We start from the raw sequence: 71125 nt of genomic DNA, 5'->3' as shown, positions 1-71125 counted from the left end.
CGAAAAGCGTGAGTCTGTTCTCTTTTGTCATTCGGGTCGTGGGTAGCGATTTGTACATTCCCTCTCTAAGTGATATCCCAAGTTTCTTTTTCTGTGGGACAGATTTCACTTAGCATCATCGTACCTCAATCCACTCATTATGCTGGAACCAGCCTTATGACATGGATTCCATGGCTGAGGGATATTCCCTCGTACCTAAGTAGCACAAATTCTTGGTCCATTTCTCTCTTCTCCGGCATATGAAGGGTGTCCCGAAGTCGAGGTTGTTGTAAAGAGAGAAGCCCTAAACTTTGGGGTGCCTGCGTCTGGTTGATTTTTAGTTTTCCCAAGATATAGGCCCACGTGTGGAGGTGCCCTTTGCTCTGTGGTTCTGTTCTGTACGTGTTTTAGGAACGAGCATTCGCTTCTCCAGAGTGGCTGTTGGCATTTTGCGTCCCTCCCGGCAACTGAACAAGGCTCCCTTATCTCCTTGGGCTGTCCTGCCTTTCTGGTTTTTAGACATTTTCCGGATGGCTCTTTTGCCCGGGGGGGGAGTGAGATTTCTTTGTAGTGCCGATTTGCTCTCCCCGGGTGCTTGGTTGGCCAAAAAGGGCGTATGCGTTTTTTCCTGAATATATTCAGGAAAAAACGCATACGCCCTTTTTGGCCAACTGCATCATTGTCCACGTTCTGCCGCTTTTCCTGTGCTGGGAAGGCCATTCCCATCTACCTCCTGAACTCCGTTCCGTGCAATTCTGCCTTGCGTTCAAATCCCCTTCGTGGCCTTACCTCAGTATGTTTTTGGACGAGTGTTATCATTTAGAGCTCGGCAGGTTTGTGAAGTGCAGTGCCCCACAGCTCCGTTTGGCAGCTCGCTTTGGTGTGAGCTGGCCGCAATAGCGCCAGATTGCTTCAGGCCCTGTTGTGCTTGCGGCGAGGCAGGCCGAGCCTTTGGTGAATTCCTCTTCGTAATGGGAAATTAGAGTGACGTGGGCCTGTCCGAACACCGCCAGCTGGTCTCTCATTGGTTCCCCGTCTTCCAGGTCATCGTTCGGACCACTTGCAGCGACTACGAAAGAGGAGTGTCAAGACGCTGATCCTGCAAGTGGGGGAATTGTTAGTCAAGCGGCTGGAATGGCGGACGCTAGCACCCGGAGGTGAAAAATGAGGTGCGCTTTCGAAAGCTTTCCCGATCACACGGTATACCATCCCGTGGGATTCCCATGAGTGCTTTGGCTGTAGGAAAGTTGCCTTGAACCTGGAGAGGTGGGACCCATGGAATGGGTAGCACGCAGGATAACTCTAGAGGCTCTGCCTTTGCTCCTCCAACCTCAGCAATCCTCTCAGCCTGAGGAGTATCCAGCCTTATGTCTTCTGCCGCTGTGGGTGTAGATGTGGTCAATCCTGGTTGCATCACAGCCCCTGAACGCATTTTGGCAGAATTTCCCTCCCTCTCGCCGTGCTTCTTTCTTCTGTGTTTTGGAAATGTATTTTTAGAATGGGCTTTAGCTGATTTTCAGTGCTGTGTTGATGCCGCTTGACACACACTTGATTCACTTACAGAGAGATATCAATACTTAGGTTTTCAGATGCTTACGAGTCTGATATATTCTTCTGTGATGAATAGGGGCTGTTGAGTCCTGTTCACTGAGCAAGGAGTAGGTGGTGTCTATTATATATTTGCTTTTCCGACCGGTATCTGTGCTCATTTCCAAGTCGTGTTTTATGCATCACGCCACCTCACCTTTCCGCTTAAGCAGGCCTAAGTGTGTTTTCGAAAAGCGTGAGTCTGTTCTCTTTTGTCATTCGGGTCGTGGGTAGCGATTTGTACATTCCCTCTCTAAGTGATATCCCAAGTTTCTTTTTCTGTGGGACAGATTTCACTTAGCATCATCGTACCTCAATCCACTCATTATGCTGGAACCAGCCTTATGACATGGATTCCATGGCTGAGGGATATTCCATCGTACCTAAGTAGCACAAATTCTTGGTCCATTTCTCTCTTCTCCGGCATATGAAGGGTGTCCCGAAGTCGAGGTTGTTGTAAAGAGAGAAGCCCTAACCTTTGGGGTGCCTGCGTCTGGTTGATTTTTAGTTTTCCCAAGATATAGGCCCACGTGTGGAGGTGCCCTTTGCTCTGTGGTTCTGTTCTGTACGTGTTTTAGGAACGAGCATTCGCTTCTCCAGAGTGGCTGTTGGCATTTTGCGTCCCTCCCGGCAACTGAACAAGGCTCCCTTATCTCCTTGGCCTGTCCTGCCTTTCTGGTTTTTAGACATTTTCCGGATGGCTCTTTTGCCCGGGGGGGGGGAGTGAGATTTCTTTGAAGTGCCGATTTGCTCTCCCCGGGTGCTTGGTTGGCCAAAAAGGGCGTATGCGTTTTTTCCTGAATATATTCAGGAAAAAACGCATACGCCCTTTTTGGCCAACTGCATCATTGTCCACGTTCTGCCGCTTTTCCTGTGCTGGGAAGGCCATTCCCATCTACCTCCTGAACTCCGTTTCGTGCAATTCTGCCTTGCGTTCAAATCCCCTTCGTGGCCTTACCTCAGTATGTTTTTGGACGAGTGTTATCATTTAGAGCTCGGCAGGTTTGTGAAGTGCAGTGCCCCAGAGCTCCGTTTGGCAGCTCGCTTTGGTGTGAGCTGGCCGCAATAGCGCCAGATTGCTTCAGGCCCTGTTGTGCTTGCGGCGAGGCAGGCCGAGCCTTTGGTGAATTCCTCTTCGTGATGGGAAATTAGAGTGACGTGGGCCTGTCCGAACACCGCCAGCTGGTCTCTCATTGGTTCCCCGTCTTCCAGGTCATCCTTCGGACCACTTGCAGAGCCTACGAAAGAGGAGTGTCAAGACGCTGATCCTGCAAGTGGGGGAATTGTTAGTCAAGCGGCTGGAATGGCGGACGCTAGCACCCGGAGGTGAAAAATGAGGTGCGCTTTCGAAAGCTTTCCCGATCACACGGTGTACCATCCCCTGGGATTCCCATGAGTGGTTTGGCTGTAGGAAAGTTGCCTTGAACCTGGAGAGGTGGGACCCATGGAATGGGTAGCACGCAGGATAACTCTAGAGGCTCTGCCTTTGCTCCTCCAACCTCAGCAATCCTCTCAGCCTGAGGAGTATCCAGCCTTATGTCTTCTGCCGCTGTGGGTGTAGATGTGGTCAATCCTGGTTGCATCACAGCCCCTGCACGCTTTTTGGCAGAATTTCCCTCCCTCTCGCCGTGCTTCTTTCTTCTGTGTTTTGGAAATGTATTTTTAGAATGGGCTTTAGCTGATTTTCAGTGCTGTGTTGATGCCGCTTGACACACACTTGATTCACTTACAGAGAGATATCAATACTTAGGTTTTCAGATGCTGACGAGTCTGATATATTCTTCTGTGATGAATAGGAGCTGTTGAGTCCTGTTCACTGAGCAAGGAGTAGGTGGTGTCTATTATATATTTGCTTTTCCGACCGGTATCTGTGCTCATTTCCAAGTCGTGTTTTATGCATCACGCCACCTCACCTTTCCGCTTAAGCAGGCCTAAGTGTGTTTTCGAAAAGCGTGAGTCTGTTCTCTTTTGTCATTCGGGTCGTGGGTAGCGATTTGTACATTCCCTCTCTAAGTGATATCCCAAGTTTCTTTTTCTGTGGGACAGATTTCACTTAGCATCATCGTACCTCAATCCACTCATTATGCTGGAACCAGCCTTATGACATGGATTCCATGGCTGAGGGATATTCCCTCGTACCTAAGTAGCACAAATTCTTGGTCCATTTCTCTCTTCCCCGGCAGATGAAGGGTGTCCCGAAGTCGAGGTTGTTGTAAAGAGAGAAGCCCTAAACTTTGGGGTGCCTGCGTCTGGTTGATTTTTAGTTTTCCCAAGATATAGGCCCACGTGTGGAGGTGCCCTATGCTCTGTGGTTCTGTTCTGTACGTGTTTTAGGAAGGAGCATACGCTTCTCCAGAGTGGCTGTTGGCATTTTGCGTCCCTCCCGGCAACTGAACAAGGCTCCCTTATCTCCTTGGCCTGTCCTGCCTTTCTGGTTTTTAGACATTTTCCGGATGGCTCTTTTGCCCGGGGGGGGAGTGAGATTTCTTTGTAGTGCCGATTTGCTCTCCCCGGGTGCTTGGTTGGCCAAAAAGGGCGTATGCGTTTTTTCCTGAATATATTCAGGAAAAAACGCATACGCCCTTTTTGGCCAACTGCATCATTGTCCACGTTCTGCCGCTTTTCCTGTGCTGGGAAGGCCATTCCCATCTACCTCCTGAACTCCGTTTCGTGCAATTCTGCCTTGCGTTCAAATCCCCTTCGTGGCCTTACCTCAGTATGTTTTTGGACGAGTGTTATCATTTAGAGCGCGGCAGGTTTGTGAAGTGCAGTGCCCCACAGCTCCGTTTGGCAGCTCGCTTTGGTGTGAGCTGGCCGCAATAGCGCCAGATTGCTTCAGGCCCTGTTGTGCTTGCGGCGAGGCAGGCCGAGCCTTTGGTGAATTCCTCTTCGTGATGGGAAATTAGAGTGACGTGGGCCTGTCCGAACACCGCCAGCTGGTCTCTCATTGGTTCCCCGTATTCCAGGTCATCCTTCGGACCACTTGCAGAGCCTACGAAAGAGGAGTGTCAAGACGCTGATCCTGCAAGTGGGGGAATTGTTAGTCAAGCGGCTGGAATGGCGGACGCTAGCACCCGGAGGTGAAAAATGAGGTGCGCTTTCGAAAGCTTTCCCGATCACACGGTGTACCATCCCCTGGGATTCCCATGAGTGGTTTGGCTGTAGGAAAGTTGCCTTGAACCTGGAGAGGTGGGACCCATGGAATGGGTAGCACGCAGGATAACTCTAGAGGCTCTGCCTTTGCTCCTCCAACCTCAGCAATCCTCTCAGCCTGAGGAGTATCCAGCCTTATGTCTTCTGCCGCTGTGGGTGTAGATGTGGTCAATCCTGGTTGCATCACAGCCCCTGCACGCTTTTTGGCAGAATTTCCCTCCCTCTCGCCGTGCTTCTTTCTTCTGTGTTTTGGAAATGTATTTTTAGAATGGGCTTTAGCTGATTTTCAGTGCTGTGTTGATGCCGCTTGACACACACTTGATTCACTTACAGAGAGATATCAATACTTAGGTTTTCAGATGCTGACGAGTCTGATATATTCTTCTGTGATGAATAGGAGCTGTTGAGTCCTGTTCACTGAGCAAGGAGTAGGTGGTGTCTATTATATATTTGCTTTTCCGACCGGTATCTGTGCTCATTTCCAAGTCGTGTTGTATGCATCACGCCACCTCACCTTTCCGCTTAAGCAGGCCTAAGTGTGTTTTCGAAAAGCGTGAGTCTGTTCTCTTTTGTCATTCGGGTCGTGGGTAGCGATTTGTACATTCCCTCTCTAAGTGATATCCCAAGTTTCTTTTTCTGTGGGACAGATTTCACTTAGCATCATCGTACCTCAATCCAGTCATTATGCTGGAACCAGCCTTATGACATGGATTCCATGGCTGAGGGATATTCCCTCGTACCTAAGTAGCACAAATTCTTGGTCCAATTCTCTCTTCCCCGGCAGATGAAGGGTGTCCCGAAGTCGAGGTTGTTGTAAAGAGAGAAGCCCTAAACTTTGGGGTGCCTGCGTCTGGTTGATTTTTAGTTTTCCCAAGATATAGGCCCACGTGTGGAGGTGCCCTATGCTCTGTGGTTCTGTTCTGTACGTGTTTTAGGAAGGAGCATACGCTTCTCCAGAGTGGCTGTTGGCATTTTGCGTCCCTCCCGGCAACTGAACAAGGCTCCCTTATCTCCTTGGCCTGTCCTGCCTTTCTGGTTTTTAGACATTTTCCGGATGGCTCTTTTGCCCGGGGGGGGAGTGAGATTTCTTTGTAGTGCCGATTTGCTCTCCCCGGGTGCTTGGTTGGCCAAAAAGGGCGTATGCGTTTTTTCCTGAATATATTCAGGAAAAAACGCATACGCCCTTTTTGGCCAACTGCATCATTGTCCACGTTCTGCCGCTTTTCCTGTGCTGGGAAGGCCATTCCCATCTACCTCCTGAACTCCGTTTCGTGCCATTCTGCCTTGCGTTCAAATCCCCTTCGTGGCCTTACCTCAGTATGTTTTTGGACGAGTGTTATCATTTAGAGCTCGGCAGGTTTGTGAAGTGCAGTGCCCCAGAGCTCCGTTTGGCAGCTCGCTTTGGTGTGAGCTGGCCGCAATAGCGCCAGATTGCTTCAGGCCCTGTTGTGCTTGCGGCGAGGCAGGCCGAGCCTTTGGTGAATTCCTCTTCGTGATGGGAAATTAGAGTGACGTGGGCCTGTCCGAACACCGCCAGCTGGTCTCTCATTGGTTCCCCGTCTTCCAGGTCATCCTTCGGACCACTTGCAGAGCCTACGAAAGAGGAGTGTCAAGACGCTGATCCTGCAAGTGGGGGAATTGTTAGTCAAGCGGCTGGAATGGCGGACGCTAGCACCCGGAGGTGAAAAATGAGGTGCGCTTTCGAAAGCTTTCCCGATCACACGGTGTACCATCCCCTGGGATTCCCATGAGTGGTTTGGCTGTAGGAAAGTTGCCTTGAACCTGGAGAGGTGGGACCCATGGAATGGGTAGCACGCAGGATAACTCTAGAGGCTCTGCCTTTGCTCCTCCAACCTCAGCAATCCTCTCAGCCTGAGGAGTATCCAGCCTTATGTCTTCTGCCGCTGTGGGTGTAGATGTGGTCAATCCTGGTTGCATCACAGCCCCTGCACGCTTTTTGGCAGAATTTCCCTCCCTCTCGCCGTGCTTCTTTCTTCTGTGTTTTGGAAATGTATTTTTAGAATGGGCTTTAGCTGATTTTCAGTGCTGTGTTGATGCCGCTTGACACACACTTGATTCACTTACAGAGAGATATCAATACTTAGGTTTTCAGATGCTGACGAGTCTGATATATTCTTCTGTGATGAATAGGAGCTGTTGAGTCCTGTTCACTGAGCAAGGAGTAGGTGGTGTCTATTATATATTTGCTTTTCCGACCGGTATCTGTGCTCATTTCCAAGTCGTGTTGTATGCATCACGCCACCTCACCTTTCCGCTTAAGCAGGCCTAAGTGTGTTTTCGAAAAGCGTGAGTCTGTTCTCTTTTGTCATTCGGGTCGTGGGTAGCGATTTGTACATTCCCTCTCTAAGTGATATCCCAAGTTTCTTTTTCTGTGGGACAGATTTCACTTAGCATCATCGTACCTCAATCCAGTCATTATGCTGGAACCAGCCTTATGACATGGATTCCATGGCTGAGGGATATTCCCTCGTACCTAAGTAGCACAAATTCTTGGTCCAATTCTCTCTTCCCCGGCAGATGAAGGGTGTCCCGAAGTCGAGGTTGTTGTAAAGAGAGAAGCCCTAAACTTTGGGGTGCCTGCGTCTGGTTGATTTTTAGTTTTGCCAAGATATAGGCCCACGTGTGGAGGTGCCCTATGCTCTGTGGTTCTGTTCTGTACGTGTTTTAGGAAGGAGCATACGCTTCTCCAGAGTGGCTGTTGGCATTTTGCGTCCCTCCCGGCAACTGAACAAGGCTCCCTTATCTCCTTGGCCTGTCCTGCCTTTCTGGTTTTTAGACATTTTCCGGATGGCTCTTTTGCCCGGGGGGGGAGTGAGATTTCTTTGTAGTGCCGATTTGCTCTCCCCGGGTGCTTGGTTGGCCAAAAAGGGCGTATGCGTTTTTTCCTGAATATATTCAGGAAAAAACGCATACGCCCTTTTTGGCCAACTGCATCATTGTCCACGTTCTGCCGCTTTTCCTGTGCTGGGAAGGCCATTCCCATCTACCTCCTGAACTCCGTTTCGTGCAATTCTGCCTTGCGTTCAAATCCCCTTCGTGGCCTTACCTCAGTATGTTTTTGGACGAGTGTTATCATTTAGAGCTCGGCAGGTTTGTGAAGTGCAGTGCCCCAGAGCTCCGTTTGGCAGCTCGCTTTGGTGTGAGCTGGCCGCAATAGCGCCAGATTGCTTCAGGCCCTGTTGTGCTTGCGGCGAGGCAGGCCGAGCCTTTGGTGAATTCCTCTTCGTGATGGGAAATTAGAGTGACGTGGGCCTGTCCGAACACCGCCAGCTGGTCTCTCATTGGTTCCCCGTCTTCCAGGTCATCCTTCGGACCACTTGCAGAGCCTACGAAAGAGGAGTGTCAAGACGCTGATCCTGCAAGTGGGGGAATTGTTAGTCAAGCGGCTGGAATGGCGGACGCTAGCACCCGGAGGTGAAAAATGAGGTGCGCTTTCGAAAGCTTTCCCGATCACACGGTGTACCATCCCCTGGGATTCCCATGAGTGGTTTGGCTGTAGGAAAGTTGCCTTGAACCTGGAGAGGTGGGACCCATGGAATGGGTAGCACGCAGGATAACTCTAGAGGCTCTGCCTTTGCTCCTCCAACCTCAGCAATCCTCTCAGCCTGAGGAGTATCCAGCCTTATGTCTTCTGCCGCTGTGGGTGTAGATGTGGTCAATCCTGGTTGCATCACAGCCCCTGCACGCTTTTTGGCAGAATTTCCCTCCCTCTCGCCGTGCTTCTTTCTTCTGTGTTTTGGAAATGTATTTTTAGAATGGGCTTTAGCTGATTTTCAGTGCTGTGTTGATGCCGCTTGACACACACTTGATTCACTTACAGAGAGATATCAATACTTAGGTTTTCAGATGCTGACGAGTCTGATATATTCTTCTGTGATGAATAGGAGCTGTTGAGTCCTGTTCACTGAGCAAGGAGTAGGTGGTGTCTATTATATATTTGCTTTTCCGACCGGTATCTGTGCTCATTTCCAAGTCGTGTTGTATGCATCACGCCACCTCACCTTTCCGCTTAAGCAGGCCTAAGTGTGTTTTCGAAAAGCGTGAGTCTGTTCTCTTTTGTCATTCGGGTCGTGGGTAGCGATTTGTACATTCCCTCTCTAAGTGATATCCCAAGTTTCTTTTTCTGTGGGACAGATTTCACTTAGCATCATCGTACCTCAATCCAGTCATTATGCTGGAACCAGCCTTATGACATGGATTCCATGGCTGAGGGATATTCCCTCGTACCTAAGTAGCACAAATTCTTGGTCCATTTCTCTCTTCCCCGGCAGATGAAGGGTGTCCCGAAGTCGAGGTTGTTGTAAAGAGAGAAGCCCTAAACTTTGGGGTGCCTGCGTCTGGTTGATTTTTAGTTTTCCCAAGATATAGGCCCACGTGTGGAGGTGCCCTATGCTCTGTGGTTCTGTTCTGTACGTGTTTTAGGAAGGAGCATACGCTTCTCCAGAGTGGCTGTTGGCATTTTGCGTCCCTCCCGGCAACTGAACAAGGCTCCCTTATCTCCTTGGCCTGTCCTGCCTTTCTGGTTTTTAGACATTTTCCGGATGGCTCTTTTGCCCGGGGGGGGGAGTGAGATTTCTTTGTAGTGCCGATTTGCTCTCCCCGGGTGCTTGGTTGGCCAAAAAGGGCGTATGCGTTTTTTCCTGAATATATTCAGGAAAAAACGCATACGCCCTTTTTGGCCAACTGCATCATTGTCCACGTTCTGCCGCTTTTCCTGTGCTGGGAAGGCCATTCCCATCTACCTCCTGAACTCCGTTTCGTGCAATTCTGCCTTGCGTTCAAATCCCCTTCGTGGCCTTACCTCAGTATGTTTTTGGACGAGTGTTATCATTTAGAGCTCGGCAGGTTTGTGAAGTGCAGTGCCCCAGAGCTCCGTTTGGCAGCTCGCTTTGGTGTGAGCTGGCCGCAATAGCGCCAGATTGCTTCAGGCCCTGTTGTGCTTGCGGCGAGGCAGGCCGAGCCTTTGGTGAATTCCTCTTCGTGATGGGAAATTAGAGTGACGTGGGCCTGTCCGAACACCGCCAGCTGGTCTCTCATTGGTTCCCCGTCTTCCAGGTCATCCTTCGGACCACTTGCAGAGCCTACGAAAGAGGAGTGTCAAGACGCTGATCCTGCAAGTGGGGGAATTGTTAGTCAAGCGGCTGGAATGGCGGACGCTAGCACCCGGAGGTGAAAAATGAGGTGCGCTTTCGAAAGCTTTCCCGATCACACGGTGTACCATCCCCTGGGATTCCCATGAGTGGTTTGGCTGTAGGAAAGTTGCCTTGAACCTGGAGAGGTGGGACCCATGGAATGGGTAGCACGCAGGATAACTCTAGAGGCTCTGCCTTTGCTCCTCCAACCTCAGCAATCCTCTCAGCCTGAGGAGTATCCAGCCTTATGTCTTCTGCCGCTGTGGGTGTAGATGTGGTCAATCCTGGTTGCATCACAGCCCCTGCACGCTTTTTGGCAGAATTTCCCTCCCTCTCGCCGTGCTTCTTTCTTCTGTGTTTTGGAAATGTATTTTTAGAATGGGCTTTAGCTGATTTTCAGTGCTGTGTTGATGCCGCTTGACACACACTTGATTCACTTACAGAGAGATATCAATACTTAGGTTTTCAGATGCTGACGAGTCTGATATATTCTTCTGTGATGAATAGGAGCTGTTGAGTCCTGTTCACTGAGCAAGGAGTAGGTGGTGTCTATTATATATTTGCTTTTCCGACCGGTATCTGTGCTCATTTCCAAGTCGTGTTTTATGCATCACGCCACCTCACCTTTCCGCTTAAGCAGGCCTAAGTGTGTTTTCGAAAAGCGTGAGTCTGTTCTCTTTTGTCATTCGGGTCGTGGGTAGCGATTTGTACATTCCCTCTCTAAGTGATATCCCAAGTTTCTTTTTCTGTGGGACAGATTTCACTTAGCATCATCGTACCTCAATCCACTCATTATGCTGGAACCAGCCTTATGACATGGATTCCATGGCTGAGGGATATTCCCTCGTACCTAAGTAGCACAAATTCTTGGTCCATTTCTCTCTTCCCCGGCAGATGAAGGGTGTCCCGAAGTCGAGGTTGTTGTAAAGAGAGAAGCCCTAAACTTTGGGGTGCCTGCGTCTGGTTGATTTTTAGTTTTCCCAAGATATAGGCCCACGTGTGGAGGTGCCCTATGCTCTGTGGTTCTGTTCTGTACGTGTTTTAGGAAGGAGCATACGCTTCTCCAGAGTGGCTGTTGGCATTTTGCGTCCCTCCCGGCAACTGAACAAGGCTCCCTTATCTCCTTGGCCTGTCCTGCCTTTCTGGTTTTTAGACATTTTCCGGATGGCTCTTTTGCCCGGGGGGGGAGTGAGATTTCTTTGTAGTGCCGATTTGCTCTCCCCGGGTGCTTGGTTGGCCAAAAAGGGCGTATGCGTTTTTTCCTGAATATATTCAGGAAAAAACGCATACGCCCTTTTTGGCCAACTGCATCATTGTCCACGTTCTGCCGCTTTTCCTGTGCTGGGAAGGCCATTCCCATCTACCTCCTGAACTCCGTTTCGTGCAATTCTGCCTTGCGTTCAAATCCCCTTCGTGGCCTTACCTCAGTATGTTTTTGGACGAGTGTTATCATTTAGAGCTCGGCAGGTTTGTGAAGTGCAGTGCCCCAGAGCTCCGTTTGGCAGCTCGCTTTGGTGTGAGCTGGCCGCAATAGCGCCAGATTGCTTCAGGCCCTGTTGTGCTTGCGGCGAGGCAGGCCGAGCCTTTGGTGAATTCCTCTTCGTGATGGGAAATTAGAGTGACGTGGGCCTGTCCGAACACCGCCAGCTGGTCTCTCATTGGTTCCCCGTCTTCCAGGTCATCCTTCGGACCACTTGCAGAGCCTACGAAAGAGGAGTGTCAAGACGCTGATCCTGCAAGTGGGGGAATTGTTAGTCAAGCGGCTGGAATGGCGGACGCTAGCACCCGGAGGTGAAAAATGAGGTGCGCTTTCGAAAGCTTTCCCGATCACACGGTGTACCATCCCCTGGGATTCCCATGAGTGGTTTGGCTGTAGGAAAGTTGCCTTGAACCTGGAGAGGTGGGACCCATGGAATGGGTAGCACGCAGGATAACTCTAGAGGCTCTGCCTTTGCTCCTCCAACCTCAGCAATCCTCTCAGCCTGAGGAGTATCCAGCCTTATGTCTTCTGCCGCTGTGGGTGTAGATGTGGTCAATCCTGGTTGCATCACAGCCCCTGCACGCTTTTTGGCAGAATTTCCCTCCCTCTCGCCGTGCTTCTTTCTTCTGTGTTTTGGAAATGTATTTTTAGAATGGGCTTTAGCTGATTTTCAGTGCTGTGTTGATGCCGCTTGACACACACTTGATTCACTTACAGAGAGATATCAATACTTAGGTTTTCAGATGCTTACGAGTCTGATATATTCTTCTGTGATGAATAGGAGCTGTTGAGTCCTGTTCACTGAGCAAGGAGTAGGTGGTGTCTATTATATATTTGCTTTTCCGACCGGTATCTGTGCTCATTTCCAAGTCGTGTTGTATGCATCACGCCACCTCACCTTTCCGCTTAAGCAGGCCTAAGTGTGTTTTCGAAAAGCGTGAGTCTGTTCTCTTTTGTCATTCGGGTCGTGGGTAGCGATTTGTACATTCCCTCTCTAAGTGATATCCCAAGTTTCTTTTTCTGTGGGACAGATTTCACTTAGCATCATCGTACCTCAATCCACTCATTATGCTGGAACCAGCCTTATGACATGGATTCCATGGCTGAGGGATATTCCCTCGTACCTAAGTAGCACAAATTCTTGGTCCATTTCTCTCTTCCCCGGCAGATGAAGGGTGTCCCGAAGTCGAGGTTGTTGTAAAGAGAGAAGCCCTAAACTTTGGGGTGCCTGCGTCTGGTTGATTTTTAGTTTTCCCAAGATATAGGCCCACGTGTGGAGGTGCCCTATGCTCTGTGGTTCTGTTCTGTACGTGTTTTAGGAAGGAGCATACGCTTCTCCAGAGTGGCTGTTGGCATTTTGCGTCCCTCCCGGCAACTGAACAAGGCTCCCTTATCTCCTTGGCCTGTCCTGCCTTTCTGGTTTTTAGACATTTTCCGGATGGCTCTTTTGCCCGGGGGGGGGAGTGAGATTTCTTTGTAGTGCCGATTTGCTCTCCCCGGGTGCTTGGTTGGCCAAAAAGGGCGTATGCGTTTTTTCCTGAATATATTCAGGAAAAAACGCATACGCCCTTTTTGGCCAACTGCATCATTGTCCACGTTCTGCCGCTTTTCCTGTGCTGGGAAGGCCATTCCCATCTACCTCCTGAACTCCGTTTCGTGCAATTCTGCCTTGCGTTCAAATCCCCTTCGTGGCCTTACCTCAGTATGTTTTTGGACGAGTGTTATCATTTAGAGCTCGGCAGGTTTGTGAAGTGCAGTGCCCCAGAGCTCCGTTTGGCAGCTCGCTTTGGTGTGAGCTGGCCGCAATAGCGCCAGATTGCTTCAGGCCCTGTTGTGCTTGCGGCGAGGCAGGCCGAGCCTTTGGTGAATTCCTCTTCGTGATGGGAAATTAGAGTGACGTGGGCCTGTCCGAACACCGCCAGCTGGTCTCTCATTGGTTCCCCGTCTTCCAGGTCATCCTTCGGACCACTTGCAGAGCCTACGAAAGAGGAGTGTCAAGACGCTGATCCTGCAAGTGGGGGAATTGTTAGTCAAGCGGCTGGAATGGCGGACACTAGCACCCGGAGGTGAAAAATGAGGTGCGCTTTCGAAAGCTTTCCCGATCACACGGTGTACCATCCCCTGGGATTCCCATGAGTGGTTTGGCTGTAGGAAAGTTGCCTTGAACCTGGAGAGGTGGGACCCATGGAATGGGTAGCACGCAGGATAACTCTAGAGGCTCTGCCTTTGCTCCTCCAACCTCAGCAATCCTCTCAGCCTGAGGAGTATCCAGCCTTATGTCTTCTGCCGCTGTGGGTGTCGATGTGGTCAATCCTGGTTGCATCACAGCCCCTGCACGCTTTTTGGCAGAATTTCCCTCCCTCTCGCCGTGCTTCTTTCTTCTGTGTTTTGGAAATGTATTTTTAGAATGGGCTTTAGCTGATTTTCAGTGCTGTGTTGATGCCGCTTGACACACACTTGATTCACTTACAGAGAGATATCAATACTTAGGTTTTCAGATGCTTACGAGTCTGATATATTCTTCTGTGATGAATAGGAGCTGTTGAGTCCTGTTCACTGAGCAAGGAGTAGGTGGTGTCTATTATATATTTGCTTTTCCGACCGGTATCTGTGCACATTTCCAAGTCGTGTTTTATGCATCACGCCACCTCACCTTTCCGCTTAAGCAGGCCTAAGTGTGTTTTCGAAAAGCGTGAGTCTGTTCTCTTTTGTCATTCGGGTCGTGGGTAGCGATTTGTACATTCCCTCTCTAAGTGATATCCCAAGTTTCTTTTTCTGTGGGACAGATTTCACTTAGCATCATCGTACCTCAATCCACTCATTATGCTGGAACCAGCCTTATGACATGGATTCCATGGCTGAGGGATATTCCCTCGTACCTAAGTAGCACAAATTCTTGGTCCATTTCTCTCTTCCCCGGCAGATGAAGGGTGTCCCGAAGTCGAGGTTGTTGTAAAGAGAGAAGCCCTAAACTTTGGGGTGCCTGCGTCTGGTTGATTTTTAGTTTTCCCAAGATATAGGCCCACGTGTGGAGGTGCCCTATGCTCTGTGGTTCTGTTCTGTACGTGTTTTAGGAACGAGCATACGCTTCTCCAGAGTGGCTGTTGGCATTTTGCGTCCCTCCCGGCAACTGAACAAGGCTCCCTTATCTCCTTGGCCTGTCCTGCCTTTCTGGTTTTTAGACATTTTCCGGATGGCTCTTTTGCCCGGGCGGAGAGTGAGATTTCTTTGTAGTGCCGATTTGCTCTCCCCGGGTGCTTGGTTGGCCAAAAAGGGCGTATGCGTTTTTTCCTGAATATATTCAGGAAAAAACGCATACGCCCTTTTTGGCCAACTGCATCATTGTCCACGTTCTGCCGCTTTTCCTGTGCTGGGAAGGCCATTCCCATCTACCTCCTGAACTCCGTTTCGTGCAATTCTGCCTTGCGTTCAAATCCCCTTCGTGGCCTTACCTCAGTATGTTTTTGGACGAGTGTTATCATTTAGAGCTCGGCAGGTTTGTGAAGTGCAGTGCCCCAGAGCTCCGTTTGGCAGCTCGCTTTGGTGTGAGCTGGCCGCAATAGCGCAAGATTGCTTCAGGCCCTGTTGTGCTTGCGGCGAGGCAGGCCGAGCCTTTGGTGAATTCCTCTTCGTGATGGGAAATTAGAGTGACGTGGGCCTGTCCGAACACCGCCAGCTGGTCTCTCATTGGTTCCCCGTCTTCCAGGTCATCCTTCGGACCACTTGCAGAGCCTACGAAAGAGGAGTGTCAAGACGCTGATCCTGCAAGTGGGGGAATTGTTAGTCAAGCGGCTGGAATGGCGGACGCTAGCACCCGGAGGTGAAAAATGAGGTGCGCTTTCGAAAGCTTTCCCGATCACACGGTGTACCATCCCCTGGGATTCCCATGAGTGGTTTGGCTGTAGGAAAGTTGCCTTGAACCTGGAGAGGTGGGACCCATGGAATGGGTAGCACGCAGGATAACTCTAGAGGCTCTGCCTTTGCTCCTCCAACCTCAGCAATCCTCTCAGCCTGAGGAGTATCCAGCCTTATGTCTTCTGCCGCTGTGGGTGTAGATGTGGTCAATCCTGGTTGCATCACAGCCCCTGCACGCTTTTTGGCAGAATTTCCCTCCCTCTCGCCGTGCTTCTTTCTTCTGTGTTTTGGAAATGTATTTTTAGAATGGGCTTTAGCTGATTTTCAGTGCTGTGTTGATGCCGCTTGACACACACTTGATTCACTTACAGAGAGATATCAATACTTAGGTTTTCAGATGCTGACGAGTCTGATATATTCTTCTGTGATGAATAGGAGCTGTTGAGTCCTGTTCACTGAGCAAGGAGTAGGTGGTGTCTATTATATATTTGCTTTTCCGACCGGTATCTGTGCTCATTTCCAAGTCGTGTTTTATGCATCACGCCACCTCACCTTTCCGCTTAAGCAGGCCTAAGTGTGTTTTCGAAAAGCGTGAGTCTGTTCTCTTTTGTCATTCGGGTCGTGGGTAGCGATTTGTACATTCCCTCTCTAAGTGATATCCCAAGTTTCTTTTTCTGTGGGACAGATTTCACTTAGCATCATCGTACCTCAATCCACTCATTATGCTGGAACCAGCCTTATGACATGGATTCCATGGCTGAGGGATATTCCCTCGTACCTAAGTAGCACAAATTCTTGGTCCATTTCTCTCTTCCCCGGCATATGAAGGGTGTCCCGAAGTCGAGGTTGTTGTAAAGAGAGAAGCCCTAAACTTTGGGGTGCCTGCGTCTGGTTGATTTTTAGTTTTCCCAAGATATAGGCCCACGTGTGGAGGTGCCCTATGCTCTGTGGTTCTGTTCTGTACGTGTTTTAGGAACGAGCATACGCTTATCCAGAGTGGCTGTTGGCATTTTGCGTCCCTGCCGGCAACTGAACAAGGCTCCCTTATCTCCTTGGCCTGTCCTGCCTTTCTGGTTTTTCGACATTTTCCGGATGGCTCTCTTGCCCGGGGGGGGAGTGAGATTTCTTTGTAGTGCCGATTTGCTCTCCCCGGGTGCTTGGTTGGCCAAAAAGGGCGTATGCGTTTTTTCCTTTATATATTCAGGAAAAAATGCATACGCCCTTTTTGGCCAACTGCATCATTGTCCACGTTCTGCCGCTTTTCCTGTGCTGGGAAGGCCATTCCCATCTACCTCCTGAACTCCGTTTCGTGCAATTCTGCCTTGCGTTCAAATCCTCTTCGTGGCCTTACCTCAGTATGTTTTTGGACGAGTGTTATCATTTAGAGCTCGGCAGGTTTGTGAAGTGCAGTGCCCCAGAGCTCCGTTTGGCAGCTCGCTTTGGCGTGAGCTGGCCGCAATAGCGCCAGATTGCTTCAGGCCCTGTTGTGCTTGCGGCGAGGCAGGCCGAGCCTTTGGTGAATTCCTCTTCGTGATGGGAAATTAGAGTGACGTGGGCCTGTCCGAACACCGCCAGCTGGTCTCTCATTGGTTGACCCTCTTCCAGGTCATCCTTCGGACCACTTGCAGAGCCTACGAAAGAGGAGTGTCAAGACGCTGATCCTGCAAGTGGGGGAATTGTTAGTCAAGCGGCTGGAATGGCGGACGCTAGCACCCGGAGGTGAAAAATGAGGTGCGCTTTCGAAAGCTTTCCCGATCACACGGTGTACCATCCCCTGGGATTCCCATGAGTGGTTTGGCTGTAGGAAAGTTGCCTTGAACCTGGAGAGGTGGGACCCATGGAATGGGTAGCACGCAGGATAACTCTAGAGGCTCTGCCTTTGCTCCTCCAACCTCAGCAATCCTCTCAGCCTGAGGAGTATCCAGCCTTATGTCTTCTGCCGCTGTGGGTGTAGATGTGGTCAATCCTGGTTGCATCACAGCCCCTGCACGCTTTTTGGCAGAATTTCCCTCCCTCTCGCCGTGCTTCTTTCTTCTGTGTTTTGGAAATGTATTTTTAGAATGGGCTTTAGCTGATTTTCAGTGCTGTGTTGATGCCGCTTGACACACACTTGATTCACTTACAGAGAGATATCAATACTTAGGTTTTCAGATGCTGACGAGTCTGATATATTCTTCTGTGATGAATAGGAGCTGTTGAGTCCTGTTCACTGAGCAAGGAGTAGGTGGTGTCTATTATATATTTGCTTTTCCGACCGGTATCTGTGCTCATTTCCAAGTCGTGTTTTATGCATCACGCCACCTCACCTTTCCGCTTAAGCAGGCCTAAGTGTGTTTTCGAAAAGCGTGAGTCTGTTCTCTTTTGTCATTCGGGTCGTGGGTAGCGATTTGTACATTCCCTCTCTAAGTGATATCCCAAGTTTCTTTTTCTGTGGGACAGATTTCACTTAGCATCATCGTACCTCAATCCACTCATTATGCTGGAACCAGCCTTATGACATGGATTCCATGGCTGAGGGATATTCCCTCGTACCTAAGTAGCACAAATTCTTGGTCCATTTCTCTCTTCCCCGGCATATGAAGGGTGTCCCGAAGTCGAGGTTGTTGTAAAGAGAGAAGCCCTAAACTTTGGGGTGCCTGCGTCTGGTTGATTTTTAGTTTTCCCAAGATATAGGCCCACGTGTGGAGGTGCCCTATGCTCTGTGGTTCTGTTCTGTACGTGTTTTAGGAACGAGCATACGCTTATCCAGAGTGGCTGTTGGCATTTTGCGTCCCTGCCGGCAACTGAACAAGGCTCCCTTATCTCCTTGGCCTGTCCTGCCTTTCTGGTTTTTCGACATTTTCCGGATGGCTCTCTTGCCCGGGGGGGGAGTGAGATTTCTTTGTAGTGCCGATTTGCTCTCCCCGGGTGCTTGGTTGGCCAAAAAGGGCGTATGCGTTTTTTCCTTTATATATTCAGGAAAAAATGCATACGCCCTTTTTGGCCAACTGCATCATTGTCCACGTTCTGCCGCTTTTCCTGTGCTGGGAAGGCCATTCCCATCTACCTCCTGAACTCCGTTTCGTGCAATTCTGCCTTGCGTTCAAATCCTCTTCGTGGCCTTACCTCAGTATGTTTTTGGACGAGTGTTATCATTTAGAGCTCGGCAGGTTTGTGAAGTGCAGTGCCCCAGAGCTCCGTTTGGCAGCTCGCTTTGGCGTGAGCTGGCCGCAATAGCGCCAGATTGCTTCAGGCCCTGTTGTGCTTGCGGCGAGGCAGGCCGAGCCTTTGGTGAATTCCTCTTCGTGATGGGAAATTAGAGTGACGTGGGCCTGTCCGAACACCGCCAGCTGGTCTCTCATTGGTTGACCCTCTTCCAGGTCATCCTTCGGACCACTTGCAGAGACTACGAAAGAGGAGTGTCAAGACGCTGATCCTGCAAGTGGGGGAATTGTTAGTCAAGCGGCTGGAATGGCGGACGCTAGCACCCGGAGGTGAAAAATGAGGTGCGCTTTCGAAAGCTTTCCCGATCACACGGTGTACCATCCCCTGGGATTCCCATGAGTGGTTTGGCTGTAGGAAAGTTGCCTTGAACCTGGAGAGGTGGGACCCATGCAATGGGTAGCATGCAGTATAACTCTAGAGGCTCTGCCTTTGCTCCTCCAACCTCAGCAATCCTCTCAGCCTGAGGAGTATCCAGACTTATGTCTTCTGCCGCTGTGGGTGTAGATGTGGTCAATCCTGGTTGCATCACAGCCCCTGCACGCTTTTTGGCAGAATTTCCCTCCCTCTCGCCGTGCTTCTTTCTTCTGTGTTTTGGAAATGTATTTTTAGAATGGGCTTTAGCTGATTTTCAGTGCTGTGTTGATGCCGCTTGACACACACTTGATTCACTTACAGAGAGATATCAATACTTAGGTTTTCAGATGCTTACGAGTCTGATATATTCTTCTGTGATGAATAGGAGCTGTTGAGTCCTGTTCACTGAGCAAGGAGTAGGTGGTGTCTATTATATATTTGCTTTTCCGACCGGTATCTGTGCTCATTTCCAAGTCGTGTTTTATGCATCACGCCACCTCACCTTTCCGCTTAAGCAGGCCTAAGTGTGTTTTCGAAAAGCGTGAGTCTGTTCTCTTTTGTCATTCGGGTCGTGGGTAGCGATTTGTACATTCCCTCTCTAAGTGATATCCCAAGTTTCTTTTTCTGTGGGACAGATTTCACTTAGCATCATCGTACCTCAATCCAGTCATTATGCTGGAACCAGCCTTATGACATGGATTCCATGGCTGAGGGATATTCCCTCGTACCTAAGTAGCACAAATTCTTGGTCCATTTCTCTCTTCCCCGGCATATGAAGGGTGTCCCGACGTCGAGGTTGTTGTAAAGAGAGAAGCCCTAAACTTTGGGGTGCCTGCGTCTGGTTGATTTTTAGTTTTCCCAAGATATAGGCCCACGTGTGGAGGTGCCCTATGCTCTGTGTTTCTGTTCTGTATGTGTTTTAGGAACGAGCATACGCTTCTCCAGAGTGGCTGTTGGCATTTTGCGTCCCTCCCGGCAACTGAACAAGGCTCCCTTATCTCCTTGGCCTGTCCTGCCTTTCTGGTTTTTAGACATTTTCCGGATGGCTCTTTTGCCCGGGGGGGGAGTGAGATTTCTTTGTAGTGCCGATTTGCTCTCCCCGGGTGCTTGGTTGGCCAAAAAGGGCGTATGCGTTTTTTCCTGAATATATTCAGGAAAAAACGCATTCGCCCTTTTTGGCCAACTGCATCATTGTCCACGTTCTGCCGCTTTTCCTGTGCTGGGAAGGCCATTCCCATCTACCTCCTGAACTCCGTTTCGTGCAATTCTGCCTTGCGTTCAAATCCCCTTCGTGGCCTTACCTCAGTATGTTTTTGGACGAGTGTTATCATTTAGAGCCAGGCAGGTTTGTGAAGTGCAGTGCCCCAGAGCTCCGTTTGGCAGCTCGCTTTGGTGTGAGCTGGCCGCAATAGCGCCAGATTGCTTCAGGCCCTGTTGTGCTTGCGGCGAGGCAGGCCGAGCCTTTGGTGAATTCCTCTTCGTGATGGGAAATTAGAGTGACGTGGGCCTGTCCGAACACCGCCAGCTGGTCTCTCATTGGTTCCCCGTCTTCCAGGTCATCCTTCGGACCACTTGCAGAGCCTACGAAAGAGGAGTGTCAAGACGCTGATCCTGCAAGTGGGGGAATTGTTAGTCAAGCGGCTGGAATGGCGGACGCTAGCACCCGGAGGTGAAAAATGAGGTGCGCTTTCGAAAGCTTTCCCGATCACACGGTGTACCATCCCCTGGGATTCCCATGAGTGGTTTGGCTGTAGGAAAGTTGCCTTGAACCTGGAGAGGTGGGACCCATGGAATGGGTAGCACGCAGTATAACTCTAGAGGCTCTGCCTTTGCTCCTCCAACCTCAGCAATCCTCTCAGCCTGAGGGGTATCCAGCCTTATGTCTTATGCCGCTGTGGGTGTTGATGTGGTCAATCCTGGTTGCATCACAGCCCCTGAACGCTTTTTGGCAGAATTTCCCTCCCTCTCGCCGTGCTTCTTTCTTCTGTGTTTTGGAAATGTATTTTTAGAATGGGCTTTAGCTGATTTTCAGTGCTGTGTTGATGCCGCTTGACACACACTTGATTCACTTACAGAGAGATATCAATACTTAGGTTTTCAGATGCTTACGAGTCTGATATATTCTTCTGTGATGAATAGGAGCTGTTGAGTCCTGTTCACTGAGCAAGGAGTAGGTGGTGTCTATTATATATTTGCTTTTCCGACCGGTATCTGTGCTCATTTCCAAGTCGTGTTTTATGCATCACGCCACCTCACCTTTCCGCTTAAGCAGGCCTAAGTGTGTTTTCGAAAAGCGTGAGTCTGTTCTCTTTTGTCATTCGGGTCGTGGGTAGCGATTTGTACATTCCCTCTCTAAGTGATATCCCAAGTTTCTTTTTCTGTGGGACAGATTTCACTTAGCATCATCGTACCTCAATCCACTCATTATGCTGGAACCAGCCTTATGACATGGATTCCATGGCTGAGGGATATTCCCTCGTACCTAAGTAGCACAAATTCTTGGTCCATTTCTCTCTTCCCCGGCATATGAAGGGTGTCCCGACGTCGAGGTTGTTGTAAAGAGAGAAGCCCTAAACTTTGGGGTGCCTGCGTCTGGTTGATTTTTAGTTTTCCCAAGATATAGGCCCACGTGTGGAGGTGCCCTATGCTCTGTGTTTCTGTTCTGTATGTGTTTTAGGAACGAGCATACGCTTCTCCAGAGTGGCTGTTGGCATTTTGCGTCCCTCCCGGCAACTGAACAAGGCTCCCTTATCTCCTTGGCCTGTCCTGCCTTTCTGGTTTTTAGACATTTTCCGGTTGGCTCTTTTTCCCGGGGGGGGAGTGAGATTTCTTTGTAGTGCCGATTTGCTCTCCCCGGGTGCTTGGTTGGCCAAAAAGGGCGTATGCGTTTTTTCCTGAATATATTCAGGAAAAAACGCATACGCCCTTTTTGGCCAACTGCATCATTGTCCACGTTCTGCCGCTTTTCCTGTGCTGGGAAGGCCATTCCCATCTACCTCCTGAACTCCGTTTCGTGCAATTCTGCCTTGCGTTCAAATCCCCTTCGTGGCCTTACCTCAGTATGTTTTTGGACGAGTGTTATCATTTAGAGCCAGGCAGGTTTGTGAAGTGCAGTGCCCCAGAGCTCCGTTTGGCAGCTCGCTTTGGTGTGAGCTGGCCGCAATAGCGCCAGATTGCTTCAGGCCCTGTTGTGCTTGCGGCGAGGCAGGCCGAGCCTTTGGTGAATTCCTCTTCGTGATGGGAAATTAGAGTGACGTGGGCCTGTCCGAACACCGCCAGCTGGTCTCTCATTGGTTCCCCGTCTTCCAGGTCATCCTTCGGACCACTTGCAGAGCCTACGAAAGAGGAGTGTCAAGACGCTGATCCTGCAAGTGGGGGAATTGTTAGTCAAGCGGCTGGAATGGCGGACGCTAGCACCCGGAGGTGAAAAATGAGGTGCGCTTTCGAAAGCTTTCCCGATCACACGGTGTACCATCCCCTGGGATTCCCATGAGTGGTTTGGCTGTAGGAAAGTTGCCTTGAACCTGGAGAGGTGGGACCCATGGAATGGGTAGCACGCAGGATAACTCTAGAGGCTCTGCCTTTGCTCCTCCAACCTCAGCAATCCTCTCAGCCTGAGGGGTATCCAGCCTTATGTCTTATGCCGCTGTGGGTGTTGATGTGGTCATTCCTGGTTGCATCACAGCCCCTGAACGCTTTTTGGCAGAATTTCCCTCCCTCTCGCCGTGCTTCTTTCTTCTGTGTTTTGGAAATGTATTTTTAGAATGGGCTTTAGCTGATTTTCAGTGCTGTGTTGATGCCGCTTGACACACACTTGATTCACTTACAGAGAGATATCAATACTTAGGTTTTCAGATGCTTACGAGTCTGATATATTCTTCTGTGATGAATAGGAGCTGTTGAGTCCTGTTCACTGAGCAAGGAGTAGGTGGTGTCTATTATATATTTGCTTTTCCGACCGGTATCTGTGCTCATTTCCAAGTCGTGTTTTATGCATCACGCCACCTCACCTTTCCTCTTAAGCAGGCCTAAGTGTGTTTTCGAAAAGCGTGAGTCTGTTCTCTTTTGTCATTCGGGTCGTGGGTAGCGATTTGTACATTCCCTCTCTAAGTGATATCCCAAGTTTCTTTTTCTGTGGGACAGATTTCACTTAGCATCATCGTACCTCAATCCAGTCATTATGCTGGAACCAGCCTTATGACATGGATTCCATGGCTGAGGGATATTCCCTCGTACCTAAGTAGCACAAATTCTTGGTCCATTTCTCTCTTCCCCGGCAGATGAAGGGTGTCCCGAAGTCGAGGTTGTTGTAAAGAGAGAAGCCCTAAACTTTGGGGTGCCTGCGTCTGATTGATTTTTAGTTTTGCCAAGATATAGGCCCTCGTGTGGAGGTGCCATATGCTCTGTGGTTCTGTTCTGTACGTGTTTTAGGAACGAGCATACGCTTCTCCAGAGTGGCTGTTGGCATTTTGCGTCCCTCCCGGCAACTGAACAAGGCTCCCTTATCTCCTTGGCCTGTCCTGCCTTTCTGGTTTTTAGACATTTTCCGGATAGCTCTTTTGCCCGGCGGGGGAGTGAGATTTCTTTGTAGTGCCGATTTGCTCTCCCCGGGTGCTTGGTTGGCCAAAAAGGGCGTATGCGTTTTTTCCTGAATATATTCAGGAAAAAACGCATACGCCCTTTTTGGCCAACTGCATCATTGTCCACGTTCTGCCGCTTTTCCTGTGCTGGGAAGGCCATTCCCATCTACCTCCTGAACTCCGTTTCGTGCAATTCTGCCTTGCGTTCAAATCCCCTTCGTGGCCTTAGCTCAGTATGTTTTTGGACGAGTGTTATCATTTAGAGCTCGGCAGGTTTGTGAAGTGCAGTGCCCCAGAGCTCCGTTTGGCAGCTCGCTTTGGCGTGAGCTGGCCGCAATAGTGCAAGATTGCTTCAGGCCCTGTTGTGCTTGCGGCGAGGCAGGCCGAGCCTTTGGTGAATTCCTCTTCGTGATGGGAAATTAGAGTGACGTGGGCCTGTCCGAACACCGCCAGCTGGTCTCTGATTGGTTGCCCCTCTTCCAGGTCATCCTTCGGACCACTTGCAGAGACTACGAAAGAGGAGTGTCAAGACGCTGATCCTGCAAGTGGGGGAATTGTTAGTCAAGCGGCTGGAATGGCGGACGCTAGCACCCGGAGGTGAAAAATGAGGTGCGCTTTCGAAAGCTTTCCCGATCACTCGGTGTACCATCCCCTGGGATTCCCATGAGTGGTTTGGCTGTAGGAAAGTTGCCTTGAACCTGGAGAGGTGGGACCCATGGAATGGGTAGCACGCAGTATAACTCTAGAGGCTCTGCCTTTGCTCCTCCAACCTCAGCAATCCTCTCAGCCTGAGGAGTATCCAGCCTTATGTCTTCTGCCGCTGTGGGTGTAGATGTGGTCAATCCTGGTTGCATCACAGCCCCTGAACGCTTTTTGGCAGAATTTCCCTCCCTCTCGCCGTGCTTCTTTCTTCTGTGTTTTGGAAATGTATTTTTAGAATGGGCTTTAGCTGATTTTCAGTGCTGTGTTGATGCCGCTTGACACACACTTGATTCACTTACAGAGAGATATCAATACTTAGGTTTTCAGATGCTTACGAGTCTGATATATTCTTCTGTGATGAATAGGAGCTGTTGAGTCCTGTTCACTGAGCAAGGAGTAGGTGGTGTCTATTATATATTTGCTTTTCCGACGGGTATCTGTGCTCATTTCCAAGTCGTGTTTTATGCATCACGCCACCTCACCTTTCCGCTTAAGCAGGCCTAAGTGTGTTTTCGAAAAGCGTGAGTCTGTTCTCTTTTGTCATTCGGGTCGTGGGTAGCGATTTGTACATTCCCTGTCTAAGTGATATCCCAAGTTTCTTTTTCTGTGGGACAGATTTCACTTAGCATCATCGTACCTCAATCCACTCATTATGCTGGAACCAGCCTTATGACATGGATTCCATGGCTGAGGGATATTCCCTCGTACCTAAGTAGCACAAATTCTTGGTCCATTTCTCTCTTCCCCGGCAGATGAAGGGTGTCCCGAAGTCGAGGTTGTTGTAAAGAGAGAATCCCTAAACTTTGGGGTGCCTGCGTCTGGTTGATTTTTAGTTTTGCCAAGATATAGGCCCACGTGTGGAGGTGCCCTATGCTCTGTGGTTCTGTTCTGTACGTGTTTTAGGAACGAGCATACGCTTATCCAGAGTGGCTGTTGGCATTTTGCGTCCCTGCCGGCAACTGAACAAGGCTCCCTTATCTCCTTGGCCTGTCCTGCCTTTCTGGTTTTTCGACATTTTCCGGATGGCTCTCTTGCCCGGGGGGGGAGTGAGATTTCTTTGTAGTGCCGATTTGCTCTCCCCGGGTGCTTGGTTGGCCAAAAAGGGCGTATGCGTTTTTTCCTGAATATATTCAGGAAAAAACGCATTCGCCCTTTTTGGCCAACTGCATCATTGTCCACGTTCTGCCGCTTTTCCTGTGCTGGGAAGGCCATTCCCATCTACCTCCTGAACTCCGTTTCGTGCAATTCTGCCTTGCGTTCAAATCCCCTTCGTGGCCTTACCTCAGTATGTTTTTGGACGAGTGTTATCATTTAGAGCTCGGCAGGTTTGTGAAGTGCAGTGCCCCAGAGCTCCGTTTGGCAGCTCGCTTTGGTGTGAGCTGGCCGCAATAGCGCCAGATTGCTTCAGGCCCTGTTGTGCTTGCGGCGAGGCAGGCCGAGCCTTTGGTGAATTCCTCTTCGTGATGGGAAATTAGAGTGACGTGGGCCTGTCCGAACACCGCCAGCTGGTCTCTCATTGGTTGCCCGTCTTCCAGGTCATCCTTCGGACCACTTGCAGAGACTACGAAAGAGGAGTGTCAAGACGCTGATCGTGCAAGTGGGGGAATTGTTAGTCAAGCGGCTGCAATGGCGGACGCTAGCACCCGGAGGTGAAAAATGAGGTGCGCTTTCGAAAGCTTTCCCGATCACACGGTGTACCATCCCCTGGGATTCCCGTGAGTGGTTTGGCTGTAGGAAAGTTGCCTTGAACCTGGAGAGGTGGGACCCATGGAATGGGTAGCACGCAGTATAACTCTAGAGGCTCTGCCTTTGCTCCTCCAACCTCAGCAATCCTCTCAGCCTGAGGAGTATCCAGCCTTATGTGTTATGCCGCTGTGGGTGTAGATGTGGTCAATCCTGGTTGCATCACAGCCCCTGAACGCATTTTGGCAGAATTTCCCTCCCTCTCGCCGTGCTTCTTTCTTCTGTGTTTTGGAAATGTATTTTTAGAATGGGCTTTAGCTGATTTTCAGTGCTGTGTTGATGCCGCTTGACACACACTTGATTCACTTACAGAGAGATATCAATACTTAGGTTTTCAGATGCTTACGAGTCTGATATATTCTTCTGTGATGAATAGGAGCTGTTGAGTCCTGTTCACTGAGCAAGGAGTAGGTGGTGTCTATTATATATTTGCTTTTCCGACCGGTATCTGTGCTCATTTCCAAGTCGTGTTTTATGCATCACGCCACCTCACCTTTCCGCTTAAGCAGGCCTAAGTGTGTTTTCGAAAAGCGTGAGTCTGTTCTCTTTTGTCATTCGGGTCGTGGGTAGCGATTTGTACATTCCCTCTCTAAGTGATATCCCAAGTTTCTTTTTCTGTGGGACAGATTTCACTTAGCATCATCGTACCTCAATCCACTCATTATGCTGGAACCAGCCTTATGACATGGATTCCATGGCTGAGGGATATTCCCTCGTACCTAAGTAGCACAAATTCTTGGTCCATTTCTCTCTTCCCGGCATATGAAGGGTGTCCCGAAGTCAAGGTTGTTGTAAAGAGAGAAGCCCTAAACTTTGGGGTGCCTGCGTCTGGTTGATTTTTAGTTTTCCCAAGATATAGGCCCACGTGTGGAGGTGCCCTATGCTCTGTGGTTCTGTTCTGTACGTGTTTTAGGAACGAGCATACGCTTCTCCAGAGTGGCTGTTGGCATTTTGCGTCCCTGCCGGCAACTGAACAAGGCTCCCTTATCTCCTTGGCCTGTCCTGCCTTTCTGGTTTTTCGACATTTTCCGGATGGCTCTCTTGCCCGGGGGGGGAGTGAGATTTCTTTGTAGTGCCGATTTGCTCTCCCCGGGTGCTTGGTTGGCCAAAAAGGGCGTATGCGTTTTTTCCTGAATATATTCAGGAAAAAACGCATTCGCCCTTTTTGGCCAACTGCATCATTGTCCACGTTCTGCCGCTTTTCCTGTGCTGGGAAGGCCATTCCCATCTACCTCCTGAACTCCGTTTCGTGCAATTCTGCCTTGCGTTCAAATCCCTTCGTGGCCTTACCTCAGTATGTTTTTGGACGAGTGTTATCATTTAGAGCCAGGCAGGTTTGTGAAGTGCAGTGCCCCAGAGCTCCGTTTGGCAGCTCGCTTTGGTGTGAGCTGGCCGCAATAGCGCAAGATTGCTTCAGGCCCTGTTGTGCTTGCGGCGAGGCAGGCCGAGCCTTTGGTGAATTCCTCTTCGTGATGGGAAATTAGAGTGACGTGGGCCTGTCCGAACACCGCCAGCTGGTCTCTCATTGGTTCCCCGTCTTCCAGGTCATCCTTCGGACCACTTGCAGAGACTACGAAAGAGGAGTGTCAAGACGCTGATCCTGCAAGTGGGGGAATTGTTAGGCAAGCGGCTGGAATGGCGGACGCTAGCACCCGGAGGTGAAAAATGAGCTGCGCTTTCGAAAGCTTTCCCGATCACACGGTGTACCATCCCCTGGGATTCCCATGAGTGGTTTGGCTGTAGGAAAGTTGCCTTGAACCTGGAGAGGTGGGACCCATGGAATGGGTAGCACGCAGTATAACTCTAGAGGCTCTGCCTTTGCTCCTCCAACCTCAGCAATCCTCTCAGCCTGAGGAGTATCCAGCCTTATGTCTTCTGCCGCTGTGGGTGTAGATGTGGTCAATCCTGGTTGCATCACAGCCCCTGAACGCATTTTGGCAGAATTTCCCTCCCTCTCGCCGTGCTTCTTTCTTCTGTGTTTTGGAAATGTATTTTTAGAATGGGCTTTAGCTGATTTTCAGTGCTGTGTTGATGCCGCTTGACACACACTTGATTCACTTACAGAGAGATATCAATACTTAGGTTTTCAGATGCTTACGAGTCTGATATATTCTTCTGTGATGAATAGGAGCTGTTGAGTCCTGTTCACTGAGCAAGGAGTAGGTGGTGTCCATTATATATTTGCTTTTCCGACCGGTATCTGTGCTCATTTCCAAGTCGTGTTTTATGCATCACGCCACCTCACCTTTCCGCTTAAGCAGGCCTAAGTGTGTTTTCGAAAAGCGTGAGTCTGTTCTCTTTTGTCATTCGGGTCGTGGGTAGCGATTTGTACATTCCCTCTCTAAGTGATATCCCAAGTTTCTTTTTCTGTGGGACAGATTTCACTTAGCATCATCGTACCTCAATCTAGTCATTATGCTGGAACCAGCCTTATGACATGGATTCCATGGCTGAGGGATATTCCCTCGTACCTAAGTAGCACAAATTCTTGGTCCATTTCTCTCTTCCCCGGCAGATGAAGGGTGTCCCGAAGTCGAGGTTGTTGTAAAGAGAGAAGCCCTAAACTTTGGGGTGCCTGCGTCTGGTTGATTTTTAGTTTTCCCAAGATATAAGCCCACGTGTGGAGGTGCCCTACGCTCTGTGGTTCTGTTCTGTACGTGTTTTAGGAACGAGCATACGCTTCTCCAGAGTGGCTGTCGGCATTTTGCGTCCCTCCCGGCAACTGAACAAGGCTCCCTTATTTCCTTGGGCTGTCCTGCCTTTCTGGTTTTTACACATTTTCCGGATGGCTCTTTTGCCCGGGGGGGGAGTGAGATTTCTTTGTAGTGCCGATTTGCTCTCCCCGGGTGCTTGGTTGGCCAAAAAGGGCGTATGCGTTTTTTCCTGAATATATTCAGGAAAAAACGCATACGCCCTTTTTGGCCAACTGCATCATTGTCCACGTTCTGGCGCTTTTCCTGTGCTGGGAAGGCCATTCCCATCTACCTCCTGAAATCCGTTTCGTGCAATTCTGCCTTGCGTTCAAATCCCCTTCGTGGCCTTACCTCAGTATGTTTTTGGACGAGTGTTATCATTTAGAGCTCGGCAGGTTTGTGAAGTGCAGTGCCCCAGAGCTCCGTTTGGCAGCTCGCTTTGGTGTGAGCTGGCCGCAATAGCGCAAGATTGCTTCAGGCTCTGTTGTGCTTGCGGCGAGGCAGGCCGAGCCTTTGGTGAATTCCTCTTCGTGATGGGAAATTAGAGTGACGTGGGCCTGTCCGAACACCGCCAGCTGGTCTCTCATTGGTTCCCCCTCTTCCAGGTCATCCTTCGGACCACTTGCAGAGACTACGAAAGAGGAGTGTCAAGACGCTGATCCTGCAAGTGGGGGAATTGTTAGTCAAGCGGCTGGAATGGCGGACGCTAGCACCCGGAGGTGAAAAATGAGGTGCGCTTTCGAAAGCTTTCCCGATCACACGGTGTACCATCCCCTGGGATTCCCATGAGTGGTTTGGCTGTAGGAAAGTTGCCTTGAACCTGGAGAGGTGGGACCCATGGAATGGGTAGCACGCAGTATAACTCTAGAGGCTCTGCCTTTGCTCCTCCAACCTCAGCAATCCTCTCAGCCTGAGGAGTATCCAGCCTTATGTCTTCTGCCGCTGTGGGTGTAGATGTGGTCAATCCTGGTTGCATCACAGCCCCTGCACGCTTTTTGGCAGAATTTCCATCCCTCTCGCCGTGCTTCTTTCTTCTGTGTTTTGGAAATGTATTTTTAGAATGGGCTTTAGCTGATTTTCAGTGCTGTGTTGATGCCGCTTGACACACACTTGATTCACTTACAGAGAGATATCAATACTTAGGTTTTCAGATGCTTACGAGTCTGATATATTCTTCTGTGATGAATAGGAGCTGTTGAGTCCTGTTCACTGAGCAAGGAGTAGGTGGTGTCTATTATATATTTGCTTTTCCGACCGGTATCTGTGCTCATTTCCAAGTCGTGTTTTATGCATCACGCCACCTCACCTTTCCGCTTAAGCAGGCCTAAGTGTGTTTTCGAAAAGCGTGAGTCTGTTCTCTTTTGTCATTCGGGTCGTGGGTAGCGATTTGTACATTCCCTCTCTAAGTGATATCCCAAGTTTCTTTTTCTGTGAGACAGATTTCACTTAGCATCATCGTACCTCAATCCACTCATTATGCTGGAACCAGCCTTATGACATGGATTCCATGGCTGAGGGATATTCCCTCGTACCTAAGTAGCACAAATTCTTGGTCCATTTCTCTCTTCTCCAGCATATGAAGGGTGTCCCGAAGTCGAGGTTGTTGTAAAGAGAGAAGCCCTAAACTTTGGGGTGCCTGCGTCTGGTTGATTTTTAGTTTTCCCAAGATATAGGCCCACGTGTGGAGGTGCCCTATGCTCTGTGGTTCTGTTCTGTACGTGTTTTAGGAACGAGCATACGCTTATCCAGAGTGGCTGTTGGCATTTTGCGTCCCTGCCGGCAACTGAACAAGGCTCCCTTATCTCCTTGGCCTGTCCTGCCTTTCTGGTTTTTAGACATTTTCCGGATGGCTCTTTTGCCCGGGGGGGGAGTGAGATTTCTTTGTAGTGCCGATTTGCTCTCCCCGGGTGCTTGGTTGGCCAAAAAGGGCGTATGCGTTTTTTCCTGAATATATTCAGGAAAAAACGCATACGCCCTTTTTGGCCAACTGCATCATTGTCCACGTTCTGCCGCTTTTCCTGTGCTGGGAAGGCCATTCCCATCTACCTCCTGAACTCCGTTTCGTGCAATTCTGCCTTGCGTTCAAATCCCCTTCGTGGCCTTACCTCAGTATGTTTTTGGACGAGGGTTATCATTTAGAGCTCGGCAGGTTTGTGAAGTGCAGTGCCCCAGAGCTCCGTTTGGCAGCTCGCTTTGGTGTGAGCTGGCCGCAATAGCGCAAGATTGCTTCAGGCTCTGTTGTGCTTGCGGCGAGGCAGGCCGAGCCTTTGGTGAATTCCTCTTCGTGATGGGAAATTAGAGTGACGTGGGCCTGTCCGAACACCGCCAGCTGGTCTCTCATTGGTTCCCCCTCTTCCAGGTCATCCTTCGGACCACTTGCAGAGACTACGAAAGAGGAGTGTCAAGACGCTGATCCTGCAAGTGGGGGAATTGTTAGTCAAGCGGCTGGAATGGCGGACGCTAGCACCCGGAGGTGAAAAATGAGGTGCGCTTTCGAAAGCTTTCCCGATCACACGGTGTACCATCCCCTGGGATTCCCATGAGTGGTTTGGCTGTAGGAAAGTTGCCTTGAACCTGGAGAGGTGGGACCCATGGAATGGGTAGCACGCAGTATAACTCTAGAGGCTCTGCCTTTGCTCCTCCAACCTCAGCAATCCTCTCAGCCTAAGGAGTATCCAGCCTTATGTCTTATGCCGCTGTGGGTGTAGATGTGGTCAATCCTGGTTGCATCACAGCCCCTGCACGCTTTTTGGCAGAATTTCCCTCCCTCTCGCCGTGCTTCTTTCTTCTGTGTTTTGGAAATGTAGTTTTAGAATGGGCTTTAGCTGATTTTCAGTGCTGTGTTGATGCCGCTTGACACACACTTGATTCACTTACAGAGAGATATCAATACTTAGGTTTTCAGATGCTTACGAGTCTGATTTATTCTTCTGTGATGAATAGGAGCTGTTGAGTCCTGTTCACTGAGCAAGGAGTAGGTGGTGTCCATTATATATTTGCTTTTCCGACCGGTATCTGTGCTCATTTCCAAGTCGTGTTTTATGCATCACGCCACCTCACCTTTCCGCTTAGGCAGGCCTAAGTGTGTTTTCGAACAGCGTGAGTCTGTTCTCTTTTGTCATTCGGGTCGTGGGTAGCGATTTGTACATTCCCTCTCTAAGTGATATCCCAAGTTTCTTTTTCTGTGGGACAGATTTCACTTAGCATCATCGTACCTCAATCCAGTCATTATGCTGGAACCAGCCTTATGACATGGATTCCATGGCTGAGGGATATTCCATCGTACCTAAGTAGCACAAATTCTTGGTCCATTTCTCTCTTCCCCGGCTGATGAAGGGTGTCCTGAAGTCGAGGTTGTTGTAAAGAGAGAAGCCCTAAACTTTGGGGAGCCTGCCTCTGGTTGATTTTTAGTTTTCCCAAGAAATACGCCCACGTTTGGAGGTGCCCTACGCTCTGTGGTTCTGTTCTGTACGTGTTTTAGGAACGAGCATACGCTTCTCCAGAGTGGCTGTTGGCATTTTGCGTCCCTCCCGGCAACTGAACAAGGCTCCCTTCTCTCCTTGGCCTGTCCTGCCTTTCTGGTTTTTAGACATTTTCCGGATGGCTCTTTTGCCCGTGGGGGGAGTGAGATTTCTTTGTAGTGCCGATTTGCTCTCCCCGGGTGCTTGGTTGGCCAAAAAGCGCGTATGCGTTTTTTCCTGAGTATATTCAGGTAAAAACGCATACGCCCTTTTTGGCCAACTGCATCATTGTCCACGTTCTGCCGCTTTTCCTGTGCTGGGAAGGCCATTCCCATCTACCTCCTGAACTCCGTTTCGTGCAATTCTGCCTTGCGTTCAAATCCCCTTCGTGGCCTTACCTCAGTATGTTTTTGGACGAGTGTTATCATTTAGAGCTCGGCAGGTTTGTGAAGTGCAGTGCCCCAGAGCTCCGTTTGGCAGCTCGCTTTGGTGTGAGCTGGCCGCAATAGCGCAAGATTGCTTCAGGCTCTGTTGTGCTTGCGGCGAGGCAGGCCGAGCCTTTGGTGAATTCCTCTTCGTGATGGGAAATTAGAGTGACGTGGACCTGTCCGAACACCGCCAGCTGGTCTCTCATTGGTTCCCCCTCTTCCAGGTCATCCTTCGGACCACTTGCAGAGACTACGAAAGAGGAGTGTCAAGACGCTGATCCTGCAAGTGGGGGAATTGTTAGTCAAGTGGCTGGAATGGCGGACGCTAGCACCCGGAGGTGAAAAATGAGGTGCGCTTTCGAAAGCTTTCCCGATCACACGGTGTACCATCCCTTGGGATTCCCGTGAGTGGTTTGGCTGTAGGAAAGTTGCCTTGAACCTGGAGAGGTGGGACCCATGGAATGGGTAGCACGCAGTATAAATCTAGAGGCTCTGCCTTTGCTCCTCCAACCTCAGCAATCCTCTCAGCCTGAGGAGTATCCAGCCTTATGTCTTCTGCCGCTGTGGGTGTCGATGTGGTCAATCCTGGTTGCATCACAGCCCCTGAACGCATTTTGGCAGAATTTCCCTCCCTCTCGCCGTGCTTCTTTCTTCTGTGTTTTGGAAATGTATTTTTAGAATGGGCTTTAGGTGATTTTCAGTGCTGTGTTGATGCCGCTTGACACACACTTGATTCACTTACAGAGAGATATCAATACTTAGGTTTTCAGATGCTTACGAGTCTGATATATTCTTCTGTGATGAATAGGAGCTGTTGAGTCCTGTTCACTGAGCAAGGAGTAGGTGGTGTCCATTATATATTTGCTTTTCCGACCGGTATCTGTGCTCATTTCCAAGTCGTGTTTTATGCATCACGCCACCTCACCTTTCCGCTTAGGCAGGCCTAAGTGTGTTTTCGAACAGCGTGAGTCTGTTCTCTTTTGTCATTCGGGTCGTGGGTAGCGATTTGTACATTCCCTCTCTAAGTGATATCCCAAGTTTCTTTTTCTGTGGGACAGATTTCACTTAGCATCATCGTACCTCAATCCACTCATTATGCTGGAACCAGCCTTATGACATGGATTCCATGGCTGAGGGATATTCCATCGTACCTAAGTAGCACAAATTCTTGGTCCATTTCTCTCTTCCCCGGCAGATGAAGGGTGTCCCGAAGTCGAGGTTGTTGTAAAGAAAGAAGCCCTAAACTTTGGGGTGCCTGCGTCTGGTTGATTTTTAGTTTTCCCAAGATATAGGCCCACGTGTGGAGGTGCCCTACGCTCTGTGGTTCTGTTCTGTACGTGTTTTAGGAACGAGCATACGCTTCTCCAGAGTGGCTGTTGGCATTTTGCGTCCCTCCCGGCAACTGAACAAGGCTCCCTTATCTCCTTGGCCTGTCCTGCCTTTCTGGTTTTTAGACATTTTCCGGATGGCTCTTTTGCCCGTGGGGGGAGTGAGATTTCTTTGTAGTGCCGATTTGCTCTCCCCGGGTGCTTGGTTGGCCAAAAAGGGCGTATGCGTTTTTTCCTGAATATATTCAGGAAAAAACGCATACGCCCTTTTTGGCCAACTGCATCATTATCCACGTTCTGCCGCTTTTCCTGTGCTGGGAAGGCCATTCCCATCTACCTCCTGAACTCCGTTTCGTGCAATTTTGCCTTGCGTTCAAATCCCCTTCGTGGCCTTACCTCAGTATGTTTTTGGACGAGTGTTATCATTTAGAGCTCGGCAGGTTTGTGAAGTGCAGTGCCCCAGAGCTCCGTTTGGCAGCTCGCTTTGGTGTGAGCTGGCCGCAATAGCGCAAGATTGCTTCAGGCCCTGTTGTGCTTGCGGCGAGGCAGGCCGAGCCTTTGGTGAATTCCTCTTCGTGATGGGAAATTAGAGTGACGTGGGCCTGTCCGAACACTGCCAGCTGGTCTCTCATTGGTTCCCCGTCTTCCAGGTCATCCTTCGGACCACTTGCAGAGACTACGAAAGAGGAGTGTCAAGACGATGATCCTGCAAGTGGGGGAATTGTTAGGCAAGCGGCTGGAATGGCGGACGCTAGCACCCGGAGGTGAAAAATGAGGTGCGCTTTCGAAAGCTTTCCCGATCACACGGTGTACCATCCCCTGGGATTCCCATGAGTGGTTTGGCTGTAGGAAAGTTGCCTTGAACCTGGAGAGGTGGGACCCATGGAATGGGTAGCACGCAGTATAACTCTAGAGGCTCTGCCTTTGCTCCTCCAACCTCAGCAATCCTCTCAGCCTGAGGAGTATCCAGCCTTATGTCTTCTGCCGCTGTGGGTGTAGATGTGGTCAATCCTGGTTGCATCACAGCCCCTGAACGCATTTTGGCCGAATTTCCCTCCCTCTCGCCGTGCTTCTTTCTTCTGTGTTTTGGAAATGTATTTTTAGAATGGGCTTTAGCTGATTTTCAGTGCTGTGTTGATGCCGCTTGACACACACTTGATTCACTTACAGAGAGATATCAATACTTAGGTTTTCAGATGCTTACGAGTCTGATATATTCTTCTGTGATGAATAGGAACTGTTGAGTCCTGTTCACTGAGCAAGGAGTAGGTGGTGTCCATTATATATTTGCTTTTCCGACCGGTATCTGTGCTCATTTCCAAGTCGTGTTTTATGCATCACGCCACCTCACCTTTCCGCTTAAGCAGGCCTAAGTGTGTTTTCGAAAAGCGTGAGTCTGTTCTCTTTTGTCATTCGGGTCGTGGGTAGCGATTTGTACATTCCCTCTCTAAGTGATATCCCAAGTTTCTTTTTCTGTGGGACAGATTTCACTTAGCATCATCGTACCTCAATCCACTCATTATGCTGGAACCAGCCTTATGACATGGATTCCATGGCTGAGGGATATTCCCTCGTACCTAAGTAGCACAAATTCTTGGTCCATTTCTCTCTTCCCCGGCAGATGAAGGGTGTCCCAAGTCGAGGTTGTTGTAAAGACAGAAGCCCTAAACTTTGGGGTGCCTGCGTCTGGTTGATTTTTAGTTTTCCCAAGATATAGGCCCACGTGTGGAGGTGCCCTACGCTCTGTGGTTCTGTTCTGTACGTGTTTTAGGAACGAGCATACGCTTCTCCAGAGTGGCTGTTGGCATTTTGCGTCCCTCCCGGCAACTGAACAAGGCTCCCTTATCTCCTTGGCCTGTCCTGCCTTTCTGGTTTTTAGACATTTTCCGGATGGCTCTTTTGCCCGGGGGGGGAGTGAGATTTCTTTGTAGTGCCGATTTGCTCTCCCCGGGTGCTTGGTTGGCCAAAAAGGGCGTATGCGTTTTTTCCTGAATATATTCAGGAAAAAACGCATACGCCCTTTTTGGCCAACTGCATCATTGTCCACGTTCTGCCGCTTTTCCTGTGCTGGGAAGGCCATTCCCATCTACCTCCTGAACTCCGTTTCGTGCAATTCTGCCTTGCGTTCAAATCCCCTTCGTGGCCTTACCTCAGTATGTTTTTGGACGAGTGTTATCATTTAGAGCTCGGCAGGTTTGTGAAGTGCAGTGCCCCAGAGCTCCGTTTGGCAGCTCGCTTTGGTGTGAGCTGGCCGCAATAGCGCAAGATTGCTTCAGGCTCTGTTGTGCTTGCGGCGAGGCAGGCCGAGCCTTTGGTGAATTCCTCTTCGTGATGGGAAATTAGAGTGACGTGGACCTGTCCGAACACCGCCAGCTGGTCTCTCATTGGTTCCCCCTCTTCCAGGTCATCCTTCGGACCACTTGCAGAGACTACGAAAGAGGAGTGTCAAGACGCTGATCCTGCAAGTGGGGGAATTGTTAGGCAAGCGGCTGGAATGGCGGACGCTAGCACCCGGAGGTGAAAAATGAGGTGCGCTTTCGAAAGCTTTCCCGATCACACGGTGTACCATCCCTTGGGATTCCCGTGAGTGGTTTGGCTGTAGGAAAGTTGCCTTGAACCTGGAGAGGTGGGACCCATGGAATGGGTAGCACGCAGTATAAATCTAGAGGCTCTGCCTTTGCTCCTCCAACCTCAGCAATCCTCTCAGCCTGAGGAGTATCCAGCCTTATGTCTTCTGCCGCTGTGGGTGTCGATGTGGTCAATCCTGGTTGCATCACAGCCCCTGAACGCATTTTGGCAGAATTTCCCTCCCTCTCGCCGTGCTTCTTTCTTCTGTGTTTTGGAAATGTATTTTTAGAATGGGCTTTAGGTGATTTTCAGTGCTGTGTTGATGCCGCTTGACACACACTTGATTCACTTACAGAGAGATATCAATACTTAGGTTTTCAGATGCTTACGAGTCTGATATATTCTTCTGTGATGAATAGGAGCTGTTGAGTCCTGTTCACTGAGCAAGGAGTAGGTGGTGTCCATTATATATTTGCTTTTCCGACCGGTATCTGTGCTCATTTCCAAGTCGTGTTTTATGCATCACGCCACCTCACCTTTCCGCTTAGGCAGGCCTAAGTGTGTTTTCGAACAGCGTGAGTCTGTTCTCTTTTGTCATTCGGGTCGTGGGTAGCGATTTGTACATTCCCTCTCTAAGTGATATCCCAAGTTTCTTTTTCTGTGGGACAGATTTCACTTAGCATCATCGTACCTCAATCCAGTCATTATGCTGGAACCAGCCTTATGACATGGATTCCATGGCTGAGGGATATTCCATCGTACCTAAGTAGCACAAATTCTTGGTCCATTTCTCTCTTCCCCGGCAGATGAAGGGTGTCCCGAAGTCGAGGTTGTTGTAAAGAAAGAAGCCCTAAACTTTGGGGTGCCTGCGTCTGGTTGATTTTTAGTTTTCCCAAGATATAGGCCCACGTGTGGAGGTGCCCTACGCTCTGTGGTTCTGTTCTGTACGTGTTTTAGGAACGAGCATACGCTTCTCCAGAGTGGCTGTTGGCATTTTGCGTCCCTCCCGGCAACTGAACAAGGCTCCCTTATCTCCTTGGCCTGTCCTGCCTTTCTGGTTTTTAGACATTTTCCGGATGGCTCTTTTGCCCGTGGGGGGAGTGAGATTTCTTTGTAGTGCCGATTTGCTCTCCCCGGGTGCTTGGTTGGCCAAAAAGGGCGTATGCGTTTTTTCCTGAATATATTCAGGAAAAAACGCATACGCCCTTTTTGGCCAACTGCATCATTATCCACGTTCTGCCGCTTTTCCTGTGCTGGGAAGGCCATTCCCATCTACCTCCTGAACTCCGTTTCGTGCAATTTTGCCTTGCGTTCAAATCCCCTTCGTGGCCTTACCTCAGTATGTTTTTGGACGAGTGTTATCATTTAGAGCTCGGCAGGTTTGTGAAGTGCAGTGCCCCAGAGCTCCGTTTGGCAGCTCGCTTTGGTGTGAGCTGGCCGCAATAGCGCAAGATTGCTTCAGGCCCTGTTGTGCTTGCGGCGAGGCAGGCCGAGCCTTTGGTGAATTCCTCTTCGTGATGGGAAATTAGAGTGACGTGGGCCTGTCCGAACACCGCCAGCTGGTCTCTCATTGGTTCCACGTCTTCCAGGTCATCCTTCGGACCACTTGCAGAGACTACGAAAGAGGAGTGTCAAGACGCTGATCCTGCAAGTGGGGGAATTGTTAGTCAAGCGGCTGGAATGGCGGACGCTAGCACCCGGAGGTGAAAAAGAGGTGCGCTTTCGAAAGCTTTCCCGATCACATGGTGTACCATTCCCTGGGATTCCCATGAGTGGTTTGGCTGTAGGAAAGTTGCCTTGAACCTGGAGAAGTGGGACCCATGGAATGGGTAGCACGCAGTATAACTCTAGAGGCTCTGTCTTTGCTCCTCCAACCTCAGCAATCCTCTCAGCCTGAGGAGTATCCAGCCTTATGTCTTATGCCGCTGTGGGTGTAGATGTGGTCAATCCTGGTTGCATCACAGCCCCTGAACGCATTTTGGCAGAATTTCCCTCCCTCTCGCCGTGCTTCTTTCTTCTGTGTTTTGGAAATGTAGTTTTAGAATGGGCTTTAGCTGATTTTCAGTGCTGTGTTGATGCCGCTTGACACACACTTGATTCACTTACAGAGAGATATCAATACTTAGGTTTTCAGATGCTTACGAGTCTGATATATTCTTCTGTGATGAATAGGAGCTGTTGAGTCCTGTTCACTGAGCAAGGAGTAGGTGGTGTCTATTATATATTTGCTTTTCCGACCGGTATCTGTGCTCGTTTCCAAGTCGTGTGTTATGCATCACGCCACCTCACCTTTCCGCTTAAGCAGGCCTAAGTGTGTTTTCGAAAAGCGTGAGTCTGTTCTCTTTTGTCATTCGGGTCGTGGGTAGCGATTTGTACATTCCCTCTCTAAGTGATATCCCAAGTTTCTTTTTCTGTGGGACAGATTTCACTTAGCATCATCGTACCTCAATCCACTCATTATGCTGGAACCAGCCTTATGACATGGATTCCATGGCTGAGGGATATTCCCTCGTACCTAAGTAGCACAAATTCTTGGTCCATTTCTCTCTTCCCCGGCAGATGAAGGGTGTCCCGAAGTCGAGGTTGTTGTAAAGAGAGAAGCCCTAAACTTTGGGGTGCCTGCGTCTGGTTGATTTTTAGTTTTCCCAAGATATAGGCCCACGTGTGGAGGTGCCCTACGCTCTGTGGTTCTGTTCTGTACGTGTTTTAGGAACGAGCATACGCTTCTCCAGAGTGGCTGTTGGCATTTGCGTCCCTCCCGGCAACTGAACAAGGCTCCCTTATCTCCTTGGCCTGTCCTGCCTTTCTGGTTTTTAGACATTTTCCGGATGGCTCTTTTGCCCGTGGGGGGAGTGAGATTTCTTTGTAGTGCCGATTTGCTCTCCCCGGGTGCTTGGTTGGCCAAAAAGGGCGTATGCGTTTTTTCCTGAATATATTCAGGAAAAAACGCATACGCCCTTTTTGGCCAACTGCATCATTATCCACGTTCTGCCGCTTTTCCTGTGCTGGGAAGGCCATTCCCATCTACCTCCTGAACTCCGTTTCGTGCAATTTTGCCTTGCGTTCAAATCCCCTTCGTGGCCTTACCTCAGTATGTTTTTGGACGAGTGTTATCATTTAGAGCTCGGCAGGTTTGTGAAGTGCAGTGCCCCAGAGCTCCGTTTGGCAGCTCGCTTTGGTGTGAGCTGGCCGCAATAGCGCAAGATTGCTTCAGGCCCTGTTGTGCTTGCGGCGAGGCAGGCCGAGCCTTTGGTGAATTCCTCTTCGTGATGGGAAATTAGAGTGACGTGGGCCTGTCCGAACACCGCCAGCTGGTCTCTCATTGGTTCCACGTCTTCCAGGTCATCCTTCGGACCACTTGCAGAGACTACGAAAGAGGAGTGTCAAGACGCTGATCCTGCAAGTGGGGGAATTGTTAGTCAAGCGGCTGGAATGGCGGACGCTAGCACCCGGAGGTGAAAAAGAGGTGCGCTTTCGAAAGCTTTCCCGATCACATGGTGTACCATTCCCTGGGATTCCCATGAGTGGTTTGGCTGTAGGAAAGTTGCCTTGAACCTGGAGAAGTGGGACCCATGGAATGGGTAGCACGCAGTATAACTCTAGAGGCTCTGCCTTTGCTCCTCCAACCTCAGCAATCCTCTCAGCCTGAGGAGTATCCAGCCTTATGTCTTATGCCGCTGTGGGTGTAGATGTGGTCAATCCTGGTTGCATCACAGCCCCTGAACGCATTTTGGCAGAATTTCCCTCCCTCTCGCCGTGCTTCTTTCTTCTGTGTTTTGGAAATGTAGTTTTAGAATGGGCTTTAGCTGATTTTCAGTGCTGTGTTGATGCCGCTTGACACACACTTGATTCACTTACAGAGAGATATCAATACTTAGGTTTTCAGATGCTTACGAGTCTGATATATTCTTCTGTGATGAATAGGAGCTGTTGAGTCCTGTTCACTGAGCAAGGAGTAGGTGGTGTCTATTATATATTTGCTTTTCCGACCGGTATCTGTGCTCGTTTCCAAGTCGTGTGTTATGCATCACGCCACCTCACCTTTCCGCTTAAGCAGGCCTAAGTGTGTTTTCGAAAAGCGTGAGTCTGTTCTCTTTTGTCATTCGGGTCGTGGGTAGCGATTTGTACATTCCCTCTCTAAGTGATATCCCAAGTTTCTTTTTCTGTGGGACAGATTTCACTTAGCATCATCGTACCTCAATCCACTCATTATGCTGGAACCAGCCTTATGACATGGATTCCATGGCTGAGGGATATTCCCTCGTACCTAAGTAGCACAAATTCTTGGTCCATTTCTCTCTTCCCCGGCAGATGAAGGGTGTCCCGAAGTCGAGGTTGTTGTAAAGAGAGAAGCCCTAAACTTTGGGGTGCCTGCGTCTGGTTGATTTTTAGTTTTCCCAAGATATAGGCCCACGTGTGGAGGTGCCCTACGCTCTGTGGTTCTGTTCTGTACGTGTTTTAGGAACGAGCATACGCTTCTCCAGAGTGGCTGTTGGCATTTGCGTCCCTCCCGGCAACTGAACAAGGCTCCCTTATCTCCTTGGCCTGTCCTGCCTTTCTGGTTTTTAGACATTTTCCGGATGGCTCTTTTGCCCGTGGGGGGAGTGAGATTTCTTTGTAGTGCCGATTTGCTCTCCCCGGGTGCTTGGTTGGCCAAAAAGGGCGTATGCGTTTTTTCCTGAATATATTCAGGAAAAAACGCATACGCCCTTTTTGGCCAACTGCATCATTATCCACGTTCTGCCGCTTTTCCTGTGCTGGGAAGGCCATTCCCATCTACCTCCTGAACTCCGTTTCGTGCAATTTTGCCTTGCGTTCAAATCCCCTTCGTGGCCTTACCTCAGTATGTTTTTGGACGAGTGTTATCATTTAGAGCTCGGCAGGTTTGTGAAGTGCAGTGCCCCAGAGCTCCGTTTGGCAGCTCGCTTTGGTGTGAGCTGGCCGCAATAGCGCAAGATTGCTTCAGGCCCTGTTGTGCTTGCGGCGAGGCAGGCCGAGCCTTTGGTGAATTCCTCTTCGTGATGGGAAATTAGAGTGACGTGGGCCTGTCCGAACACCGCCAGCTGGTCTCTCATTGGTTCCACGTCTTCCAGGTCATCCTTCGGACCACTTGCAGAGACTACGAAAGAGGAGTGTCAAGACGCTGATCCTGCAAGTGGGGGAATTGTTAGTCAAGCGGCTGGAATGGCGGACGCTAGCACCCGGAGGTGAAAAAGAGGTGCGCTTTCGAAAGCTTTCCCGATCACATGGTGTACCATTCCCTGGGATTCCCATGAGTGGTTTGGCTGTAGGAAAGTTGCCTTGAACCTGGAGAAGTGGGACCCATGGAATGGGTAGCACGCAGTATAACTCTAGAGGCTCTGCCTTTGCTCCTCCAACCTCAGCAATCCTCTCAGCCTGAGGAGTATCCAGCCTTATGTCTTATGCCGCTGTGGGTGTAGATGTGGTCAATCCTGGTTGCATCACAGCCCCTGAACGCATTTTGGCAGAATTTCCCTCCCTCTCGCCGTGCTTCTTTCTTCTGTGTTTTGGAAATGTAGTTTTAGAATGGGCTTTAGCTGATTTTCAGTGCTGTGTTGATGCCGCTTGACACACACTTGATTCACTTACAGAGAGATATCAATACTTAGGTTTTCAGATGCTTACGAGTCTGATATATTCTTCTGTGATGAATAGGAGCTGTTGAGTCCTGTTCACTGAGCAAGGAGTAGGTGGTGTCTATTATATATTTGCTTTTCCGACCGGTATCTGTGCTCGTTTCCAAGTCGTGTGTTATGCATCACGCCACCTCACCTTTCCGCTTAAGCAGGCCTAAGTGTGTTTTCGAAAAGCGTGAGTCTGTTCTCTTTTGTCATTCGGGTCGTGGGTAGCGATTTGTACATTCCCTCTCTAAGTGATATCCCAAGTTTCTTTTTCTGTGGGACAGATTTCACTTAGCATCATCGTACCTCAATCCACTCATTATGCTGGAACCAGCCTTATGACATGGATTCCATGGCTGAGGGATATTCCCTCGTACCTAAGTAGCACAAATTCTTGGTCCATTTCTCTCTTCCCCGGCAGATGAAGGGTGTCCCGAAGTCGAGGTTGTTGTAAAGAGAGAAGCCCTAAACTTTGGGGTGCCTGCGTCTGGTTGATTTTTAGTTTTCCCAAGATATAGGCCCACGTGTGGAGGTGCCCTACGCTCTGTGGTTCTGTTCTGTACGTGTTTTAGGAACGAGCATACGCTTCTCCAGAGTGGCTGTTGGCATTTGCGTCCCTCCCGGCAACTGAACAAGGCTCCCTTATCTCCTTGGCCTGTCCTGCCTTTCTGGTTTTTAGACATTTTCCGGATGGCTCTTTTGCCCGGGGGGGGGAGTGAGATTTCTGTGTAGTGCCGATTTGCTCTCCCCGGGTGCTTGGTTGGCCAAAAAGGGCGTATGCGTTTTTTCCTGAATACATTCAGGAAAAAACGCATACGCCCTTTTTGGCCAACTGCATCATTGTCCACGTTCTGCCGCTTTTCCTGTGCTGGGAAGGCCATTCCCATCTACCTCCTGAACTCCGTTTCGTGCAATTCTGCCTTGCGTTCAAATCCCCTTCGTGGCCTTACCTCAGTATGTTTTTGGACGAGTGTTATCATTTAGAGCTCGGCAGGTTTGTGAAGTGCAGTGCCCCAGAGCTCCGTTTGGCAGCTCGCTTTGGTGTGAGCTGGCCGCAATAGCGCCAGATTGCTTCAGGCCCTGTTGTGCTTGCGGCGAGGCAGGCCGAGCCTTTGGTGAATTCCTCTTCGTGATGGGAAATTAGAGTGACGTGGGCCTGTCCGAACACCGCCAGCTGGTCTCTCATTGGTTCCCCCTCTTCCAGGTCATCCTTCGGACCACTTGCAGAGACTACGAAAGAGGAGTGTCAAGACGCTGATCCTGCAAGTGGGGGAATTGTTAGTCAAGCGGCTGGAATGGCGGACGCTAGCACCCGGAGGTGAAAAATGAGGTGCGCTTTCGAAAGCTTTCCCGATCACACGGTGTACCATCCCCTGGGATTCCCATGAGTGGTTTGGCTGTAGGAAAGTTGCCTTGAACCTGGAGAGGTGGGACCCATGGAATGGGTAGCACGAAGGATAACTCTAGAGGCTCTGCCTTTGCTCCTCCAACCTCAGCAATCCTCTCAGCCTGAGGAGTATCCAGCCTTATGTCTTCTGCCGCTGTGGGTGTAGATGTGGTCAATCCTGGTTGCATCACAGCCCCTGCACGCTTTTTGGCAGAATTTCCCTCCCTCTCGCCGTGCTTCTTTCTTCTGTGTTTTGGAAATGTATTTTTAGAATGGGCTTTAGCTGATTTTCAGTGCTGTGTTGATGCCGCTTGACACACACTTGATTCACTTACAGAGAGATATCAATACTTAGGTTTTCAGATGCTTACGAGTCTGATATATTCTTCTGTGATGAATAGGAGCTGCTGAGTCCTGTTCACTGAGCAAGGAGTAGGTGGTGTCTATTATATATTTGCTTTTCCGACCGGTATCTGTGCTCATTTCCAAGTCGTGTTTTATGCATCACGCCACCTCACCTTTCCGCTTAAGCAGGCCTAAGTGTGTTTTCGAAAAGCGTGAGTCTGTTCTCTTTTGTCATTCGGGTCGTGGGTAGCGATTTGTACATTCCCTCTCTAAGTGATATCCCAAGTTTCTTTTTCTGTGGGACAGATTTCACTTAGCATCATCGTACCTCAATCCACTCATTATGCTGGAACCAGCCTTATGACATGGATTCCATGGCTGAGGGATATTCCCTCGTACCTAAGTAGCACAAATTCTTGGTCCATTTCTCTCTTCCCCGGCAGATGAAGGGTGTCCCGAAGTCGAAGTTGTTGTAAAGAGAGAAGCCCTAAACTTTGGGGTGCCTGCGTCTGGTTGATTTTTAGTTTTCCCAAGATATAGGCCCACGTGTGGAGGTGCCCTACGCTCTGTGGTTCTGTTCTGTACGTGTTTTAGGAACGAGCATACGCTTCTCCAGAGTGGCTGTTGGCATTTTGCGTCCCTCCCGGCAACTGAACAAGGCTCCCTTATCTCCTTGGCCTGTCCTGCCTTTCTGGTTTTTAGACATTTTCCGGATGGCTCTCTTGCCCGGGGGGGGAGTGAGATTTCTTTGTAGTGCCGATTTGCTCTCCCCGGGTGCTTGGTTGGCCAAAAAGGGCGTATGCGTTTTTTCCTGAATATATTCAGGAAAAAACGCATACGCCCTTTTTGGCCAACTGCATCATTGTCCACGTTCTGCCGCTTTTCCTGTGCTGGGAAGGCCATTCCCATCTACCTCCTGAACTCCGTTTCGTGCAATTCTGCCTTGCGTTCAAATCCCCTTCGTGGCCTTACCTCAGTATGTTTTTGGACGAGTGTTATCATTTAGAGCTCGGCAGGTTTGTGAAGTGCAGTGCCCCAGAGCTCCGTTTGGCAGCTCGCTTTGGTGTGAGCTGGCCGCAATAGCGCCAGATTGCTTCAGGCCCTGTTGTGCTTGCGGCGAGGCAGGCCGAGCCTTTGGTGAATTCCTCTTCGTGATGGGAAATTAGAGTGACGTGGGCCTGTCCGAACACCGCCAGCTGGTCTCTCATTGGTTCCCCCTCTTCCAGGTCATCCTTCGGACCACTTGCAGAGACTACGAAAGAGGAGTGTCAAGACGCTGATCCTGCAAGTGGGGGAATTGTTAGTCAAGCGGCTGGAATGGCGGACGCTAGCACCCGGAGGTGAAAAATGAGGTGCGCTTTCGAAAGCTTTCCCGATCACACGGTGTACCATCCCCTGGGATTCCCATGAGTGGTTTGGCTGTAGGAAAGTTGCCTTGAACCTGGAGAGGTGGGACCCATGGAATGGGTAGCACGCAGTATAACTCTAGAGGCTCTGCCTTTGCTCCTCCAACCTCAGCAATCCTCTCAGCCTGAGGAGTATCCAGCCTTATGTCTTCTGCCGCTGTGGGTGTAGATGTGGTCAATCCTGGTTGCATCACAGCCCCTGAACGCATTTTGGCAGAATTTCCCTCCCTCTCGCCGTGCTTCTTTCTTCTGTGTTTTGGAAATGTATTTTTAGCATGGGCTTTAGCTGATTTTCAGTGCTGTGTTGATGCCGCTTGACACACACTTGATTCACTTACAGAGAGATATCAATACTTAGGTTTTCAGATGCTTACGAGTCTGACATATTCTTCTGTGATGAATAGGAGCTGCTGAGTCCTGTTCACTGAGCAAGGAGTAGGTGGTGTCTATTATATATTTGCTTTTCCGACCGGTATCTGTGCTCATTTCCAAGTCGTGTTTTATGCATCACGCCACCTCACCTTTCTGCTTAAGCAGGCCTAAGTGTGTTTTCGAAAAGCGTGAGTCTGTTCTCTTTTGTCATTCGGGTCGTGGGTAGCGATTTGTACATTCCCTGTCTAAGTGATATCCCAAGTTTCTTTTTCTGTGGGACAGATTTCACTTAGCATCATCGTACCTCAATCCAGTCATTATGCTGGAACCAGCCTTATGACATGGATTCCATGGCTGAGGGATATTCCCTCGTACCTAAGTAGCACAAATTCTTGGTCCATTTCTCTCTTCCCCGACATATGAAGGGTGCCCCGAAGTCGAGGTTGTTGTAAAGAGAGAAGCCCTAAACTATGGGGTGCCTGCGTCTGGTTGATTTTTAATTTTCCCAAGATATAGGCCGACGTGTGGAGGTGCCCTATGCTCTGTGGTTCTGTTCTGTACGTGTTTTAGGAACGAGCATACGCTTCTCCAGAGTGGCTGTTGGCATTTTGCGTCCCTGCCGGCAACTGAACAAGGCTCCCTTATCTCCTTGGCCTGTCCTGCCTTTCTGGTTTTTAGACATTTTCCGGATGGCTCTTTGGCCCGGGGGCGGGAGTGAGATTTCTTTGTAGTGCCGATTTGCTCTCCCCGGGTGCTTGGTTGGCCAAAAAGGGCGTATGCGTTTTTTCCTGAATATATTCAGGAAAAAACGCATACGCCCTTTTTGGCCAACTGCATCATTGTCCACGTTCTGCCGCTTTTCCTGTGCTGGGAAGGCCACTCCCATCTACCTCCTGAACTCCGTTTCGTGCAATTCTGCCTTGCGTTCAAATCCCCTTCGTGGCCTTACCTCAGTATGTTTTTGGACGAGTGTTATCATTTAGAGCTCGGCAGGTTTGTGAAGTGCAGTGCCCCAGAGCTCCGTTTGGCAGCTCGCTTTGGTGTGAGCTGGCCGCAATAGCGCCAGATTGCTTCAGGCCCTGTTGTGCTTGCGGCGAGGCAGGCCGAGCCTTTGGTGAATTCCTCTTCGTGATGGGAAATTAGAGTGACGTGGGCCTGTCCGAACTCCGCCAGCTGGTCTCTCATTGGTTCCCCCTCTTCCAGGTCATCCTTCGGACCACTTGCAGAGCCTACGAAAGAGGAGTGTCAAGACGCTGATCCTGCAAGTGGGGAAATTGTTAGTCAAGCGGCTGGAATGGCGGACGCTAGCGCCCGGAGTTGAAAAATGAGGTGCGCTTTCGAAAGCTTTCCCGATCACTCGGTGTACCATCCCCTGGGATTCCCATGAGTGGTTTGGCTGTAGGAAAGTTGCCTTGAACCTGGAGAGGTGGGACCCATGGAATGGGTGTCACGCAGTATAACTCTAGAGGGTCTGCATTTGCTCAGCCAACCTCATCAGTCCTCTCAACCCCAAGTGTATCCAGCCTTATGTGTTTTGCAGCTGTGGGTGTACATGTGGTCAATCCTTATTGCATCACAGCCCGAGAACGCATTTTGGAAGAATTTCTCTCTCTTTCACCGTGCTTGTTTTTTTTCATTTTGAAATGTATTTTTGTAATGGGGTTTAACTAAATTTCACTGCTGTGTTTATGGCGCTTTACACACACTTGATTCACTTACAGAAAGATATCAATACTTAGATTTTAAGATGCTTTCGATACTGATATATTCTCCTGCGATGAATAGGGGTTGTTGAGTCCTGTTCAGTGAGCAAGGTGTAGGTCGTGTCTATTATATATTTGGTTGTTTGAACGGTATCTGTGGTAATTTGAAAGTCGTGTTTTATGCATCACGCCACCTCACCGTTCCCCTTAAGCAGGCATAATTGTGTTTTCTCAAAGTGTGACTCTGTTTTGTTTTGTAATTCGGTTCATGGGTAGCGATTTTTACATTCCCTCCCTAAGTGATATCATAAGTTTCTTTTTCTGTGAGACTTATTTCACTTAGCATCATCGTACCTGAATCCACTCATTATGGTGCTACTAGCCTTATGACATGGATTCCATGGCTGAGGGATATTCCATCGTACATAAGTAGCACAACTTTTTGGTCCATTTCTCTCTTCCCTGGCATATGAACGGTGTACCGAAATCACGGTTGTTGTAAAGAGAGAAGCTCTAAGCTTTGGGGTGCCTGCGTCTGGTTGATTTTGTTTTCCCAAGATGTACGGCCATGTGTGGATGTGCCCTATGCTCTGTGATTCTGTTTTGTACATGTTTTCGGAAATAGCATACACTTCTGTAGCGTGGCTGTTAGCATTTTCCATCCCTCCCAGCACCTTAACAAGGCTCCCTTGTCTCCCTGCCCTTTCCTGCCTTTCTGGTTTTTACTCTTTTTTCAGATGTCCCTTTTGTGCGCGGGGGAACGGGGAAAGTGAGACTTCTTTGTAGTGCTGTTTTGCTCTCCCTGTGTGCTTCTTTGGCCAAAAGGGAGTATGCATTTTTTTTTCTGAATATATTCAGGAAAAAACGCATGCGCCCTTTTTGGCCCACTGCATCATTGTCCAAGTTCTGTCGGTTTTCATGTGCTGTCAAAGTCAGTCCGATCTACCTCTCGAAATCTATTTCGTACAATTCTGCCTTGCGTTCAAATCCTCTTCGTTGCCTTACCTCAATATATTTTTGGACGATAGTTATCATTTAGAGCTCTGCAGCGTTGTGAAGTGCAGCACTCCCGAGCGACTGTTTTCAACTTGTTTCTGGGATGGGACACAAAGTGGCAGGATTGCTTTAAGCCCCATTGTGGTTACCGGGGCAGCGTGAGCCTTTGGAAAATTCCTCTTCCTGATTGGAAGTTTGAGTGGCATGTGCTATGCAAGCACGTAGAACTTGTTTTTCATTCCTTTTCCCACTTCCCTCTCATCCTCTCGCAAATTACAAGCCTTTCATGACTGGCTGTTGATTGTGGGGACTTCCGCATGTGGGAAAAGTCTAAGGAATGAGTCTGGAGCGGTGAACCCTCCCGCAGGACATGTGGAGTTGGGGTAACTTTTCCAAACTCTTCCCACTCCTCCGGCCCCTGATCCTCTGAGGTTCTGTCCGTACGCCGCAGGGCTTCCAGTGGTGAGGGGCTCGGGGGTCGCCGTGCAGGGAGCAGCCCTGATTCCACACCTGCAGCGCCGCCTGCTGGTCTCTCCGTCCTGCCTCGGGCACTGTCTCCACCTTCCCCGCTGCCTCGGGTCCTCTTTCTCCACAGGGTCCTGGGATCAGCCCCTCCACACCCCTCGTCAACCTCAGGGATGACCCAGGACTTGGCTTCTCGCCTGCCCATCCCCGATCGGTGTCCTCAGTCCTCCTGTGCAGACAGGTGAGTAACCCCTGTAGGGGCTCCCTAACGCTTCTCCCCTCCATCCTCCCTGGGCTCGGCCCAGGTCCTGTCAGGATGGTGCACCCTCACCAAGCTCCCAAGTACATGCCAAGGGCAGGCATCGGGACTGCTGCATGCACTGCTGTGCGTCCTGCTGTATGAATAGGCATGACCCTGCCCCAGGGTGCAGGAAAGGCAGCCTTACCTCGGGATGTGGGGAGAGGGGCTGCCCACAGGGCGGACGTCAGCTCTCGGCTCACCAGGCAAGGGCAGCATTGTTCTCGCTCCTTGGACCCTTTCTCACTCAGCCTGACCCTGACCCGGCTTTGTTCCCACCCCCGTTGTCCCTCCATTGGCCTCGCTCTTGTGAGCAGAGCAGGACAGTGTGGTCAGGGATCACAGGCTGAGACACAAACACTGGCTGAGCCGCGTGCACCCAGCTGACCACGCGGAACGGGCACTGCACCAGGGCCTGGGTGGTGTGGGTTCACCTGCCCACAGGGAGGCCGGGCCTCTGTCCTGGCTCCAGAGGTCACCTTGAGTCTGACGGGGGTGTCTGTGCTCCGTGGGCCTCGCTCCAGGCTTGTCTGTGCTGGCGGCCTGATGCACAGTGGGGCTTCCTGAGTCGCCCCCGGGGGCTGGAGGCCGAGGTTCGGCACACGGCTGTCCCCACATTGACGTCACAGACCCCAATATACCCTGCACTTCAGGACTCAGGTGGGCTTCCCTGGGCGGCCACAGCCGAGGAGGCTGGACCCTGCTTATCCCCTCTGTCCTCGCTGATTTTAACTTGCATCCTTCACTACAATAAACCCTGGATATAACAGCTTCAGGGAATTCTGGGGGGCCTCCAAGAAAAAAGAAGACGGGGAGGGGGTCTCTGGGTTCCCGACTCTGCAGTTGGGGTCAGAGGTCAGTGGGGAGGATCTTGGGGCCCTGGAATCTGAAGGGCCCCCCTACCAGGGAGGGGTAGGAGACCCGGGTGGTAGTTAAGCTGAGTCCAAGGCCCTCCTGCGTAGCAGGCATCCTAGCCCCAGGGATCCTGAAGAAGCCGGCGCCCTCCTCTCCTCCGCACCCAGGCCTGGTCTCTGCTCTTGAGAAGTTCCCTAGGGTGGGGTCCTGGTGCTGGAGGTGCCCCGATGCTGTGGCCTCCTGAGCCTCCAGTGAGGATAACGGGAGCGGGGGAAGACTTGTTCACAGAGAGGGAGCTTCTGCCAGAACAGAGCCTGGTCTGCTGCCCTGACCCCAGGTGCACTGGGGCAGGAACGTGAGAGAGAGAGTCTCCCTCCCCTCCCAAGACACCCAGGACACATGGGCGCTGGGCGCTGGACTCCCACACAGTACTAAAATCTCCCACGCAGACCTGATGGGTGAGAGACACTATTTAAAGACTATTATTGGGCCAGGGGGGCCCAGCGAGTGAAACTGGGGGTGGGGAGAGTTGGAAAATCACCCAAGGATGCGCTCTCCCTGCAGCGACCCCCCAGGTGAGCTCAGGTAGAGGTGGACCCATCAAGTCAGAGCCCACATTCGGGGTCTTTGGGGGACAAAGAGCCAAGCACCCCCAGTCCTTGCCTTCACCTGCTGCAGTTAGTGCCTGCCTTGTCTTCTTCATGGTCAAGTTCTCACCCCTCCCAGAAGCCCGCTTGGGGGCTAATGCGGTGGGGGTGTCCATGGCAGGACTGGAGGGTCTGTGGTGGGCTGGAGGCCACCTGGCAGGCAGGAGGGCTCGCATCGATCCTGCCGGTCCACACCTCCTGGTCAGAGGCCCGCACAGAGTCCACCAGGCTGTGGATGTGGTAGAAGGTACAGAGTTTCGGGGCCCGGTCCAGTCCATGCAGGTGTCTGACCACCGAGCGGTCAGTGTGGAGTATTCCCAGGGAGCCCTGGCCATGCTCGCACCCTCACGGGAAGGACACGTCAGCGTGGTCCCTGGAATGACCGGGAGGTCAGCCAGAAGCGCCTCCCACCCAACCTCACTGTTACCACAAGAAACAAGAGACAACTCGGTGCAGAAACGCAGAACATCACCAGGCTGATGCTGTTCTGAGGAAGGTCGGCTGGCATCTGGGAACTGGGTACTACAGTGGGTTGGATGGGGGCCCCCCAGAAGTTATGTCTACATCATGCCCCCCAGAATCTGAGAATGGAACCTTATTTGGAAGTAGGTCTTTGCAGGTATAATTAGTTGCGGATCTGAAGATGAGGTCATCTTGGATCAGGGTGGCCCTAAATCCGTGACAGTGTCCTTCTAAGAGACCAGATGAGAGACACAGACACACAGAAGACACCATCTGAAGACAGAGGCAGAGATGGGAGGGATGCAGCCACAAGCCCACGGATGCCTGGAGCCTCCAGGAGCTGGAAGAGGCAGGCAGGACCCTCCCCTGGAGCCTCCGGAGGGAGCGCGGCCCTGGGACACCTTAATCTCAGACGTCTGGTCTCCAGGACTGAGAGAGGACAGGTTTCTGTTGCTCTGAGCCTGTTTGTGGTCATTTGTCACAGCTGCCCTGGGAAGCTAATGCAGCTGGTGAGCAGGTCCCTGCCCTGATCTAAGCCTTCCCACCTTCCGTTAGGGGCAGGCCCCTGTGCCTGTGCTGTGTGCACAGACCATGTGGTTCATGCTGAACCACGGTTCCCCTTCTGGGCACCAGCATTTTGGAGAGTGAGGGCAGAGAACACCACGTGACCATCCCCCAGCCGGGTGCCAAGCCTCTAATGAGCTTCCTGGGGACACGGGGGTGCGGGTAGCTGTCGTGGTTCTGCCCTTTGTGGCTGGGGGAAGAGACACCCTAGAGGCCCTCAAGGGAAGGAGGGGATATGGAGGGTCAGGAGGTGATGGGAGCAGGGACCCTCCCTCCCTGCATCGCTACTGCGTGCTGTGTGTGACCCATCTCAGCTGTGAGCACACAAGCCACGAGCATGTGCTGAGTCCTGTGAGCCTCCCAGCCGGTCCCTGAAGGTGAAGGCGGGCCTGCAGACCCCAACCCGCTCCTCCACGACTAGTGGGTGGAAGACCCACTTCTTGCCATTTCAGAAGCGGTTCTGGAGCTGTCCTGGGAGGGCTTCTGGGGTTATGCAGGCTGAGCCTCTGTTGCTATGCACCCACTTCCCCACAAGAACATCCAGAGCAAGCAGTATGCTCTGTTGCCTGAATGCCCCCCACCACTTTTCTCAGGAAAGAATCAGGGGTTTCTGTAGCAGCGTCCACAGGCAGCTCTGCATCTGGGCCCGCGTTCGCATCTTCTGTGTAAAGACCGAGAACCTTCCCTGACATGTGCCCCAGCTGACCACCTCCGCAAGCCGACCACAGGCTCCAGTGCGGGCATCAGACTGACCTCCAGTCTCAGCCTCCTCCTCTGTTGTCAGAGCTGCTCCAGGCCCTGCTCAAAACTCGTGCTCCCACCTTCCACAGGGCTGTCCTCCACCCCCACGTTCAGCGAGTTTACCTAAGCATTTAAGTTAAGGGGTCCAGAGATAAGAAAGGAAGCTACAAACAAACAAACAGATGGAACCAGCTGGGACCAAGATGGCAAAGAATGTGACCTCCAACAGACCCTGAGTCTCATCACGTGTTGAATTTACTGTATCAGCATATTCAGTGACACACTTACTGGCGGCCATGACTGGACATGAATGACCAAAGACGGGTAAAAGGAGGTGGTGCCCCACTCTCTTGGAAGAAGCCCTGCCCCTTCCCAGGAAGGCTTCTTCACCGCCATCATCACCCTCACTCCTCCTCCCTTTATCTTTACTCTTTAAAATTAAGCCACTCTCTCCAGGAGGGTGAGAAGGTGATCTGTGAACTTAGTTCCCGCTTCTCCATTCTTTGGCCACTGAACAGAGCCTGTGCTGTGGTGGTCTCAGCTTTGGTTTTGTTATTTGCCTACTTGCACCCCCATGGAAAAAGGAAACCTTCCCCACTGAGGCAGAGCGCCTCGCCAGGCGAGGGCCCGAGCAGGGTCCACATGACTTCACTTGGTAACAGTCTGGAAGGGGGCAGTTGTCTCTGCCCGCAGGGTGGGGGAGGGAACACGTACAGCCAAAACAGCGGCTCCGTGGATGGCACGGCCCCTCGTGGGCCTGGACCGTGTGCTCTCATCCCCCCATGCCTGACACCCCCTGACAGTCACGACGCAGTGACACTGGCTGTTGGGCCTCCAGTCAGGAGGGACCAGAGGCAGCACCTGGTGTCAGATCAGATGTGCCTTTTCACGGGCAGGGGACATAGGAGATATTAGGACTTTGTGTCTAGAAAACAAAGCAAGTGGCTAGAAGGTGATCTGAGCTGTGGACTTGAAACCCAGGTGCGAGGTGAGAGCTCCACCCGGACACTGGCTCGGAAGCTTCCGCACAGGCGAGACCACCCAGTGCTTCCTGCTCGACCCCTGCAGGCTTCCCTGTGGGCACAGCTGGACCTGCAGTCCTCAGGCTCCCCGACCCAGAGCCTGAAGGGCCGAGGCTGCCAGGGCCTGGGGACGCAAGTGGTCATTCCACCAACGCTGCTCGGTCCCTCCTCCCCAGTGACCAGGGGATGGAAGCCCTGTGGAGTCTGAGGCCCGGCACAGGCACAGCTCGCACCCCCACCCCCAGGACAGCCGGCCCCACCCTGCTTCCTCAGGCCCCCCGTCTGCACCTCCCAGAGCCCGCGGCCCACCGACCCACATTCCCGGTGTGGACTTCCACGCACACACTCTGCTCCGTGTCCTCTTCCCACATGGGACACCCCCATCCCTGCTTCTCCCTAATGACGGCCTGGACCTCGAATGTTCTGGGCAGGAAGAGGGCAAGGAGGACACCGGCCTGTCCCGTCTGCCTCCCGGGGGCCCAGACACAGGGCTCTGGGGCTGCTGGGCCTTGAGGTCTGGATGCTTCCATGTGTGGGATGAAGCTGCCACTGCCCGCTGGAGTTGCTCCTTCCGAGATTCAGGAAACAGGGAGACCCACCAAACGGAGCCCATCCCCAGGCTCTGCTGCAAGTCTGCTCAGAATTGCTCACCTGATCCTGAAGACAGACCTGCGGGAAACAGGGCCCGTGATTCCCATACTGACGGTGTTCTGTGGAATTTCCATTAGACCCCTTCCTACCCTGTTCTGAGCAAATTACTAGTCAGTCCGTGCTACCATCACCCCATGAGAAGACCAGGAAGCTGAGGCTCCGAGAAGCCAAGTAATCCAGCCGGAAGTACAGCTGTGGGACCACGGAGTGGGGTCTGCACCTGCCGCCCGCCCAGGGGGACTGCCCACTCCCCGCAGGTTCCACACCTATTCCCTTCACCCCCTCCCGGGGCCAGCTCACAGAGCCTCCTCCTGGGGGGGACTCACTCACCTTCTTCTAACAGGATCCGTCTCACTATCCTGTTCTGGGATCATCCGGAAAGCTTGTCACTGAAGCACGTTCAGCCTCACGTCACCAGGGCAGCTTTCCTGGATCACACTCACCACCTGCACGTCCACTCCCAGCTCAGACCCAGAAAGGACCCCTCGGTCCCAAGGCTCTGCCTGGCCTCCCTTCCCCTCCTGCCTGGTCCGTCCCTCTCATGTCCCCTGCAGGGTCACCAGGAGCTCCCACCTGCCCCAGGCAGGCTGTCTGCTCTGTCCTGGGGAGGCTTCTGTGGTGTCAGGTGGAAGGCACAAGAGATACCCGTGGGGCCTCCCTCACGCAGCCCAGTGACCAGCACCCGCCTACTCACCTCATCACTCAGGATGGACAGGGGTTCAGGGGGTCCGTGGCATCTCGTTGTCCTCATTCCATCCCAGCACTGCCCACAGGGAAGTTGCTAAGCAACTCTGTGCCGGCTGCACAGAGAGGACGCTCATACACACGGCCCCCTCCCAGCACGCGGGGCGCTCAGAGCTCAGCTGAGCAGGTACCCAGCAGCCCACGGGGCTCTCGTGGTCAGGCCCCTCCCAGGATATGGAGCTCAGCTGAGCAGGTACCCAGCAGCCCACGGGGCTCTCGTGGTCAGGCCCCTCCCAGGATATGGAGCTCAGCTGAGCTGGTACCCAGCATCCCACAGGGCTCTCGTGGTCAGGCCCCTCCCAGGATATGGAGCTCACCTGGGCAGGCACCCCGGCAAGGCTGGGCACACAGGAACTGTGCACGTAGCCCTCACTTCAGAGCACCTCCAGCTTACCTGTTGGTCAGAGCTGACACAAAGCACCTCAGAGCAGGACGTGAATTAACAAACAGCAGCTCCGGGACAGGTCTGTGACCCTGGGCTTCACTCTGTGGCCTCCTTCCACCGGGTCTTCCAGAGGCTTCCACTGCAGCTGGGGCACCAGGTCTCTGTTTTCACCCATCACCGCTCCTCTCCCTGACTCCTGGGTTCCTCTCATTAGGAGAGGGTCTTCTTGAAGTTGTTTCCCACTCATGGACTAGACAAAATGATTAGAAAACAAGCAAGAGATGCAGTTCCTTGCCTATCCTGACCCTCAGGACCTACACCTGTTCCTTGTAACTGGCCGGTGCAGCAAGGCCCATTTTCTGCAACTGTGAGCCCCTGAGGGGCGAGGATTGGCTGACCTGAGCAGCCTGACCCGGCCGGCCAGCCCTCCCCAGGCGTGCCTGGGCTGAGGTCAGTATAAACACCACTCCAGGCAGCAAGAGCACCTGCAGCTGTGCCTGACGCCATATTCTCTGTCCCGTCAGCAGTCTCGGGGCTGGGCTGGTGGGAGGGAGTAGGGCCCACGGCTCTGTGAGTGGCCCGGTGTGAGTGGAGCTCTGCTGGACTTTCTGCAGGAGTTGCCGGGCTGCCACCTGCTAAAGAAGAGATGTGTCACACATACCTGCCGCTGGAATTTCTCCCCGGGCAGAGGTGAGGAAGGAAAAAAGCAGTGGGGGCCGGGACAGGAGGGGTACGTCAGTCAGGGAGATGGAAAGCTTCCAGAAGAGCGCCCGGGGCCAGGACCATCCTGGCTGGCCTGCAGGCCCCAAGTCGGCCTGCGTGCTGTGGCTGGTGTGGCTCCACGGACCTTCCTCTAGGTTTTCAAGTCCTTGCATACATTCAGGTGTTTTACCTGGGAAGGGTGGGAACAGTTCAGCAGCAGCTTGCCTGGGGGTCAGCTCACGTTTACTCAGGGACGCCTCGGCACGGTCCCCCAGCTTTGCAATGAGGACGCTGCTTGCGAGGGGGCTGCTGGCTGCATGGGAAACGATTCCCCACCTCTGACCAACTTCAGAATTGTTTACCACTGGAGCAAGTGCCCTGATAGGGTTTTCCTCTGTGTAACTGGTGGGTTCTGTTCTTTTTTCTTTTTTAGTTCGAGGTAGGTTTTATTCCTCTTTTTTGTATTTATAGATATAAGCATGGAAATGATTCATTCATATAAATACATCTATGGGAAGGAAAGAACTTTTTTCTATTTTATTTTTATAATTTTATTTAATTTTTTGAATTTTACTTTATTTTTTTATACAGCAGGTTCTTATTGGTTATGTATTTTATACATATAAGTGTATACATGTCAACCCCAATCTCCCAATTACTCCCACCACCACCACCCCCACGGCTTTCCCCCCTTGGTGTCTATACGCTTGTTCTCTACATCTGTGTCTCTATTTCTGCCCTGCAAACCATTTCATCTGTATTATTTTTCTAGGTTCCACATATATGCATTAATATACAATGTTTGTTTCCCGCTTTCTGACTTACTTCACACTGTACGACAGTCTCTAGATCCATTGACGTCTCCACAAATGATCCAATTTCATTCCTTTTTATGGCTGAGTAATATTCCATTGTATATATGTACCACATCTTTAAACATTGGTCTGTCTGTGGGCATTTAGGTTGCTTCCATTACCTGGCTATTGTAAACAGTGCTTCAAGGAACATTTTGGTGAATGTGTCTTTTTGATTTATGGTTTTCTCTGGGTATATGCTCAGTAGTGGGATTGCTGGATCATATGGTAATTCTATTTTTAGTTTTTTAAGGAACCTCCATACTGTTCTCCATAGTGACTGTATCAATTTACGTTCCCACCAATAGTGGAAGAGGGTTCCTTTTCCCCACACCCTCTCCAGCATTTGTTGTTTGTAGATTTTCTGATGATGCCCCTTCTAACAGGTGTGTGGTGATACCTCATTGTAGTTTTCATTTGCATTTCTCTAATAATTAGTGATGTTGAGCAGCTTTTCATGTGCTTCTTGGCCATCTCTGTGTCTTCTTGGAAGAAATGTCTATTTAGACCTTCTGCCCATTTTTGTATTGGGTTGTTTCTTTTAAATATTGAGCTGCATGAGCTGTTTATATATATTGGAGGTTAATCCTTTGTCCGTTGATTCATTTGCAAATATTTTATCCCATTCTGAGGGTTGTCTTTTCATCTTGTTTGTAGTTTCCTTTGCTTTGCAAAAGCTTTTACATTTCATTAAGTCTCATTTGTTTATTTTTCTTTTTTATCACATTACTCTAGGAGGTGGAACAAAAAAGATCTTGCTGTGATTTATGTCAGAAAATTCTTCCTATGTTTTCCTATAAGAGTTTTATACTCTCTGGTCTTAAATTAAGGTCTCTAATCCATTTTGAATTTATTTTTGTGTATGGTATTATGCAGTGTTCTAATTTCATTCTTTTCCATGTAGCTGTCCATTTTTCCCAGCACCACTTATTGAAGAGACTGTCTTTTCTCCATTGTATTTCCTTGCCTCCTTTGTCATAGATTAGTGGACCATAGCTGTGTAGGTTTATCTCTGGGCTTTCTCTTTTTTCATTTACATCTTTATTGGAGTATAATTGTTTTACTATTGTGTGTTAGTTTGTTCTGTATAACAAAGTGAATCAGCTCTACATATACATATATCACCATATCTCCTCCCTCTTGCATCTCCCTCCCACCCTCCGTATCCCACCCCTTTAGGTGGTCACAAAACATCGAGCTGGTCTCCGTGTGCTATGTGGCTGCTTCCCAGTAGCTATCGATGTTACATTTGGTAATGTATATATGTCCTTGTCACTCTCTCACTTTGTCCCAGCTTACCCTTCCCCCTGCCTGTGTCCTCAAGTCCTTTCTCTACGTCTGTGTCCTTAACCCTGTTCTTCCCCTAGGTTCTTCATAAACTTGCTTCTCCTTTAGATTTCATATATCTGCGTTAGCATATGGTACTTGTTTTCCTCTTTCTGACTTACTTCACTGTGTAGGACAGACTCTAAATCCATCCACCTCACCACAGATAACTCAGTTTCGTTTCTTTTTATGGCTGAGTAATAGTCCATTTTATATATGTGCCAGATTTTCTTTATCCATTCATCTGCCAATGGACACTTAGGTTGCTTCCATGTCCTGGCTATTGTAAATAGAGCTGCAATGAACATTGTTGTACATGACTCTTTTTGAATTGTGGTTTTCTCAGGGTAAATGCCCAGTACTTAGATTGCTGGGTCATATGGTACTTCTATTTTTAGTTTTTTAAGGAACCTCCATACTGTTCTCCATAGTGGCTATAACAATTTACATTCCCACCAACAGTGCAAGAGAGTTCTCTTTTCTCCAATAAATGCCTCTCCAGCATTTATTGTTTGTACATTCTTTGATGATTGCCATTCTGACTGTTGTGAGGTGATACCTCACTGTAGTTTTGATTTGCATTTCTCTAATGATTAGTGATGTTCAGCATCCTTTCACATGTTTTTTGGCAATCTGTATACCTTCTTTGGAGAAATGTCTATTTAAGTCTTCTGCCCATTTTTGGATTGGGTTCTTTGTTTTTGTGATGTTGAGCTACATGAGCGGCTTGTACGTTTTGGAGATTAATCCTTTGTCTTTTGCTTCATTTGAAAATATTTTCTCCCAATCTGAGGGTTGTCTTTTCATCTTGTTTATGTTTTCCTTTGCTGTGCAAAAGCTTTTAAGTTTCATTAGGTCCCACTTGTTTATTTTTGTTTTTATTTCCATTTCTCTAGGAGGTGGGTCAAAAAGGATCTTGCTGTGATTTATGGCATAGAGTGTTCTGCCTATGTTTTCCTTTAAGAGTTTTATAGTGTCTTGTCTTGCATTTACGTCTCTAATCCATTTTGAGTTTATTTTTGTGTATGGTGTTAGGGAGTCTTCTAATTTCATTCTTTTACATGTAGCTGGCCAGTTTTCCCAGTGCCAATTACTGAAGAGACTGTCTTTTCTCCATTGTATATCCTTGCCTCCTTTGTCATAGATGAGTTAGCCATAGGTACGTAGGTTTATCTCTGGACTTTCTATCCTGTTCCATTGATCTATATTTCTGTTTTTGTGCCGGTACCATAAAGTCTTGATTACTGTAGCTTTGCAGTGTAGTCTGAAGTCAGGAAGTCTGATTCCTCCAGCTCTTTTAATTTCCCTCAAGACTGCTTTGGCTATTCGGGGTCTTTTGCATCTCCATACAAATTTTAGGATTTTTTTGTTCTAGGATAGGGATTTCATTGAATCTGTAGATTGCTTTGGGTAGTATAGTCATTTTCACAATATTGGTTCTTCTAAACCAAGAACATGGTTTATACCTCCATCTGTTTATATCATCTTTGATTTCATTCAGCAGTGTCTTATAGTTTTCTGAGTACAGGTCTTTTACCTCCTTAGGTAAGTTCATTCCTACATATTTTTTGTTGTTGTTGTTGCAGTGGTGAATGGGATTGTTTCATTAATTTCTCTTTCTAATCTTTCATTGTTAGTGCATAGGAAAGCAAGTGATTTCTGTGCATTAATTTTGTATCCTGCAACTTTACCAAATTCATTGATTAGCTCTAGTGGTTTTCTGGTGGCATCTTTAGGATTCACTATGTATAGTATCGTGTCATTTGCAAACAGTGACAATTTTACTTCTTCTTTTCCAATTTGTATTCCTTTTATTTTTCTTCTCTGATTGCTGTGTCTAGGACTTCCAAAACTATGCTGAACAATAGTGGTGAGAGTGGACATCCTTGTCTTGTTCCTGATCTTAGAGGAAATGCTTTTAGTTTTTCACCATTGAGAATGATGTTTGCTGTGAGTTTGTCAAATATGGCCTTTAATATGTTGAGGTAGATTCCCTCTCTGCTCACTTTCTGGAGACTTTTTATCATAAATCCATGTTGGGTTTTGTCAAAAGCTTTTCCTGCATCTATTGAGGTGATCATATTTTTATTCTACAATTTGTTAATATGGTGTGTCACATTGATTGATTTGTGTATATTGAAGAATCCCTGCATCCTCGGGATAAACCCCACCTGAACATGCTGTATGATCCTTTTAATGTTTTGTCTAATTCTGTTTGCTAGTATTTTGTTGAGGATTTTTACATCTATATTCATCAGGGATATTGGTCTATAATTTTCTTTTTTGTAGTATTGTTGTCTGGTTTCGGTATCAGGGTGATGGTGCCCTCATAGAAATAATTTGGAAGTGTTCCTTCCCCTGCAAATTTCTGAAGAATTTGAGAAGGTTGGGTGTTAGCTCTTGTCTAAATGTTTGATAGAATTCACCTCTGATGCTATCTGGTTCTGGACTTTTGTTGGCTGGAAGATTTTTAATCACAGTTTCAATTTCATTACTTGTGATTGGTCTGTTCGTATTTTCTATTTCTTCCTGGTTCAGTCTTGGAAGGTTATACCTTTCTAAGAATTTGTCCATTTCTTCCAGGTTGTCCACTTTATTGGCATAGAGTTGCTTGTAGTAGTCTCTTAGGATGCTTTGTATTTCTGTGGTGTCTGTTGCAACTTCTCCTTTCTCATTTCTAATTTTATTGATTTGAGTCCTCGCCCTCTTTTTCTTGATTCTGGCTAAAGGTTTATCATTTTTGTTTATCTTCTCAAAGAACCAGCTTTTAGTTTTATTGATCTTTGCTGTTGTTTTCTTTGTTTCTATTTCATTTATTTCTACTCTGATCTTTATGATGTCTTTCCTTTTACTAACTTTGGGTTTTGTTCTTCTTTCTCTAGTTCCTTTAGGTGTAAGGTTAGATTGTTTATTTGAGATTTTTCTTGTTTCTTGAGGTAGGCTTGTAGTGCTGTAATCTTCCCTCTTAGAACTGCTTTTGCTGCATCCCATAGGTTTTGGATCGTCATGTTTTTGTTGTCATTTGTCTCTAGTTAGTTTTTCATTTCCTCTTGTGTTTCTTCAGTGATCTCTTGGTTATATAGTAACGTATTGTTTAGCCTCCATGTGTTTGTGGTTTTTTATGTTTTTTTCCCTGTAATTAATTTCTAATCTTATAGCCTTGTAGTTGGAACAGATGCTTGATATGATTTCAGTTGTCTTATATTTACTGAGCCTTTATTTGTGATCCAAGATGTGATCTATCCTGGAGAATGTTCTGTGTGCAGTTGAGAAGAATGTGTAATCTGCTGTTTTTGGATGAAATGTCCTATAAATATCAATAAAATCTATTTGGTCTATTGTGTCATTTAAAGCTTGTGTTTCTTTATTAATTTTCTGTCTGGATGATCTCCATTGGTGTAAGTAAATTGTTAAAGTCCCCTGCTATTATTGTGTTACTGTCAATTTCCTCTTTTACAGCTGTTAGCAGTTTCCTTATGTATTGAGGTGCTCCTATGTTAGGTACCTATATATTTATAATTGTTATATCTTCTTCTTGGATTGATCCCTTGATCATTATGTAATGTCCTTCCTTGTCTCTTGTAACAGTCTTTATTTTAAAGTCTATTTTATCTGATATGAGTATTGCTACTCCAGCTTTCTTTTTATTTTCATTTGCATGGAATATCCTTTTCCATCCCCTCACTTTCAGTCTGTATGTGTCCCTAGGTCTGAAATGGGTCTCTTATAGACAGCATATATATGGATCTTGTTTTTTTTATCCATTCAGCAAGCCTGTGTCTTTCGGTTGGAGCATATAATCCATTCACATTTAAGGTAAATATTGATATGTATGTTCCTATTACTATTTTCTTAATTGTTATGGGTTTGTTTTTGTAGATCCTTTTCTTCTCTTGTGTTTCCCACTTAGAGAAGTTCCTTTAGCATTTGTTGTAGAGCTGGTTTGGTGGTGCTGATCTCTTAGCTTTTGCTTGTCTGTAAAGCTTTTAATTTCCCCATCGAATCTGACTGACATCCTTGCTGGTTAGAGTTCTCTTGGTTGTAGGTTCTTCCCTTTCATCACTTTAAATATATCATGCCACTCCCTTCTGGTTTGTAGATTTTCTGCTGAGAAACCAGCTATTAACCTTATGGGAGTTCCCTTGTATGTTATTTGTCATTTTTCCCTTGTTGCCTTCAGTAATTTTTCTTTGTCTTTAATTTTTGTCAATTTGATTACTATGTGTCTCAGCATTTTTCTCCTTGGGTTTATCCTGCCTGGGACTCTCTGTGCTTCCTGGACTGGGTTGGCTATTTCCTTTCCCATGCTAGGGAAGATTTCAACTATAAGCTCTTCAAATATTTTCTTGGGTCCTTTCTCTCTCTCTCCTCCTTCTGGGACCCCTATAATGCCAATGTTGTTGCATTTAATGTTATCCCAGAGGTCTCTTAGGCTATCTTCATTTCTTTTCATTCTTTTTTCTTTATTCTGTTCCACAGCAGTGAATTCTACCTTTCTGTCTTCCAGGTCACTTACCTGTTCTTCTGCCTCAGTTATTCTGCTATTGATTCCTTCTAGTGTATTTTTCATTTCAGTTGTTGTACTGTTCATCTCTGTTTGTTCTTTAATTCTTCTGTCTTTGTTAAGCATTTCTTGCATCTTCTCGATCTTTGCCTCCATTCTTTTTCCAGGTCTTGGATCATCTTCACTATCATTATTCTGAATTCTTTTTTGGAAGGTTGCCTATCTCCACCTCATTTAGTTGTTTCTCTGGGGTTTTATCTTGTTCCTTCATCTGGTACAAAGTCCTCTGCCTTTTCATTTTGTCTGTCTTTCTGTGAGTGTGGTTTTCCTTCCACAGGCTACACAATTGTAGTTCTTCTTGCTTCTGCTGTCTGCCCTCTGGTGGATGAGCCTATCTTAGAGGTTTGTGAAACATTTCTGATGTGAGGGACTGGTGGTGGGTAGAGCTGGGTGTTGCTTTGGTGGGCAGAGCTCAATAAAACTTTAATCCACTTGTCTGCTGATGCATGGGGCTGAGTTCCCTCTCTGTTGGTTGTTTGGACTGAGGTGACCCAGCACTGGAGCCTACCTGGTTCTTTGGTGGGGCTAATGGTGGACTGTAGGACGGCTCACGCCAAGGAGGACTTCCCAGAACTTCTGCTCCCAGTGTCCTTGTCCCCACGGTGAGCCACATCCACCCCCCCCCCGCCTCAGCAGGAGACCCTCTAAAACTAGCAGGTAGGTCTGCTCAGTCTCCTATGGCATCACTGCTCCTTCCCTTGGGTCCTGATGTGAACAGTACTATTGTGTGCCCTCCAAGAGTGGAGTCTCTGTTGTGACACTACAGCTCTGAGTGCAGTTGAGACTCTGAGTGGAGTCTCACAGACTCTGGGACCTGTGAAGCATCGATGCTTTGTGGTTATGGAAATCCTATAGGAGACGGTCCACAGCAGGTGAAGCTAATGGTGTCAGTGGAGGTGGTGAAGCCAATGATCTGCAGTGCAGACTAAAGGTGCCGATGTACATACAGGACAAAACCATCTCATGTGAATGTAGTTCAGGCACGTTTAACATAAATACAGTTATTTTAATGCCTAACATCTTCTATCTTGTGCCTTCCCTCAAGTACCCCCTCCTCAGTTCCTGAGGCTCCTGTAACTCGTGTACAGGGGAATGGAGAGTGAGCTCTGTCCAGTCTGAGCCCTGAGTTACCCTGTGTATATCTTAGGATACTTTGTATTTCTGTGGTGTCTGTTGTAACATCATTGCTTTCATTTCTAATTTATTTGGGCCCTCTCTTTAAAAAAAAATCATACTACTATTGTCTTATATTCTTTACAGAAGCGTAATAAATGTTTGATCTACTGCCCATACACTATGTATACTTTGCAGTGAGATTTTTACTTTTGTTTGCTTTCTTGTTACTATCAATAATTAGTGAGACTTCTTTTAAGCTTAAGTAAATTCCCTTAACATTGCGTATAAGGCTGGTTTATTAGTGATGAACTCTTTTAGATTTGCTAATCTGGGAAACTTGATCTCTCCTTCAATTCCTTTTTTTCCATAAGTTTATTCATTTATTTATTTTTGGCTGCGTTAGGTGTTCATTGCAGTACGTGGTCTTTTCTCTAGTTGTGACAAGTGGAGGCTACTCTTCGTTGTGGTACACAGGCTTCTCATTGCGGTGGCTCTTCTTGTCGTGGAACATGGACTAGGTGCTCAAGCTTCAGTAGTTGTGGCTCGTGGGCTCAGTAGTTGTGGTTCATGAGCTCTAGAGCACAGGCTCAGTAGTTGTGGCACACAGCCTTAGTTGCTCTATGGCATGTGAGATCTTCCTGGATAAGGGATTGAACCCATGTCCCCTGCATTGGCAGGCAGATTTTCAACCACTGTGCCATCAGGGAAGCCCTCTCCTTCCATTCTGAATCATAATCTTGCTGGTAGAATATTTCTGTTGTAGACTTTTTCTTTTTAGCCCACTGAATATACCCTATCATTCCTTCCTAGTCTGAAAATTCTGCTGAGAAGTCTCCTGGGAATACCTTGAACATAACTAGACCCTTTTATTTCACTGCTTCTGTGATCTCTCTTTAAATTTTAAAATTATTGGTGCTTTATTATATGTCTTGATGTGGACCTGTTTGTCTTTATCTTGTTTGGGACTCTGTGCTTCCTGGACCTGGAAGTGTGTTTCCTTCCCCAGGTTAGGAAAGTTATCAGTTACTATATTTTCTAATAAGTTCTCTGCCCGTTTCTCTCTTCTCCTCATTCTGGGCCCCCTGCAATGTTCATGTTAATATTCTTGATGTTGTTCCAGAGGTCTCTTTACCTATAGTCTTAGTTGTGTTTTCTTTGTGCTATTTAGTTTGGGTGATTTTCATTACTCTGTTTTCCATTTCACTGACCTATTCTTCTGTATCATATAATATAATGTGGCTTCTCTCGTGTGTGTGTGTGTGTGTGTGTGTGTGTGTGTGTGTGTGTGTGTTAATGTCTTTTATTGTATTGTTCACTCTGGTTCTTTTTGACCTATGACATATTACTCTTTGTTGAAGTTCTCACTATGTCTATCTATTATTCTTCTGACTTAGGTGAGCATCTTTATAATCATTACTGTGAACACTTTTTTTATTGGGAAGAATGCTTATCCCTGTTTTATTCAGTTCTTTTTCTGATGCCATGTCTTGTTATTTCATTTGTAACATATTCCTCTATTTCCTTATGTTTCCTAATTCTCTGTGCATTTCTATTCATTAGGTTCAAGTTGTTACATTCCCCGGTCTCAGAGAAGTGGCCTTATATAGGAGATGACTGATAGGGCCCAGCAGCACATTGTCTTCTGGCTAGCAGAGCCACATGCTCCAGGCGTGTCCCCTGTGTGGGTTGCACACACCTTTCTCTTACAGCAGGGCCAACTGCTGTAGATAAGCTGGTAGGCGGTGTTGGACACTGACCTAAATGGCTGTGAGCCTCTGCAGTATGTGATTGCTGTGGGTGTGCTGATAGCCAAGGCAGTCCTCCATTATGGGTGGCTGTGTGGTGCTGCAGGTGCACAGGCGGACAGAGTAGGCCCCCAGTGTGTCCGGTTGTGAGGCCTTCTGGTGCAGGAGTGCTATGGGCATGGTGGTAAATGGGGCAGGCCCCTGGTTCTAATCAGTTCCAGGGAAGACTCTAAAATGTTGCTTGCCAATGTCTCAGTTCCTAGCGGGAGTCCCAGCTGTCTCTTGCCTTTCCAAGAAGCTCTCCAAGATTAGCAAGTGGGTCTGACACAGGTGTCTTTCACACTACTGGCTCTGCACAGGGACTGAGAACATGTGAGATTTGTGTGTGCCTTATGAGAGCAAATTCTCAGTTTTCTTTAGTCTCCAGCTTTCCTGAAATTAAGCCCTGCAAGTTTTCAAAGCCAGACCTCTTGTGTTCTTTTCTTCCAGGGCAGGAACCCTGGGCTAAGCAGACTGATGCCAGCCTCAGACCCTTCCGTCCATGTGGAGGACCTATACAATTGTGATATCTTCCAGCTGTGGGTCACTGTGCTCCACGTGTGGGTTCCAGTTAGACTGTGTTTCCAGTCCTCCTACCTGCCTTGTGGTTTCTCCTTCCTTGTATCTTCAGTTGTGGAAAATGTTCCCTGCTAGTCTTCAGGGATAATTTCCGTGTAAGTTGTTGTAATTTGGGTGTGTCCATGGCAGGAGGGGAGCTCCGTATCTTCCTACTCTATCATCTTCATCTCCTCTCAAGAATTCTTTGAAAATATATGTATTTATTACTGTAAACATAACTCTTTGAATTGCAGTCTTCTTCCTGTATTCCATAAATTTAGGTACTTTGTGTTTCCAATTTTGTTTGCTTTAAGATTTCTTTTAAATTTCCCTTTTGATTTATTCCTGTATGCATTGGCTATTCAGGAGCTTATTTTTTAATATACATTGACTCATTTTATTTATTTATTTTTGGCTGTGTTGGGTGTTCATTTCTGTGCATGGGCTTTCTCTAGTTGTGGAGAGCGGGGGCTACTCTTTGTTGCAGTGCACGGGCTTCTCATTGCAGCGGCTTCTCTCGTTGTGGAGCATGGGCTGTAGACGTGTGGGCTTCCATAGTTGTGGCACATGGGCTCAGTAGTTCTGGCTCATGGGCTCTAGAGCACAGGCTCAGTAGTTGTTGTGCACGGCCTTAGTTGCTCCGTGGCATGTGGGGTCTTCCCAGACCAGGGCTCGAACCCATGTCCCCTGCATTAACAGGGGGATTCTCAACCACTGTGCCACCAGGGAAGCTCCCAGAAGCTTATTGTTCAATTTCTAAGTGTTCTTGAATTTTCAATTACTATTTTTAATATTGAATTTCAGTTTCATATCATTGTGTTTGTAAATGATCCTTGATACGATTTCAATATTCTTGGATTTTTGAAGACTTGTTTTGTGGCTTAACATAGGATCTACCCTAGGCAATATTCTATGTGTACTTCAGAAGAATGGAAAGTTTGCTGCTGTTGAGTGGAATATACTGTAGATGTATGTTAGGTTCATTTGATATCAAGTGTGTGTTCACGTTCAGTGTTTCCTGATTGATATTCTGTCCGGATGATCTATACGGTGTTGAAAGTTGGGTATCAATGTTTCTTACCATTATTTTATTTCTGCACATTTTCCCCTTCACGTGGGTTAATATATTATTTATATGTTGAGAGGCTCCAAAGCTGGATACATACATATTTATAAATGTCATGATTTCTTGATGAATTAATCCATTTATCATTATATGATAACCTTCTTTACTTTGAGAGGTTTGACTTCAAGTCTTTTTGCCTGATGATAGACTAGTCTGGCAAGTATCATTTTCATGGAGTAATTTTTTTCCAATCATTCAATTTTATGCTATATATGGATTAGAAGTTAACATGAATGTCTTGTACACAGTATAGTTGAACTTTCTTTAAACCATTCAGCCACCCTGTGGATTATTTAAATTGAAGTATAGTTGATTTACAATATTACATTAGTCTCAGGGGTACAATATATGGATTGACTATTTTTATAGATCATGCTCCACTAAAGTGATTACAAAATAATGACTATATTTCCCTGTGGTGTACTATATATCCTTGCTTGTTTATTTCATCCATAGGGCTATTGGATTTAGAGAAACCAACTACTGTCTTTCCCTCTCCCCTTTACTCGCCCCACCAGTAACCACTAATTTGTTCTCTGTGAATCTATTTCTGTTTTGTCATATACATTCCTTTCTTGCATTTTTAGATTCTACAGAGAAGTGAGAACATAGAGTATTTGTTTTTCTCTAACTTATTTAAGGAGGTATAAATATTCTAGGCCTATCCACATTGTTGCAAGTGGCAGAATTTGATCCTTCTTAATGGCTGAGTAATAGTCTATTGTGTATACATACCACATCTTCCTTATCCACTCATCTGTTGATGGACATTTAGTTTGCTTCCATATGTTGGCAATTGCAAATCATGCTGCCATGAACGTTGGGATGCATGTATCTTGTCAAATTGGTGCCTTCATTTTCTTTGGACATATACCAAGCAGTGAATTGTTGGCTAATACGATAGTTCTACTTTTAGCTTTTTTCAGGACCTCCATATTCTTTTCATAGTGGGTATACTAATTTACAATCTCATCAACAGTGTACTAGGAATCCCTTCTCCATGTCATGAACAACATTTCATATTTGTAGACGTTGGAATAATAGCCATGTTGAGAGGTGTGACGTGACGTCTCATTATGGGTTTTCTTGTGGGTCATTCATTCCATTTAATTTACAAAAGAAGGTGATAGGCTGGATGTGATCTCCAGGTTTAGTTTGCTAATACCTGGTATAGGTTAATTTGGGGGAGAATTAATACCATTACAATGTTATTTATTGCTTAAATTTTTCAGGTTGGCATTTAGTGATTGGTAACAGATTTATAAATCTTTCTGCCTGAATTATATCTGAAATCTATTGGTTTGTTTCTGTTTTATAAATTTGTTCATTTCTATCATTTTTTAGATTCCCCTATAAGTGATATCATATAATATTTGTCTTTTTCTATCTGATTTACTTCACTTAGAATGAAATAATGCCATTTGCAGCAACAGGAATGGACCTAGAGATGATCATGCTTTTTCACTTCTGAGTAATATTTGATGGTGTACATGTACCATTTCTTCCTTATCCATTCATCTGTTGATGGACATTTTGGTAGCCTCCATGTCTTGGCTATTGTAAATAGTGCTGCAGTGCATGTTTGGGTTTGGGTGCATTTGTCTTTTTGAATTCTGGCTTTCTGCAGATGAACGCCCAGAAGTAGGACTGCTGGATGATATGGTAGCTCTATTTTTACTTTTAAAGGCATCTCCATACTGTGCTTTATAGTGGCTGTTACCAGCTTACATCTCACCAACAGCATAGGAGGGTTTCCTTTTCTCCATGTCCTCTCTAGCATTTATGGTATGTAAACTTTTTGATGATGGCCTTTCTGACTGTGCGAGGTGAAACCTTGTTGTAGTTTTGATTTGCATATGTCTAATAATTCGAGATGTTGAGCATCTTTGCATGTGTTTTTTTAAAACACTGAGTAAAAGTTACAGTTGACATTGGCTTTTTGAAAGTCTGACTATTTTGAATTTCTGTTCGATAACTACCACAGGACATTTGTTAAGGGCAGGTGTCATTTACACCCTGGCGATCCTTGTGAATATTAAGTGCTTGTAAACACATGTTTTAAAGTTGCTGTTGTTAGAATGGGCACATGCAATAAGATTTCCTTCATGTCCCTCTCTGGTTACCTGGGTAACCAGACCCACTGTGGAAGACGGGCTCCTGGATTGTAAATTAGTGTGGGCTGTGGCAGAACAAACATCCAAAATCTTCTGTTTCGTTACTTCTTCTTTTTGTTTTAATTTAATTCTTCTTTTTTATTGGAGTAAAGTTGATTTAAAACATTCTGTTTGTGGTAGGTGTACAGAATCTAGTTCAGTTATATATATATTCATATGTCTATTCCTCTTCAGATTCTTTTCCCATAGGGGCTATTAGAGAGTGTTGAGTAGACTTCCCTTTGTTATACAGTAGGTCCTTGTTGATCACCTATGTTATATGTATTAGTGTGTAAATATTTTCCCAGCCTCCTGATTTATTCCTTCCACGCACCTTTCTCACTGGGGTAACCATAAGTTTGTCTTCTAAGTCTGTGAGTTAGTTTCTCTCTCTTATTTTATTATTTTTGGCTGTACTGCGAGGCATGTGTGATATTAGTTCTCCCAACACCAGGGATAGAACCCATGCCCCCTGAATTGGAAGCTCAGATTCTTAACCATTGGACCACCTGGAAAGTCCCTGTTTCTCTTTTGTAAATTAGTTCATTGGTATCAAGTTTTAAATTTCAGCTATAAGTAGTATCATATGATATTTGACTTTCTCTTTCGGACTTACTTCACTTAGTATGATTATCTCTAATTCTATCCATGATGCTGCAAATGGCATTCCTTCATTCTTTTTCATTTCGGAGTAATATTTCACTGTGAACATGTACCACTTCTTCATCCATCTGCTGATGGATATTTCGGTTGCTTCCATGTCTTAGACATTGTAAATTGTGCTGCGGTACACATATGGGTGCACGTGTGTTTTCCAATTCTGGTTTTCTCCTGTTATATGCCTGGGAGTGGGACTGCTGGATCATATGGTACCTCTAATTTTACCTTGTAAAGGCACCTACATACTGTTATTGATAGTGGCTGTTACCACTTTAGATCCCAACATCAGCATAGGAGGGTTCCCTTTTGCTACAACCTCTCAAGCATTTATTGTTTGTAGACATTTCGATGATGGCTATTCTGACTCATGGGAAGTGATCCCTCATTATAGTTTTGATTTCCATGACGCTAATAATACAGGAATTAGAGCATCTTTTCAAGTGCTTTTCTTTTAAACAGTGTAAAATTTACCTATTGAAATAGGATCTGGAAAGTCTGTTCCTTTGGAATTTATTTTGCTTACTTACCCCTGGACGTTTCCTGATTGTGGGTGTCATTTACATCTCACCAGCCCTTGTGAATATTAAGTACCCATAAGCATTGTTTTTAAAGTTGCAGTTGCAGGAAAGGACAACAAGGCAGCAGAATTTATTTATACTCAACTCGATTGCTAGGGAAAACAGAGGCTTAGTGGAACTCCTCTTCCTAGATTGTAAATTAGAGTGTAAAGTGTCGGACAAATAACCCCAAATCTTGTGTCACATTACTTCTTGTTTAATTTAATTTTTATTTCTTATCAGAGTAAATTTGATTACAATGTTGTGTTTGTTCTAGGTGTACAGAATCTGGTTCATTCATAGGTATGAATATATATATATAATCAGGTTTAGATTCTTTCCCATGTTGGTTATTAGAGAGAGTTGAGTAGACCTCCCTTGGCATCTAGTAGGTCCTTCTTGATTATATATTTTATGTGAATTATTAAATGCATGTTAACCGCAACATCCTAATTTTTCAATTCCTTTCACCTTTTCAAAGTCTGTATGGGTTTTTTGCAGTGGAAATATGTTCTTGGGTATCAATTTTTAGATAACACTAGTAAATGATATCATCAGATATTTGTCTTTCTTTTCGTGATTTACTTTACGTAGTACGATTACCCCTAGTTCGTCAGTGGTGCTGCAGAAGGGATTGTTTCATCTTTTCCATGGCTAATATTCGATTGTGTACATGTACCACTTCTTCTTTCTCCATTCATCTGTACATGGACATTTTGCTTGCATCCATGTCTGGCTATTGTAAGTATCGCTGAAGAGTACTTTTGGGTAC

Source organism: Kogia breviceps, chromosome 9, assembly GCF_026419965.1.
Source record: "Kogia breviceps isolate mKogBre1 chromosome 9, mKogBre1 haplotype 1, whole genome shotgun sequence".
NCBI lineage: Eukaryota > Metazoa > Chordata > Mammalia > Artiodactyla > Physeteridae > Kogia > Kogia breviceps.
This window is presented reverse-complemented; position numbering follows the sequence as displayed.